This window comes from Homalodisca vitripennis, chromosome 6, assembly GCF_021130785.1.
Source record: "Homalodisca vitripennis isolate AUS2020 chromosome 6, UT_GWSS_2.1, whole genome shotgun sequence".
NCBI lineage: Eukaryota > Metazoa > Arthropoda > Insecta > Hemiptera > Cicadellidae > Homalodisca > Homalodisca vitripennis.
Genome location: NC_060212.1, coordinates 55,668,568 through 55,740,656, shown reverse-complemented (window position 1 = coordinate 55,740,656; position 72,089 = coordinate 55,668,568). Strand labels below are relative to the sequence as shown.

The window sequence follows — 72,089 nt, the reverse complement described above, 5'->3', positions numbered from 1 at the left end:
CTCCTGTTACTTCATAATGATTTAGAGCTTTTAGGTAACTGTTTTTTAGTTTTAAAGCATCTGCATCTGCGAAGTGTTTGGGTTTAAGTCTGTGTTTTTGCCTTTTCTTTATTTTAGGGCAGGCCGTGTTGAAGGATAGGGACAGTTTAGCGCTAAAAATATTATATGCTTCTTCTGCTGTCGGGGCATAGATGACAGGTTGCCAGTCTTACTTTACTTCTTGAAGTAAAGCTTTCAACGTGTCAAGATTTCGTCGTTTTAGGCATCGGTAAAGTATTTGTGGTCTTTGTGGTTTCTCCGGGTAAGTTATATTGCACATTTAGGCTGTGTGGTCATCAGAGGCCAGCATTTATTACACTTGCATAAACATCTGTCGAGTCAAGGTTAGTACAAATACAGTCTATGGATGTTTCAGAGTGAGCTGTTATTCAAGTAGGAGGTAAGTCCACCCTTGTCAAATTATGGAGAGCTAAAACTTCATTCAGTTTAATTGTCTTTATGTCAGGGTTGATGCTGTCAATGTTGATGTCACCCATAAGGACTAATGGTAAGTTCTCAGTTTTTGTTTCCTCAATTACTTGTGAGAGTATGTCCCCAACTTCTTCAGGACCACTGTTTTACCATCATGTATGCGGATGATACGACACTTCTACTAAATGACAAAACAACTGATTAATTAGCCGTTACCGCATACATAGCTCTTAACATGGCCTATCAGTACTGCCATAACAATGACCTGGTCGTCAACCCTACAAAAACTAACCAAGTTGGATTTGGGCACCGAAACGAAGATGTACCACAGATACCAGGCGTCACCTTGGAAAGCCAAGTGAAATTTCTAGGCATAACTCTAGACAACATGTTATGCTGGACCCCACACATAGAAAATCTTTGTAAAAAATTAAACACTAGTGTCTATGCAATTAAACAAATTAAGGCCATTAGTGACCTAGCAACAGCAAGAACTGCATATTTTGTACTCTTCGAAACACACTTAAGGTATGGCCTTGCCGTCTGGGGTGCAGCTTCTGCAGAAAACATCGAGAAAATCCTGGTCATTCAAAAAAAGGCAGTCAGAACTTTAGCCGGACTGCAACGACTTGACAGCTGCAGGGAAGCATTTAAATCATTAAATATCTTAACGATTGTTGGACTCTACATCAAAGAAGTGGTGATGTACGTGGATGGAGAAGATCTCTTGAGAGGATCGGATCTACACACCTACTGCACACGTAATGCCAACTTCTACAAACTCCCAGCACATCGCCTCACTCAATATGAGAAAAAAACCACATATAAAGGTGCTAAATTCTTCAACCGTCTACCAAGGGACATAAGAACAGGAAGTGGAAGCAAGCTGAAATCAAGACTTCACAGCTGGTTGGCCGAACGTCCATTTTACTCCATTAACGAGTTCCTTCAACATGACTAAAACGATTCCAAAGAACGCTTTATCTGTTAAAACATTTCACTGACTCATTTACAAATGTATAATTTGTATCTCTATGTGATTTGAATTATGACTATGTATAATTGACACCATTTCTGTTCTCAATGAACATGTTATTAAAGGATGTTTTGATTTGATTTAGGAAACTTAAATATTGTGAAAAAGATGTTCATGGATGGAAAATGAGATACACTTACTCAGGTATGTATTAAATCTTATAAAGTTCTGAATCATAATGATAGTCATTATAGTGAGCCTTAATTACTTAATATTTCCATGAGGATTATGAGATTGGTTACTACGCTTGACTACTAAACGAAAAAACACATAAATTTGCTTTTCACTAAACGGGAATTTTCAATATTTGCCGTTGCTAAGTATTATTATTGAACAAGGTAATAGCACGCCAATTCACGTATAACGTGACAACCTTCACAGATGATTCATTGAACATTTCAAGTCTAAAGCCCGATTCATTATTGAGATCTTTTGGTGAGACATGCAATTGCCATGTTGCTCTAATAATAACGTATCTACGTCAATGTTAATCTCAAAAGGTCTTGCGGACATATGGACAGACATATAAATGATACTTTTTCCAACCCCCTGGTGGAATTTTTTGGCACTCAGCCAATATAATATAACTAATTTTACATATAAATTACATTTTAGACGGGGTATAAAAGACGGGGTTTCACTGTGCCAAAACAAATCTTTCGTTATAACACTTAATATAAAATTGCTAACTACTTCTTCATTCTATTGTTAATAGAAAAAAACCGAATAGCAAAATCTCATAATACTACGCAGTAATTAAGAAATTTAAGAAGCATTGTAAAAACTCCTATATACAAGGGAGTGATAAGATATTGTGCTCAACGACAAATACAATTTTCAAGCACAATGATATCTCTCCAGTCTAGATAAAGAAATATGCTATTTATATTTTCTTATAAGTCCTGCAAAATGCAGTGCTAAAACTATCATCGATCTGATAAATACGGATTAAACGCTTTGTTGTAATGGTGTGTATTTCCCCATCGCTAGAGATTCATCGTGATTTTGGAAAAAAGAGCAATTTTTTATTAAAAATCCAATATATTGTCTTAAATTTTTATTTATACGATATAATAAAAATATTGTTCAAATCTACACTTCTTAAAAGGATTTATATGTCAGTTAAATTAACTTAATTATTGTACAAAAACATAAACCTAGATCAACGAATTTAAAATGTTAAAACAGTGGACACATCTTTTGTAATTAGTGTGGAAAAGACATGCAGTTTTTATAACATAGACTGACACAATAACAGGTTTTCAAATTGCTTTATTCTGTTATTTCGGGCAGAAATGGAAAATAAGAATTCTATGCCTTGCCAATCACGTTCGTTACGAGGCAATAACCCGTTTATTAAGTAAGTCCATATCCAATCTTCCTGCAACGTAAGAAAATTGATCAATCAAATTCTTTAATCTTATTTCCAAACATTGGATTCCAATAAATGTTATGCAATAAACTTAATTCCAGCCAATTAAGGGCTGTAAAATTATCACCTACTACACTTGTAAACTACGTTTCCCATTGTAATATAAAGATAATATTATAATTCAAATACTGACAATATAGAAAAACACGAAAGTATGTTAGAACTTCTAATCTATTCAAACGTTCATCACTTGTGATATCTTAAAATTTCAATCGCTGAAGGAGCTAGCTCTCCTTTTGTCTAAGAAAATTTGAAACCTCTCTGAAAATAAGGTAAGGTCCTATAACGTCCGTGCCCCAGACTCTTCAGATTTATTTGTGTGTCTTGGATATTCTGATTGTTGTGGGAGCTAGCTCTCCATGTTGTCTCAGACAATTTATAACCTCTCAGAAAGCAAGGTAAATGTCTTGTACCACCTGTGCCTCAGTCTCCTCAGATTTATTAGTGTTATCTTTCACGGACAGAGGACAGCATCTACAATGTCATGAATTCCAAAAGCCACTGTATGGATCTTTAATATATATTATATGTAATAATAAAATTTTTTTGACATAAATTTTGGCTTTTATTATAATAAATTTGTGTTCTAACCTGTTTATGTTAATAATAATTAATTTTGAGCAAATTATAGACTTTCTATTACGATAATAAGTTACATTAAAACATCGTTAACATGTACTTTATGGAGCTCATGACTGTAATAATCGGAGCATGCGCTCTCCTCGTAAGAAACAGTAAGTTATACTCTCAATAACGAACATTGCTTTGTCATGACGCCATCTTGGATGTTATGTCACCCATTGGCATGTCGAAACGTTAGCGTGAAGGGTTAGTAAGTCACCTGTATATAATCTATGTCGAAATTAATCCCATGTCGAATACGATTTTTTTCAGCCCTTGTTCGTTGGATTATCCAAAATTTGGGGGAATTACAGTAGATCATTTTATGAGTAGAGTTCATATTTTATTACAAATGAGTTATTAATGCCGTTGGAAATGTTTCTTCTTGATGTCATTAACAATGGTGTGAGTAGTTTTCGTAATGAATACTGTTTTGCATTAAGTTTGTAATTGTCTTAAATATTTTTATTTGGATGTTTTTATAACCCGCAAACTTGTTGAAGATGTAAAATGTCTTCGCTACAAATTCACTTACAAACAACAATTCAAATATTTTTATCATATAAACGCTATTACACTTTCTAATTCAGTGGATAATGGCATGGCGAAATTATATAAATAGCCTTTATATTGTATAATATTTAATTGGAAAAAGATATTAATATTTATTTATTCCTTAATATTATTTTGCGATATCAAAAATATTGTAAATCCAATGACATTCATTCATAAATAGGGCCATTTTATATTTAGATAATTTTATTTTTGTATAGTATTTTTAAACTGTAATTACAGCTTTTGATGCCACGGCTGTCACAAATCAGGTGTTCTGCAAACTTGGATCGCTGAATCAGCAATTTTGGTTTCGGAAGTTGTACCCTATTGTCCGACGTGAAACTTCGGGGAGCCAAGGTGTGAGAATTTGTTGATAGCTGTGTCATCTAAGATGTCGTTTCTTATATAATGATTTAAGATTAGATAACAATGCATATATTTAAATTTTTGTATACCAAAGTGGTAATACGATTTATTTAGTTCGTTTTCAATCGTATAATGTGGATTAGTTCCTAAATTCAGTACATACGTAAGTATTTTATGCATTTTTAAGGATTGATTTGCTTATTTATAACTAAAAGTCTTTTCCCATTGTCCTCCCACTCTATTATTCTTATTTTTACTCCTTTAATTGAAGTCCGCACATGTTCAGCAAAATAACATAATAAAATTCTATATTATACTCTCAGTTTGACAAAATTTACTTATCTTACTATTTTACCGTTGTAAAAATATTCAGGTACACTATGGCGATCCCATGAAGTGACAAGCACCATCAGAGAACTCAGTGATGCCTGTATGTAAATCAAGATTTACACAACATCTATAAGTCTACTCGTAAGGTCATATCGTGCGGGTACATAGACAGACAGACAATGAAATTTTTCCATGTTAAATAAATAAATAAATATATATCCCATATATTATATTATACAAACCTTTACATGAGGACTCTCATATCTTACCAATAAATACAAATATTATTACAACTCAAAACATGTTTTAAGTAGGCTAAAAATCCTCTTTATTTCAAATTTTCGCCCATAAATACAAACGTCGGTTTTCATATACTTTAGGATAAAGATGTGTTTAGGGTGGAAGCTATAAGAATCCAGATGGGGGTTGTGGGCTCAGAGAAGACTAAAGCTGTCAAATACCCACTCACTATCCCCAATATCATACATCCTTACTATCCGCCTTTATACTATCCTTACTGTGCTAGTTTATACTGTTGAATTAATTGTGCTCATATAAGTAATTTGTTGTTAAACTCATGGAATGAAATTATTGAATGTAACTAAAATACATTAATGTATCTATTAATTCCTAAAACGAATAAACATTTATATGGGATTTTCATAAGTTGTTAAAGTGTATAGACATATATGAGCAGCAAGTTTGTGCGTTTGAGAGAGAAATATAATTAAACTCAAGTAGGGTTTACAATAAAAACTTTTAAATTTTAGTATTTAAATAATTGTAATTAACTGTTTGCAAAATAAGGTAGTTTGGTATTTCATACAACTGGTATGAAATTGCTCTTAAGTATTGCTGGTTCGTTCAACGTTTTTGGAAAATTAAATTAGGCAATTTCCATTTATAAAAATTTAACTAATGTAAATAAAAGTAGTTTAAAGGTATTTTGTCTTCCAATCATACGATAGTTTGGTTATTTAACCACATATATGACGGAAAGGTGTAGTGGCAGCATACTCACCCAGCAAGTGAAGTACCCGGGTTCGAGTCCTAGTGGAGTAAGTACATTTTAGTTTTAATGTTTACCAAATACTCGGTAGTCATATACAAAACAAGTATCTTGGTAAACGTAGACACTACACAATATAAATGAAACTGCATTACAACACTAAATATAAAATTTCACACTTGCCTCTGGTGGCATATATTCTGTGCATTACTGACATTTTATACTGAGATGAGTAGCAGTTCTTCTTTTGGTTAAATTTAATTTTTTTTAGTATTCATGCAATGCAATCATGTAATCAAATAAAATGTAATTTTTATTCCTGAAGTTTCTAATAAAAGTAAAAGATAATTGTATTGTACATGGAGTAAACCTACTTTAGATTATATAGGAAGCATTGTTCTTGCAAAATATCGCGTTTATATTGCCCCTTTAAACGAGGTCACGTTAATTTTAATAATCCCTTTTCCGTGAAAACATCCTTATTGTAGACCAACTTACAACTAACTATGTTAGTGAAGCAACTCTCTTTTTTCCAAAATATAGCCAAGTTAAATGGAATTGTGAGTGGTGAAATTAATTTAAACCTAACATATTATAGTTTTATGGGCTCTGTGCATCCAATAACAGTAAAGACCAATTCACAGTGCAATATCAGCATGCAGCAGGATACCAAGTGAGCATAAATTAATGAAAGTGGAATGATCAATATGGGTTCAGTGTATCCAAGAACAGTAAAGTACAATCCACAGTCAATATCATCATGCAGCAGGACACCAAGTGAGCATAAATTAATGAAAGTGGAATGATCAATATGGGTTCAGTGTATCCAAGAACAGTAAAGTACAATCCACAGTCAATATCATCATGCAGCAGGACACCAAGTGAGCATAAATTAATGAAAGTGGAATGATCAATATGGGTTCAGTGTATACAAGAACAGTAAAGTACAATCCACAGTCAATATCATCATGCAGCAGCACACCAAGTGAGCATAAATTAATGACAGAGGAATGATCAATATGGGCTCAGTGTATCCAAGAACATTAAAGTACAATCCACAGTCAATATCATCATGCAACAGGACACCAAGTGAGCATACATTAATAAAAGTGGAGAATCAGTGTGGGCTCAGTGTATCCAATAAACTATAACATATGATTCACAGTGCAATATTAGTGTGTATCAGGAATCCAAGCGAGCATACATTAATAAAAGTGGATAGATCAATTTGGGCTCAGTGTATCCAATAAACTATAACATACGATTCACAGTGCAATATCAGTGTGTATCAGGAATCCAAATGAGCATACATTAATAAAAGTGGATCGATCAGTGTGGGCTCAGTGTATCCAATAAACTATTACATATGATTCACAGTGCAATATTAGTGTGTATCAGGAATCCAAGTGAGCATACATTAATAAAAGTGGATAGATCAATGTGGGCTCAGTGTATCCAATAAACTATACATACGATTCACAGTGCAATATTAGTGTGTATCAGGAATCCAAATGAGCATACATTAATAAGAGTGGATCGATCAGTATGGGCTCAGTGTATCCAATAAACTATAACATATGATTCACAGTGCAATATTAGTGTGTATCAGGAATCCAAGTGAGCATACATTAATAAAAGTGGATAGATCAATGTGGGCTCAGTGTATCCAATAAACTATAACATACGATTCACAGTGCAATATTAGTGTGTATCAGGACACGAAGTGAGCATACATTATTAAAAGTGGATAGATCAGTATGTGCTCAGTGTATCCGACAAACTATAACATACGATTGACAGTGCAACATTAGCTTGCATCAGGAATTAATGTTTTTCTCTGATAGATATGTTCTGTTCAGTCGTTTACGCAGCTGTTAGGTGGTAATTTGTTTGAAAAATAATTCTGAAAATTAAGATTTATTTTCATCCCTTATATATATATATATATGTGTATATATATATATATATATATATATATATATATATATATATATATATATATATATATATATATGTGTATATATATAAAGGGCTATATGTCAAGCTAGAATCTATGGGTACATCGGATTATACTTTCGTGTTTCTCGTTATTTCCATTGACGGGGGGCTGAATTTAAGATTGCAGGACATCGTCAATGACGTACAGGAGTTCTTCCGCTCCATGGGTTAGTGAATGGATGACGAGTGGCTGACAGTACGTCGGATTAGTTACTTCATGACAACTGGGCATTAATGGTTAATTGTGTGAACAAATATATACATTGTGTTCAATTCACACAAGGTAAAGTTTGCGTCACCAATATTGACTGCTATGATTTGGAAAATTTTATGATAAAGGACACAAAAATGTGTGTGGTGTGATTTTCTACCACTTAAAGTCACGAGAGAAAACTGGCTGTGCTTTAGTGAAGCCTACCAATCAAGAGGCTGAAAAAAAATCTATATCCTAGTCGTAGATCTTGAAAACGAGCTTAAGTACATAATTAAAAGTTATCACGAGTTTAATTTCTATATATATACAAAACTAGTGGTTCTATGGTGGTGCGTGATTATGGTGAATATATTTGCATTGTACCTTGGGGTAACTTTGATAGCACACAAGGACACAATATATTGTAAACAAATTGAGTACGAGCAATTGTGAATTTAACGTATAACATTTTTATTCTTTTATAAGTAGTATAAAGAATAAATATAATTATATTAGATTCAAATATCAATGTTGCAACTCAGTATCAAGATTTGTTTTCAGCACACTTTTGCGTTATAGTCTCCCCCTTAACTTACTGAAACTTAAAACTTAATTTAGTGAAGCAGTTTAATGTATAATGTGGAAACATATTTAAACATAGATTTCATCTTTGTACTTTACAATTTTGTTTGAAATTTCATTTCTACCCATACAAGTTTGAGCATTATGTTGGCGCATGTTAAACCATGAATGTTTGCAATGAGAGCTATTGCAGACTATCGGTGAGTAGCATGATGTATGTTTTTATATGTAAAGGGAAAGGTAAAATGAACTTTCTTTATCATTATATGCCTATAGGACATTCTGGATAATGGAATTTGGTGTAGCGTGTTCCTATGTTGTATTAGGTAACAGATTACGATAATATTTAAACGCTGCACAGCGCAGCAGAAATAAACAATTAGGCTGTATTATTAGAGTAAAGTGATCTCTCGTCGGTTATTTAAAAACACGCTTGCACTGTATGAGTACACACACACACACAAAGTGGTAGACTCACTAATCACTTTGTTTAAAAACTATACAGCTCCTTTGTACACAAATAATGCCCTGTCTTTTTAAGAATGCAATAAACCGCACAGCGGCATAGCACACCATTGATCGACAACTAATAGTAGGACTGCACACTATTGTTATTCACAAACAACGCTTTATTTCATTAAGAACCTAATATATCTACACTCAGAGGTAAATAGACACTGTTAGCTATGAAAACAATTGATAAACGGCTTCTTCTCAGTTGATAAACACAAGTCGATGTTAATGAACATAAGCAAGCTTTGTTTGACTTACATTCCCATTTAAAGGTACGTAAACTCCGAAACCGCTAATCATGTATACCTAGTATACAGCCCGAGGTTGGCTGAGGGAACACTATACGGCTTAATCTGTACCTTTCCTTGTATTTATATTCCTTATACAACTGTGCATGCACTCACGTACCTAGTACTCTATAGTAGTACAAAGTGTGTAAATGATGGATAAACAATCAAGGATATAATAGTACAGTTTCTTGGATCTCATGAACACAATTACTTACCATTCTACAATTACACAGATACTGACGTTGTTTAGTACATCCTTCCGGTGTTCAGTAACCTGTGTTAGGTAAGTCCTACACGAAGCGATGCTTCACAGGCTGTGTCTAACGTTTTACGATCGCATTTAGGCTTCGTGACATAACTTAGTGTTACTTGTCGTAGGCAGGCTTTAGCTGGCGAGCAAAAATTATGATGACATTTACATAAACCATTTCTTGCGTTGTATGACCACATTTCGACTTCCTGAAATAGCCAAGTCTTACTAGTGGTAGACTGGATGTATCAGTCCGGTAAACATTATGATTCCATGTGTAGAAATGATTCCATGTCTTGCATTGTATGGCCGAAATTTGTCTTCCTGACATAGCTCAATGTTGTTAATGGCAAACATATTTTAGCCGTCGCGTAAACATTATACCACTGATTTGTATGTCTGCATTTCGTCTTACCGACGTAGCTCAGTGTCAATTATTGTGGCAGACAGACTTTAGCCATTCGCCAAACATTATGATGCCATGTACACAAACCATGTCTCACTACTCACAAGATATAAGATGAAAGGTGATCAATAAAAAGTTTGTGTTAGAGACATAATTATTATTCATATTATATTATTAAATTTCCTAAATAATTTAAATTAAGATTATCATTGTTACTTTAATTTTATTTAAATAACATATAATTTTGGTGTTTTTGAGTCGTACTTTAAGGCTTTATCCTTACGTATTGTATGAAATCCATAATATTTTTAAACCTTGGATTAACTTTAAGAAATAAAAATAACACTTTACATTTCCAATCCTATGAAATATATTATATCAGACATTTTCTGCAATTAGCCGATGTAAAAGACTGTTGTATCAATGTGGACAAGCACTTTGGTCCCGATGTAACATTATTCTGTAAATTTTGTACGTTAATAAAGTAAGTTTCGTGTGGAAGTAATATTGTGTTGAAAAAGTGATATAATTATATTCTAGTTTAATCATTGACGTTTATACTTAAGTTAACCCACTATATCTAGTTCATATTACTTAACAAATAAAATAAAAAAAAATTTTAAAACGTCTATTATATATTAACTTAAAAACCATTACATATGTTTATTATTTATATATTCAGTGTGCGCCCTATTCACACATGCCTTATTTTGGCTGCTCATACGAATGAATATCTTTACACCTTTCGTTAAATGTGTATGCCGGCTGCAATGAAAGTAGTGTCTTATTCAAATATTATAATATGCGGAAAATAGCATTAACATATTTTCGCAAAAAACTTATCAAATAATTCAGGCAAAAAATCTAATTAGCAATAAGATACACGAATTAATTGCCTTATTAATTGTGTAATAAGTAGGGTTATTAGTTCGTCACATCAGATTACTAGGCTATTCAATACTCCAGATCTCACGTGGCAAAACTAACATTCAAATGCAGTAAGCTGATTACGAAAAATGGTATGCTTCCCTGAAGACAGCCTGTATCAAATCATGACGAAGGCAGTCAGATGTTTCAACCATCTTAATTTTTGTTCCGTTCTTCTTAGGCTGGGGGGTCACAGGATCGATAGGAACTATAGGAAAAAGATGGCTGAAAGTTTAAAAAAAACATCATCCATCCCAAAACATTAGCAGGAGATTTTAAACTATAGGAGTGTTTTGAGTTAGTGTTTCACAATACGTTCTTCACAATAATACAGTAATATATGCTAAAGAACACTTCCATAAGATGCAATTTCAGATTACATTACAATCGTAGAATCGGCAAAACCTTCTCAGGTATCTTGCCTTCAAGTGAAATTACAAATATTGAATGAATTAGTGAGGATATCCTGAGTGTATTAGTTTGTAATGCTGGTACAATCGGTTTCCTCTTTGAACTTATTACTCACAGCCCTTAAATACATTTTATGAGCTGTATAGTTTGTGTTTAAAATCACGTTTATAAGTTAAATAAATGTTCGAATAAGCGTAACAGGATTACTGATATATATTACAGATTATTATTCTCCTGCGATTACAGATTCTATAATAAGCTGAGTGAATTTTAATAATTTGTAGAAATCTGTAACAAAATATGACATTTAGCTTATGGCAAGGTATAAAAATATAATTCGGAATGAAGATTAGAAGTGCCTAATTCAATACCTACTTGTTATAAAATGTAAACTGTAGGTTTATAATGGGAAATTATCTGTTCTTGATTCTTCGTTAAAGTTATATTAGGCAAGACAAAAATTACTAGCAACAATTGTAGTGAAGTCGAGTGATAGCATTATTATTACTAATGTAATTAGTAATGATACCTAAGAATAAAATTTTTTAAATTTAATAGTATTTCCAAAACTACTATTAAGGGTAACATACTAAAGGAAAATCGGTACTGTAAAGGGAAAAAACTATGAACGTTTTTGGGTCGTATTATTAATCTCAAATGAATATCTAAAAAAGCATAGTGTAAATATGCTGTTTATAATGATATCTTGGCATTTGATTTGTCATTTTATGAAGTGATGTATGCTTTGATTTCTTTAATTTCAGGCTTACTTTTAGTACTCACTAGAATTAAATAATAATAAATAATTACAAAAAATAATATGAGACCTGGCTGGCCTTATAATATATCAGATCTAAACAGAAATTTACAATATTATGTCAAATATATTTATAAAGTGTTATGTGGGCCAGTAGGCCAACATATCTAAAAAATAAATTAGTTGCCCGGTCAATAATCAGTGAGCGTAAGACGAGACAGGATGCCCTTCTGGCGGTGCCGCGCGTGCGCCTTGAAAGAGGGAAAAAGGGCTTTTCTTACTTCGGTCTCCAGCGGTACAACGGCCTGCCACCTGAAATGAAATATTTAAGTATGAGGGCGTTTAAAGACAAATTAAAAAAAAATTTTAGCTTAAGGAATATTGTGAAGTTATTTTTATTGTTTGGTTGTATATTGTATGTTTAGTTTATACATGACCTGAGTTATTTTGTAAAACAACATCAATGTTGAAAATCGCTCATGAATAAAGGCCTCTTTATTTATTTATTTAATTTATGTTAAAAATGTTAAAAACATAAAACCAGACAAAGAAGATAAGAGTTTATAAATACTAGGAACACTAAGAAAGGTTTGTAATGCGTAACAACAATAGTTACACAGAATAATGAGAGCGTATACATATTATGTGACTTATTACACTGAGTTACACGTGTATAACGCTTCAATTTAGCCAACCCTGCACTTGTGTTTGTGCTAAAAGGTTTCAATGAATAATTTTCACATCAATACTCTTAACGCCTTTCCAATAACACTTCAGTTAAGTAACTAGCAACAGTGTACATTATCAATTATTTCACTTGCAGTAAACGCCGATGAAATTCTTGCCTGTTGTGTTCTCGTTGTTATAATTTTAAGTTGCGTGATAAGTAATAGAATATTCAATAGGAGTAGAAAGTGGTTCTACTCTCTAGTTTTCGGTGCTGTCACCCTGTATTACCAAGTTAGCATATATTTAGCTAACAAGCTAACATCTTGTGAAACGTCTTGTCCTCAATGATCAACATCAACGATACCTTTACCAACCAAACTGTCCAGAATCTTCTGATTCGTTCACATTAGGTCGTTTTCACATTATAGACAAGTTACAGACTGATTGACGCCCAACTCACAGCGATGAATCTGTAATGTAGATTGAACCATTATAAAAATTTAAAAAATACAGATACAACTTCAAAAGCGCAATTGAAAAAACTAATGAACAGTAACGTTATATAACTAACGTTTAGTTAGAATTTCACTATAAGCTTTTGCGATAGTTATTTATTTCACTGTCAGAGTGTAGCAGCTATCAAAAAGCACTATTGAGGATTCGTATTAATTCTAATAAACACTATTACAGGTCAATTTCTGTCATCTTACGGCTGCCAGTCGTCGTATAGCGAAGCAGCAAGTTAAGAACAGCGTGACAGTTTAATGGAAAGTTAAATTGCCCGTGTTAATACGGGCGTGGTAATATTCGTTTAAACAATGTTTCAGTAAGTAGGCTAAAGGTTCAGTAAAACATCAAAAAAGAAGCGTAAAACTGTTAAAATAGTGGCATCTTGTGTTAATGTAAGTATATAGATCTCATATATTTTCGTTACCTGGTTAAGCTACAAAAAATACTACTCCCTTGAACTCACCTGTACAGGGGGGCGTGTACTGGTAGTTGTAGTTTACAATGTCTAATGAACATGGTCCTCCACAGCGAAGCCGATATATTTCAAGACTGCAATTGCGTTAGTAATATTTTCATGCTATGTGAACCGGAAAACTAAAGTAGTTATGGCAGGAAATAAGAACAGATTTTACACCATAATTGCCAATACTGCAAATCCGATTACAATGTTGGGTTGAAGCAGGTTTATCACGATTGGCTGGCTTAACTGTCAGCAATTAGTACTGCATCTTGATAGGAGACTTCCAGCTTTTTATCATTTGGCGCTGCTTTCTATCTTAAAGATATTTTTCTTCTTGATTATTTTTCCTTAAAATTCTAACGTATCTGAGGAACTGCCACTTAAATATAATCAGGAGCCATGTTTAATTACTTACCTCGTATATTTTGGGATAAAAACATGGATCGAAGTGAAACAAAAATAATTTATTTTATAAATAAATTTATTTAAACAAAATTTATATTTATACTTATTTATATAGCTGATTTTTATTTCCGGAAAAATACACAAATTATTTAAAATAAAATCATGGTTTCAGAAGCTCTGTGGTCTATATAAACTCTAACCCGAGATTCCTTTTGACTTAAGTGCATCAAAATTTCTTCCTTTCTCACGGAGTTGAACCCGGGTGTCTGAAATAGTAGGCTTATAAGCTTATCACAAGACAGAATATATGGCTAAATAATCAGGTTAATAATGTGCAGCAGGTAGAGAATTTAAGAACAAGGTCAACACTGTGAAACTATGACAGTTCAAATTAACACTACCTTCTTAGTTCACTAATTTCACTAAATTCACTAATTAGTTTAATTTGCTAAAACACTTACTATTTTATGTGTACAACGCTATTACTAAAAATATGTAAGTTAAAATATTGAATATAATAAAATTTACTAATAAACAATATGGATTGTGGTATTATAGAATATATTCCCTTTCATAATTATATAACATTACTATGCACGAAATATATCAATACATTACGTGTTATTGCTGTTTTTGATTTCTTAATTTTGAGTGTACATTGTTAAATAGTTGAGTTAAGACTTGTGTACAAATATGGATGGCCGTCGTATGAAACGTTATATTGGGTAATACTGTCTAACAACCCCGTCAAAAATTGTAAGCAAATACTTTCGGCGTGCCAAATTTCAGCTATATGTATAAAATATTATGACAGCTATCGTATTTACAACTGCACTCAAATCTTTGTAAAGTTCATTTCAAAAATATACAAACATGATTAAAGTAGTTATGCACCGCTGAGAGTGCAAATATTCTTGGGAACGTACAAGCATAAACAAACACAGAAACGTGCTTGCGGGTGCATGAGCACGTGCTTGCGCACATTGTTGCGCCGTTCCGATACTGTTATTTTCCCTAGCTTATTCCAGTAATTTTGTAACCAATTCTTAAATGTAATGTTATCTTTATATGAAAAAATCTTGATAAAGTTTTAAGCTATGCCCACATTCCAGGAGATATAGATCCTTACACTCCTTTACAAACTACGTACCTTTTACATCATAGGCACTTAAGTTAATGATTTCTCCGAAAATTTCTAAGTAAATAGGTAATTCGCTCTGCACTTTTATTATATAGCGTAATAAGGTTTCAAGAAATGTATAATCTTTGAATTACTTTTCTCATGTTAAATGACATTCTTGGATAAAACAAGAACCACATCAATAACTAAAACTTTTGTATTTTTCCTCATGTTACAGCACACTGCACTTTTACGTTTCGTTATTTTTAATTAATTTCCGCCTCCATTTAGGCATTGCATTCCGCCTTCCAGTGTTGGCACTTTCAAACAACTTCTTAACATTTAATTCTAAATATATAATATTTTCATATATCTTCTATTACAGTTTTAGAACATGCTCTTTAATGAAGAATCTGTACGTTGCTATGTTTAATATTCCGTCATATTTTACGTATACTTCCTTTATATGATAGAAAAACATAATACTTGAAGTAAACAAAATTGCTTGACTTTACTGTACGATTGCATTTATTGATACTCTGTACGGAGATTATTTACAAACTATTAACCTTTAAAATATTATCAACGTCATATTTTAAAATTAATTATATTAGTTTTTTGCCATCTAAAGATATAACACACACAGACCAAACATTAGGGTCATATATTGGTTTGTTTACCAAGGAACAGATCGTCCCTATGGCTCAGACATCTTAGCATTTAATCTAATTGTATTTTTATTTATGTTATATTTATATCCATTAATCATACAAGTGTATCAATTAGTTTTCATTTAAAAAGTATGAACGTCAAATGTAGAATTTAAACATGTTTATTTTCTTTCAATGAAATATATAACACAGAAAGACCGTACATGAGGATAGTAGATTGGTTTGTTTACCAGGGAACGGATCGATTTATGTGCCTCAGACATCTAAGCACTCAATCTAATTGTGCAGTCCTTTACGTCATAATTATATCCATTACTCATTTCCTTAAGTATATTAATTAGCTTTAATTAAAAATGTACAAAAACGTCAAATTTTTAAGTTAAATAGGTTTTCTTTCAACTAAAGATATAACACACAGATACCAGACTCGAGTATGATATATTGGATTGGTTACCAAGATACGGATGCGTTCCCTGTTCCTTAGATTGGAAATTGTTCAGTATTCTTTTGTATATTTGTTTTTGGTTAACTTATGAAACAGGGCAGGGGAATTTATTCTTCTTTTAAAAGTAAGAGAAATATAAATGTAAAGAGTTATCTGTTAGACATATTAAATAAGGTGCAAAAAGATACGGTAGTTTGCTCCCTCATCGTGATTTTAAAAGGTGTTTGACTCAACACACTTTTACATTTTAGTAATATAGTTTTTATTAACTAGGCTTACAGAAGAAAGGAAACTTTAAGATGTGATTTATTATGGAATAATTTTGGAGAAAGGAATAATATTAAAAAACAAACTTCTACAATTGTTTCGTAACCCGAAAATTTTTCTTATATTAGCACTAAAACGTGAAGTATAAACGGAAGGTAAATTGTATATGACGTTTGTTATGAAAATAGAACAACCCTTAGTGGCAGAGAAGTGCTCTTTAGCGAGCACCTTGCACTTCACCAAACCCCACTCGTGTACAGGAGTGGTATACATGTTAATACTCACTTTTACTGCATATTTTACCAAGCTATGACTCTGAAACTTTTAATTGGGATCACGTCTATCATGTAGGAAAAAAAAGTTTTCAGAGCAAATTTCTGTCTATATAGATTTGTTACATATATCATGGCAATAACTGTAACTATATCTAAATTTTTAAGCATCTTTATCTAAATTAAAATTATTAAAATTACACGTCACTTTATTCAAACAGTAGGCTATATAAAGTTTTCATATATTTTTTCAATCTCTTATGAGTAAATTCTTTAATATTAGTTGCTAGGGCATTGTACTCCTATGTTGTATAGTATGGGAAAGCTTTGCTTGTGCCTCCAGCCTTACATACTCAGTTTTAGCATTTTATCTTGTCGTGTGTGCCGTTGTCCACGCGCCAAATATTCGAATTCGTGGACAGTTTGCGCCTGAGGTATGAAGGTTCATCTGTTTTCAGTTATATTATGTATCAATGACGCTGTTTGTAGCTTACAAAGATACCTCACTGAAAGCAAGCTGGCTTAATTTCTATAGTGAGAAGTGCGATAAAACTTTATCAGATTATAAATAACTTTTAGTGCGAAATCTTTTCTCCATAAAAGAATTGTCTTGAATCAAACAGCTCCCAAGCACAGGGATAGTACTGAAAATTCCAAAGAATTGATCATGTTCAACTTTGATGACACAGGATAAAATCTAAATACCTATTCAATCTTTTTTGATTATTCATCGCAAGTTGAGAAATATATATTAGCAAACTAAAACCCCATATCTTTCTTTTGTTTTTAAGAGATATTCGAAATTGTAAAGGGGTCGTAATAAATTTCTATGACTAACGTTTTGGAAGACCGGATTCCGGTCAGTCAAGAAAACGATGATCAGGTGAACGCTACGATCCAAATGAACAGACAAAGCATTTATTTAATGATTCAAGATCCCCTGGAGATATAATTGGTAAACGTGTGAATTATATTGCATACCATTTATAAAAACATAAATCCTTTTGTCACAATGTAATTTAGAACTTTGCACATCAATACAACTAAGCGTGCCATATGAATCAGCAATCACACCCTTAAACTGCTTAATAATGGAGGTCTTCCGTTTATTTCAAAGTCGACACTGGTTATGAGACGTACATACCATTTGATGGCGTTTTAACTCGAGTAGATAGAGTCGTGTATTGGTGTTTGTAGACGAGCATTCCCCTGACCAGGTCAAGAACAATGATCTGTGAAGGAAATAGTATACGCTGCTTTCATCAGGAGTACGGGACTGGTGAAGTCTATTACGCTGGAGGAACAAAGGACACAGCAATTACGTAATAACAATTACCAACATAGTACCAAGTGCCTGATCAGGAAATGATTGATGAAGAAAGAGGTCGAACTAAATTAGACTGTACAACTATTTTTTGTGTAATACCTGAGAAATCTATATTTCCGAATTTCAATGAGGGAAATGGCAGGGAGAATGTATAATTTACTTTGCATCAAATTTGAAATAATGTACAAACATAAAAGAATAACGTCAACTGCAATTTTTTAATTAAAAAAATACATTATTAACTGCATATTTTGTATTAAATTTGTTGTCCAAAGGAAAATTACAGGAATGTTTTAATAAAACTATATAATTAAAAATATTAATTTAAAAACATGAGTCGTTGACATCTTAGAAACAGAACTTAAAAGAGGAACAAGATTAGCAAATATTTTGTAATTGTACTCAAATTTCTTTCCACAACAGGTAATTAAATGGTATACACGAGCAAATTATAAAACTTTTAGTATAAGTAAAAATTTCATGGAAAAGTGGTTTTTCCGGAATAAAACTGTATAACTAATATATAGATCTGGTGGTGATTGTTGAAGTAAAAACCACTTGTTTTATGTTTTTAAACAGGAGGAAGTAAACCGCAACCACTCACTACTCCAGCTGAAAAAGACGTAGTACCGGAAATTTCCGGTTCTTCCGTTGCTAAGTACTTTATCTCTTGTCTTTCTCGTGCAGTAAATGTAATCTAGATGGCATTCAAACCCGAAGTTATAATAGCATTCCGTCACGTGAAAATTTTGGTTTTAAAACTGTTTTGTAATATTTCATTTGTCTTTTTAACTACTACTTATCAGGATTTTAATTTTTTCTGTCTTATATAAACCCACATACTTATAACACAGAAAATATTTCAGTTCAATTGTGTTTATAAACTTTATTTAATTCCTAGTCTTCATCAAAGTTTCCTCCTGATATGATGATGTAACGAGCCGTACTAACGTATACACGGAGTGCTCACTGATGTGAAAATTATATCAACAGTGGACAAGTAAACAGATCCGGTGTTGTCAACAGCTAATTTCCGGCCGGTTAGCTAACTAATAGACGGAAGGGTTTATATCTTCTCGTGCAGCCTACTTCGTGAAGTGTTACTGCATATTAGAATTCAGGCTAAGGAAACTGAACTCACCATTATATCTATTACTTTCCTGATAATTGTACATTTTGAACTGCTATAAATAGTGTACCGTTCAATTTGAGCTTGTATTCGGATTTACTGTGAACTATTAACACGCTTCTATATATATATATCAGCATGAGTATATAAGAATACATTTGAATTTTATCGCCACCCAATCAACTTTATGACATGGTTAACATAAGAGGAGCATTTAAATTGTAGACATTTGGGTATGAATAAGTTATATCAGATCAAAATTAACCCAAATAAGAGTAACCTGTCATTACCATACCCACGAGACAGGAAGTCGTTAAATCAAGTGGCTGACGGTTAAAACAATCGTGACTGTATCCGCTTAGTGAATCTCTGTCAGTGGCGAGGGGGGACGTGTATATTGTATACTATAAATTACTTCCTATATGAATGAATACTGCCAGTGCCGTAATTGTGGTATATCTCGAGAGATTAACTTAACAATACACATGATACAACCAACATACACACATACATATACATACATTACATACATACATTACATATGATAAAAACTAACATGTAAATATTTTTTTAAATTTTAAATCAAGTAATAAACATATATTGTGTAATATGTCATATTATTTTAACTATACACTTTAAACTTTACTATCCGTTATTAGGGTAACCAACTTTATTACAGATGCATTTCTTACATAATTATTGACTGAGCGTTAGAGAAGAAATGGGCTGGAAGAATTTGATTTCTATCAGTCCGTCTGTCCGCACGATATCTCGAAAACAAAAAAATCTTGATGAACTTTTTTTATAAAGGTATCATCAAAATAAAGCATAGGATTTGTTGAGAGTAAGCGAACATATTCAAATTTGTTTTTCTTAACTGTGATGACAAGGAGTACATTACTGAATAAATAAATAGATACATTTATACTTTTATACACTAAAGAATAACTCATGGGAGACCCAAGGAGATATCTGTACAGTCAACAAGGTTCACCCAGGGCAGGGAATTGAAAATTAGGCCCCTTACATCTGAGATTGTCGGCAAATATTGGAAAATCAGTATTAAAGAAGAAAATTCATAATTTTAAAACAAAAAAATATTAATTTATATAAAAATATTGAAATTGATTATTGAATATATTTAGTTATAACACTATTCAAAATAAAAACAGTTTTTTTAAATAAGAAACCATATGTACTGATATTTTTTTATGCTAGAAAGTGTAATGTAAAATAACTTGTTGATAGTAAAATAAAACCTAAAAGTTCAACTCAAAAGGATAAATAGAATAAAGCTGTTTTTTTTAATTCACCAAAAGTAGCAAATTTATATGTAGTAATTATGATTTTTGGCGATATAAAATAATATTTTAACAAAATACCAAAATGTTACTCTAGTCATTATAGAAGTATGTAGTATTCATAACTATGAATGATAACAAATCATAAAATATAACCTATCTCAATAGTGACGATATTATCCGAATTCTCCAATAAGCGTCGAAAATATTCGTAGTTATTACCACGCTATTAAAATCTGCAGTGTTGAATTAAATTTTTATTCTTTTGAAAGAGAATTAGTTTTAATGGTTTTCATGTTTTAATTTACAGCTTCCAGTGTTTGCTAGAAATTCAGGTAGCTTTACTAATCTTCACAATAAAAAGGTTCTTAATTTAAAAGTACTTGCCTTGTTTAGCTTACTCAATTTAAAATATAAAGGTAATCTGTTCTCAAATGAATTTATCTACCAAAACAGTCCCTCCAGTTAAACATAATAACATCTCATGTGCTGGGATTGTGCAGTAAATAGTGTGATGGATGGGTTTAAACAAACGAGGGGGAAATTATTGTTTCCACAAAATTAAACTGGAATAATTATTCTTTTTTGTGATAAAAGATATAATGTACAACCGATCTTTTCTTTTAAATTCCAGCGTAAAACGGAAAAAATTTTTATGTACCTGTATTCATAAAACTCAATAATTTTTAAATATCTCATAGTTCTGATTTAGTTTCGGATAATTATAAATATAAAGCAATGGTGCAAAACATCAATAACGCTTAAGGGGGTAAATATAGATAAGATTTAGCAATTAAATTATGCATTTTCTTCATAATTCCTCGATTTTTTCAACCGTCCCTCAATGTAATGTCAGCAACAAAGAAATATGTATATGAATATATATGTATACTTCTTAGTTATTTCGTTTCTTAGTTAGGCATTCAATGCTATTTAAATTTTACTCTATTATACAAAATTATGTAAAAATAGAGATATATAGGCTGCAAAAAAACTCCGTTGGTTTATACAGCAATACTCCATTGTGTTGAAGATGTGGTCTTATTGACTCTGTAGGTGAACAAGTGTCAGATCTCAGATGTTGTACTCAGAGGAACCCGAATTGCGTTTAATCTTAATATTCTTATTATTTATTTATATTAATTTATAAGTGTTCATCTATATGTGTTCAATACTGGTACAATTCAAGTTTCAAAATACATTTGTACTATTCGCAACTGGAAACTATTTAAATATTTTCTTGCATTAAGAAGTAGAAATAGATATTAGGTTCAGATATAAATGAACTAAAATTTAACTCCACAAATTAATCAACTGTCATTTTTGGTGTTATAATCACAAAAAGTACGCCTCGAAATGAACAGCATAACAGTTTCGCTGAAGTTTATTGCAGAACGTCATGCTCATTTCATTATATAACGACAATCATAAGGCAAATATATGTTTACATTCCTGACCAAAGTTGCGTCAATCTGAAAAGTGATAGGCTTCAACTGCGCTCATCCGCAATTCCAAGCAACATAACAAATTCATTGATCATTTTGTTTAAGTGCCTAAATTAAGTTTCGTACAAAATTGAAAGTCTACAAAAAATTCATTCTCGATATATCTTGCCACGTGACTCACAGTTTTAGTCAATACATTTGGTATCATATAGCTCTTTAAGTAATAATATTGTACACAAAATGTCAATATAAAATGATATGTGCTAGGATAAATATTCTACATCTGTTAATACGTATGTCTCTTGTGCAAGAGTTTCTTTACAAATATATTTATTGTACTATTTTCTCGTAGCCGTTATGGAGTGACATGCACCATAATATAACTCAGTTTTCTTACACATAAAACAAACTTCATACAAAATTTCAAGCCTGTTAGTCAATTCCTTTTTGAGATATCCTGAGGGCAGACTAACAGACATACAGAAATTATATCTTTTCAGTCCCACCACGATTGGTAAGTTACCCTAATAAGCAACTAATAAGTTCCTTAATTTCAGCTGTAGGTTCTTTTCAGTAGAAATGTGAAAAGTTTATAACTGTATTTGGGAACTGCTGAACATTATGGCAGTAAAATAATAAAATTTAAACGGATTAGTTCGTTTTTTCCTCTACTATGCCTAGTAATTACAGATTATATTTTTAAGTAAGCAGATTAGAGTAATAGATGTCGTGGTTGTATAATACGTAATCATTCATAGCTAAAATATTGACTAAAACATTATCGTGAAATGTTAAAATCGGTGTTTCAATGTAAGCGTTTCTCTTGATTACCAATAAGTTCTTTCAATCATGAAGGTTTATCGGAATTCTATCAAATGTCAAATTAAGTTTTTACTAATTATTAATGATTACTCTTCCTGTAGTAAGAGTTATTAAATAAAAATTGTTAATAAATAATAATTAATAAATTCAATAACATATTTCAAAAGATGCATAGACATAAGCCTCTAATAAGTTATAAATTTCCTTATTGAAACATTTATATCCAAAGATATACTACATAATCAGAAAACGTTAAAGTTTCAAACGCAGTTCTTGTTATTGTTTATTAAAAGGATAAAATAAAATATTCAAATTCAAAAATGTTTAAGGAAAAATTTCTTTAATAGTTTATTTTTTAAAGCAGTACGTAATTTTAGTTTACAAAACATATATAAATTATTTTATAATACACATTATAAGTTATTCGGATACTAAGATGAACTAAATAAACATGTGTAATACTAAGTAGCGCTTCCGGCTCATTCAACAGATATATATTAAATATTTTTGAGAGTAAAACTTCACTAATTTATTTCTTTTAGGATTTTACATGTAATTAAATGTTAATAGTCCTCGAGATACAAACAAACTTTCAAACTTTTTCTAAGTTCCCTCGTAAATTTATAATTACACTTTTTCAAATTTTAAACGGCCAATACGAGAATAAAATGGTGTACAAAGCTGGCCCATGTATGTTGGTGATATTTATGTATACACACATTACAACTTGGTGTATTTTTGTTCTGGGAGCCATATTCGATGAAGTTATGAGGAAGAATTTCGTCAGAGCTACTGCAAGTACAACAGTAACAGTCAGCGTTTCTGTAGAAGGTCCACTAAACACAAAATAAGATTTTTTGTTTTATATAGATAAATAAATATTTGTTTTGCTATGACACTAAATTCTCATAATATTTCTATTTGCAGTATAGAATACACCCAAAATTATTACTCTACTTATGTGTAAATTAATATTAAAAGTGCTTAAGTTTTTAGGGATTTTCTCTGAAACCAAATGAGTTACAGTGAAAGAGGAAATTGTACGTCTTGTACTTGGGTAAAGTATGGCGTTTATTAAGGCTCTCTATCTTTCCATATATTTTAAATAAGTAATTCTCCTATAAAATAGCTTACCAAGCTGGCAAACGTGATATATAGAAAATTGTACGAGTTATATGTAGGTAATGTATGATGATTACTACAGCCTTCTCTATTTCCATATATTTGCATTTAATAATACTCTAATGAAATAGCTTATTAAGCGGATCAATGAACATGGGCGGTATGCAGTGTGGGTTAACGTTTTGACACACTCTATTTAGTGTATAGTGTATAAATATGGAGGGATGGAACTTGGGATACCTTTCTGGAAAATGGAATTGGAATTTTTAGTCATTGTTACAACTTTGTCCTTTTGGTATTTTGGGTGGTGGCTCACACTGTGTATTTACAAGCTTCCCTCATTTTATATAATTATATTAAGTAATCCTGCTGTTAAGTATTATTGCGTTAAATAACTTGTTTTTTATTGCCTAATATGAAAAGGCTACTTTTATTGAACAATAATTATGTATATATTTGTTGGGCAATTTATACACTATATTTGCCTTTATTTTACTAAACTGTATATACTGCATTAATTCTATATCTCTTCTATATCTGGTACACTCACCAACCAATCACAACGGTTGACTTATCAAGGCTCCGTGTTGCCCACCTTGCAAGCGACGGCACGCTTGCTCAGTATACTCTCAGTCCCGCCTGGGGCACTTAGCATTCTAGCCACTGCTGACCATACTTACTCAACACGTGACTTTATGCCCCATGTGTTACTCTCTCATTTAAATATTAGATTTTATCTCTATTTGTTGCACATTTACATTAACATTAAAGTCAGTGCTCTGGATTGGCAATCTCTACCAGAAAGTCTCTTTTCCCGGACACCCGCGTCTACCGTGCTCTACAGGACTGGCCACAGTATTATGAACTATTCGTTTGCGGTCGTATTGTGAGTGAGTGAATCCGTGAAGGACATCTTCCGTCTTCACGCCTGCCTACAAGACAGCAGCCTATTTCCACACTTCCTGATCACAAACTGGCCCTCAACAACAGCAGACTACGGTTACCCCTCATGAAAACAAAGGTAACTGTTTATTTTCTGCACTTTATTTGAATATGCACTGTTCATAAACTCATTATATGTAACCTGGTGAACTCTTGATAAAATCAGTGTGTTCGGCGTCTTTACTGCCTAGTGTGAAGTGGTCCTTTTTAATCGAGCCTCTAAAATATTCTTCTTCTTTTGCGTTACCATTCAATAATATTAACATTGTATTTATTGGTAGTTTTCGAGCCATCGTAAGAATATGGTACTTCCCGATTCTTTTTTCCCTTGTGTGATTGGGTAGCCTTGGACCTATTGATATTATTAATAATTTTCTTCTGAAAGCTTTTTTAGTTGTGAGTCGCTATTTTTTGTGCAAATTAATTCTTTAAAAACACATATTTCTTTGCGTTAAGTTTAAAAGTGTGCTATGTGATTTTGGTATTACTTTCTTTTAGGGTATATAATTGTCATATATAAGAATTACAATCTTAGAAAAAATAATAATTAAAAGTTTTAAAACGATTTATCTTAAATATCTATATTTTACAACGTAGGATATTTTAAAGAAATTATTTTACCTGGGCATTTTTTTGAAAATGAATTTAATTATGTAGATCCGGAAGTGGGTATCGAACTCTTCGAGACTTCTGCAACACCTTCCTGAAGATCATCGGGAAATCCCTGTTTTTCTGCAACCCTCTCAGGAGCCTCATTTCTCTATTTTGGGCCTAAAATGGACCCCTCTGACTGACACTTTTACGTTTAATTTTAATTTTTCTTGTGAAAACCCCACTAACCGTAAAGTGTTAAGTCTCATTTCTCAAGTCTATGACCCCTGTGGTTTTTTGGCGCCTTGTATAATGCTCGCAAAACATATCATGCAACTCGTATGGATTTCTGGCATAGATTGGGATTATCTGCTCCCTCCAGAAATATACCAAAAATGGCACGCCTTTTTATTTGAACTTAAGCACGTTGCTACTATTACAATTCCTCGTGCTAACCCCTACTCTGCTGTTACTCACTGGGACTTGCACGGTTTCTCTGACGCCTCAGAACTAGGCTATGCTGCTGTAGTCTACATCCGCTCTACCTCCAATGACACGGTGCACGTAAGACAAGTTATGGCTAAAACTCGCGTCGCTCCTCTCAAAAGAGTGACGCTGCCCCGACTGGAGCTATGCGCAGCTCATCTCCTGGCCCAACTTGTGAAATATTGTGTTACTCATTTAGCTCCCACCCGCAAGTTTGGTTCTATTGTTTGCTGGTGCGACTCTACTGTGACCCTCGCGTGGATCAAAACACCTTCTTATCGCCTTAAAACCTATGTGGTTAATCGTGTGGCGCAAACTCAAGAGCTGGTGGCTGTGGATTGCTGGCGCTGCATACCCAGGGCTTCCAATCCTGCAGACTGCGCCTCCCGTGGGATCCTTCGCTCTCAATTGGTGGATCATCCCCTTTGGTGGCATGGACCCGACTGGTTGCGTCTCCCCTCCTCGGCCTGGCCAGATACTGATTCCAGCCTGGACTCGGTCTCTCTGGAGGAGCTAGGGGAACTGAAGCATTCCACTCCTGTCATTGCCTTGGCCACAGCACCGCCTACGTAGGACCTTCTCATCTAGTACTCTTGCTGGAGGAAATTGTTGCACGTGATGGCCTACGTCTTGCGTTTTATCCACAACTGTCGTTCATTAAACCGCCACTTCGGACCTCTCTCCAAGACAGAACGGGACTCCGCCCAGCTGCAAATTTTCAAGACCGTGCAAGAGGAAGCTTTCACTGAAGATCCGGCTCTACTGCGGGACCGAAAGACGTTTTCTACCAGACTTCAACGCCTCGCCCCATTCCAGGGTCCATAAGTCGGGTGTTCATCTTCAGTTGTTGGAAAATCCAAGAGTGTATGAACTTCAAGAGACTGAGTCTTTTTTTAGATTCAATTTAGCATTTAGTCCAGATTCTCTTAGAGGCCAAAATCTCGAATATCCGTGATGATTTTGGAACTCCCAGTGCCAGAAATCTTCTAAAAGCCAGGAGTTTATAGAATTGTGTATCGGGAAGCTAAAATGAAACTACTCGCATAGATTTAATTGTCAATAATGTAAATGTTTAAAAAGTAAAACTCACAAAAACTATGAGCTTTGTGGCTCACATAAACCGAGAAATGCCATAATGCGGGAGTTATTGGACAAACTCCCAGACATCATGTGACACCAGACACAGGTCCTTGGCCGGATATTCCTTATGGTTAGATCAGGAATAAATATTCGTTAGTTCATACTTATAACACTAATGATAACCAGTAAAGTCCATATGTTTTCAGAGCTTTGGTTATTGAATAAGTTGCATATTGCAATAATCTAATGACTTCTTTGAAACAGGGTAGATGTTAAAGCCCGTAAGTTAAAAAAAAGTAATCATCTATCTAAAGCTTGTAGAAGTTAAACAAAAAGATTTTTAAAATTAAAATAAATTACGAGTTGCAATTTTGTGAAACGGGTTATTAATTTGGAGTTAACAAAATGTCGGAACGGAATTGCTGATATTATTTTTGTTTAAAAGTAATTTCATTTTGACTATTAGCGTCGACATGATGTACGCGTATTTAAAAACTAGTCGGGAGAACCCATTAATGTTTTAAGTAGCTAATTAAATTCTATAGTTCGTTATATATATTCTCATTTATCTAATTGATAAAAACATTAATTTCACTTAACGCAAAGATTTTTATGAAACATATGACTTCCAATTTGCAAAATACATATAGAGCCCATTCATCCGAAGATCATTCACGTGGTGGAGACGAAAGAGTTTAATTAGACATTTCGAGATTCACCTTTACACACCTGATGGTAAGGCACATCAGCTTAACATCAGTACATAATACAGAATTTTACCATTGAGATTTATAGAGCATTAAAGAAATATAAATGTTACATTTTAACTACAGACCAATTTTGGTTAAAGATTATGCTTGGTTAAAGCTCATTTGGACTTTCATAATTGTTTTTTAAAATAACATTTTGTATTTCGACCCTCGAGCTACGGCTTTTCAAAAAAATCCTTCCACGAACCGATGGTGGATTTTGTCACATTTATATTGAAAAATTTAATTCCAAAAGCAAAATTTACAACATTTAAGGATTAGTTTATTCGTATTTTTTAAACTAATTTTTGTATTTTAGCTTGCTCGTAACATTTTCTAATAGTGATATTTGTGTGATTTGTAATAAGAAAGCCACAAAATTGTAAAAACCCTTAATATTCTTCAGAAAATCTAAAATATTTGTATATATCTTTAGCTGTATGGTTCAGATAAATGTTAAACGTAGAGTAATAATTTAATTGTGCTGGAAATTGGCATTAATTCAAAAGAATACTCTGCTACTGGCAGAAAATAATCTTCATACACTTCATTACTGATACCTACCTGACTTTGCATGCACTCAAGTATTTTCACTTGAAACCCCTTCATTTATAAGAGGTCGGAAAACAGAAACTCTGAGTTAATTAGTAAATAATCAGCAATTGTTAACAATACAAACATATACGTTTACAGTGTAACGTATCACAGTATGAAAAACTAAATATTTACTAAGTGTAATTATTGTTTACTTACCTTTGAGTAAATAATAAAATCTGCATATTAATGTCATTACAACTTAATTTTTTAGAATATTACGCAATTTCGCTAACGATCCTATCATAAACGAGGCCTTCACATTTTATAGGCTGAGCATTAGCGAAGCCTATCATTCGAGGGACTAGAAACATATCATTTGATTTTATTTTTGTTTTATTCTTTTGTCCACAAGGTGTCTCGATAACAAATTTACCTATAGACTTACTATTTCTTACGATGTACGTATGAGGACCATTGACAGGTATACTAGTATGTGTTTTACTCTATGGAATTTGGCTGAGCGTTAGCGAAAGTTTTTACACTGGTCTTAAGGATAAACACGTTGACAACAAGAAAATCATAGGATAAAATAATGTATAAACGAAACGATTAAGTACAGTGGACTAACATTTTAACGACGGCAAAGAGGAAAATGTGGTGTGGGGAATTAATCTTATGAGAAAAACTGGACTTTTCTGTTTTGTAAAATAAAATTTAAAACAAAACTAATTCGAATCAACGGGCTATTTCAAATGATTTAAAACCTATTTAAAACTGGTTATAATATATTAAAAAGGACGTTCTAAAAGATTTTAGTAGGGTGCTATACGAGTGTAATAATGGTCTAGAAGCCTAGATCCCTTGTACTCCGTATAAGCAAACAACCTAGTTCTTTAGAAAGCATGAGAGAAATTATTGGTAAGAGAAAAATCCACCACCAGACACGCAACTTTTAGTGAATTCTAAATTGGATGATATGAAACAGATAAAAATCTAAAACAGACGAATTCGATATTTTTATAGCTGAATACGCCGAAAACCGACTTTCTCAATCGTGTTGAGTAAGGTATAGGAACATAAAACTTAACCTTGACACCGCGGTGTGTCAGGGGATGTAAGGTGACAGCAGAAGTGTGACGACAGCTGATGTGATGTGTCAAGGGAGTCTCATGTATATTTTGTAACTTATTGGAACATAATATACATACTATGCTATCCTATACGCACTAAATTATACAGCTTTAGCATCTACGCAATTATGACACTTCAGATTAACCAACTGCCGTGCTTACATTGATAGTGAATGGCTTGGAACTGTTGTATTCTGCAGTAAAAGAGGAGCTTTAATGCTTTGGAGTTGATTATATTACTCTTAAAAAATACAATGCTATATCAAAATAATGATAATCCAAACTATATTAAACCACACATGATTGGGCACACAATCAATTCAAGCAAATTTAGACTTTACCTTAAGTGTGTAAAAAATATAACAAGTAAAAAATCAGGTCACTCTGCACTGAATTCTTATAATATAAATTGGGAATACACTTGCAGCTAACCAAAAAGTGGTCTTGATTTGGAATACGATATTTGAGCCACCGAGAGATGCTAAGTTGTTTAAAGCTGATTAATTACTTAACAGGTTCCTTGCTTTCTGCATAATTTAGCAGCCCAACTCTCTGCGGAACGTAAGCTGTACTTAGGTAAATAATTACTCGTGGAAGCTAGTACACTGTTCAATAAGTTATAATATTAGGAATGGTGCCGTTGTAGTTAAATGTAACCATCTAGAAAATTTTTCTGTTTATATTATCTAATAAAAAATTTAAGTTTTTTAATGATTTTTTAAATTTCAGATTTACGCGTAGCTAATGTACGTTACCTTTAACACTGTTAATCCTGGAATTTGTCAATTACCATCCAATGATGTGCTCCCGACTGATCTATTTTTACACTAGTTTCAACTAATCATTGACCATTATTTTGAGAGAAAGACATATAGCTTGAAATTAGAAACATTTGCACTGTTAACGATTACGTTACGGGAAGTTGATTGACTATCAGCCATGTCTGTACCTGAAAACAAGTACATAGTCAAATTTAAAACTTTACTTTTCTCACCAGTCAAAAGATATGGTAGATTACCGTTGTAGGTCATAAAACTGGTATATTGGAACTTCCGGGCAATAAAATGACTGATTCTTGATACAATCTAGAATTTAAATTACACTACCCCTGAAATAACTCTAGACTCTAGGAGCATCCGGTCTTTGATAGCTCTGCTTTTGACAACTCATAACTTCTATAAAACCGATCTTTAGGCATTTCTCGTTCTCCTAAGCTCCTACAGTTTCGGAAATATGGTAGGGCCGAGCCCTGACAGCACTCACGTTTTAGTTGGTCCCGGTCTCTGGCAGGTCCCGAGTTCTAACATCTCTCGTCCTCTTGTAGCTGCTGAATCCTGGAAACTATCGTCCTTTGAGAAGTGTAGCAAATACTATGTCTTCTTAGAGCTTTTCGCCTTTTTGAAAACTCAAAATTTTCCTGGCCCCTAACAGGTTCCAGTCTCTGGCAGGACCCTAATCGGAGAGCTCCCAGGTGCTGGGTTATAATAACGATTAATATTTCAAATTGTCTATTGCGGATGTTCTGCCTCTAGAGATTTTTAAACAAATGTTAAAATTATGCCCTATGGTGAAATTATATAATCAAGTAACTCGAAACCCTTTTTAAATGGCAGTACCAGGATTTTCCACGAATAAGTTGTTAAAACTTGATGAGGATTATAACGAGGGGCGGGGAATCGTACACCGAACTTTGTTATCAATTCATTTACAGAATTAATTTAACAAGACTTCATAGTTCAGTTATTATATTACATCTCTATTAAAAGTCAATAACATTTCGACACCAGAAAGCTATAGCTGACACGTTGTATAACCACAAGGTATAACACTGTTGAAATGAGGATTAAGGTGTTCTAATCTATATTGTTATATTTTGATTTATTTAACTAAATAACTATGTACGTCTACCCAGGAAAGCCAATTTATTATTAATTGTTTGAGCAAATCTTTGATGTAATTTGGACCATAAAATTTGGTTTACATGAAGATACCAGTTACATTAAACATGCCAAGCTAATTATAACATGTTTATATTATAATTATGCCTTGTTCTGTTTTTTAAGAACCTGGATTATTATTTTTTTTTTATTCCTTTAAAACACCGTACTGAAGGGAGTAAAGAATGCATTTTGAAATTCAATAGTATTAATAATCCATTTTTAATTATGAATTTTGATCTTTTTAATCTTTTAAGTTCAATCTTTAAATTAAAACTCTGTGTGTTTCATTTTGCAAGAAGCGTTACGAACACATGTTGTTATCTAATTATAATGTAAACAATGTAATTCTTTGCACCGGGATTCATCAGATCAAAACAACAAGAACATCAAAGGAAAAGTTTGATTGAATAAGTAAATTATTGACTCCAAGAATCTTAAGAGAGTTGCACCACATCGGCGTCGATGTCACTTGTCAACTTCTGACACAAGGAATGTCACAGTAAAACCTAGAAAACTCCGCTGACACTGTCATTTCAAATATTTAGTGAAAACATTGACACCATAGGTTTAAAAGACTCTAATTCTCCAATAACTGTAGAGAGAAAGTGATATGTCACGTTTAGTGTTTTATTTCCTAGCTACACTCTTCAAGTCAGACACTAATATTTTTTATTCGTTTATAAAAAACCATCATGTATGCTTCTTCGTAACGCTTCTTGCAAAATGAAACACACAGAGTTTTAATTTAAAGATTGAACTTAAAAGATTAAAAAGATCAAAATTCATAATTAAAAATGGATTATTAATACTATTGAATTTCAAAATGCATTCTTTACTCCCTTCAGTACGGTGTTTTAAAGGAATAAAAAAAAAAATAATAATCCAGGTTCTTAAAAAACAGAACAAGGCATTAAATTAAAACAGAATACACACTATATAAACAATAAAACATTTATTTAACAAATATCAATAAATCATTTTCAAATTATATTCAAGTATTTATTACTAATTGATACTATATATGCAGTGTAAATATGAAGCACGAAATGATTCGTATTTCGACTACTAGTCAGAAAACTCCAACAATAAAACTTAACTGTTTCTATATAAATACACTATCGACACTAATACTAACATGTGAGCAGTGTAACTCAGTAAATATTAATTATCACCTTATCACTGATGATGCCTAGAATAACAGCTCATCAGTTTACGTCAGGTACACACTATCGACACTAATACTAACATATGAGCATTGTAACTCAGTGACTATCACTTATCCACTTATCACTAATGATGACTAGAATAACAGCTCGTCAGTTCACATCATGTATACACTATCGACACTAATACTAACATGTGAGCAGTGTAACTCAGTAAATATTAATTATCACCTTATCACTGATGATGCCTAGAATAACAGCTCATCAGTTTACGTCAGGTACACACTATCGACACTAATACTAACATGTGAGCAGTATAACTCAGTGACTATCACTTATCCACTTATCACTAATGATGACTAGAATAACAGCTCGTCAGTTCACATCATGTACACACTATCGACACTAATACTAACATGTGAGCATTGTAACTCAGTGACTATCACTTATCCCCTTATCACTGATGATGACTAGAATAACAGCTCGTCAGTTCACATCATGTACACACTATCGACACTAATACTAACATATGAGCATTGTAACTCAGTGACTATCACTTATCACCTTATCACTGATGATGACTAGAATAACAGCTCGTCAGTTCACATCATGTAAACACTATCGACACTAATACTAACATGTGAGCAGTGTAACTCAATAAATATTAATTATCACCTTATCACTGATGATGCGTAGAATCACAGCTCATCAGTTCACATCATGTACACACTATCGACACTAATACTAAGATGTACAGTAATGGAATTCTAATACTAGAATGCAATGTTATTTACTCGTAATTTTGTATATTGCTAATTGTTACACTTGTTAAAGCATGCCAAACACGATTATCGGGGATTAAAGATTTATTAACCAATCACAAATAAATAAATAATTCAATAAGTAATGCAATTTCTCCCTATTCCCTCACTATCTCCCCTTATAATGAGTTATTCACTTCCTTAACAATTAATATACTAGGTAACAACGCGTACGGAATTTAGGATTTTTTCCTGCTCAGATAATTGAAAAATAGTTTGGATTAGTAACGTTTACTGTCTTTTCTTACGAGTAGTAAATGTTTGTTCCTAAGAAAATACTACTGTAAGAATCATGATGGCCCTGTAGAGCAAAATTTAAATACTTCAGGTGTCTCCACAATGAGCTGTCCTTGTAATTTACTACTCGTACAAAATTAGTCACCCTTTGAACACATAGGTAACCCATATAACCTTCAAATTGACACATTTCTCTCACAACTACGAATTAAAACTCGACCGTATCTGTAAGGATTGACTGTGAACTTTATAAATGGTGGCCCAATAGCCAATGGTTAGGTAAATGTTACACATACATGTAAGATGAGCATACCGGTACATCATAAACACTTACATATTGTCATCTCATGTTAACTTCGTTTGTCCCCGGAAATTTGCTAGTGACACCTTGGTTGAAAAGATGTAGCTACTTAGCTATCTATGGGATCTTAATAAAATATGTTCTTTTGAGGTGTTTGGTTTATCTTGTAATATCTCAAATATTTAAATGCATCGGTCAAAAAAACGTTCATGTACCTAAATTCCTCCATGAATTTCGCACTCCGTATTGAACCTATGGTGAGAAGACTGTAATATCAATAATCGGAATGGACCGGTATAATTTGTAACTTGTCTACGCTTTAATATATCATTCATGGGTTACTCTTAACCTTAAATGGACCGACAGAGAATGGTCTGTCAATCCCTTTACACGACATATTACGGAATCTCATGATGATCTACGTACTATCACTGCGACCAGATTGTGATTTTTTCATATTTCCTGTGTTAAATTAAATTTAAAAATACAGTTTTACTACTTGGAGTTAGTATTAGGTTTTTGAATTTTGTCTTGCTGAATAAAACGCCATCACCGTGGTTTTGGCACAAAATTAAACAACGGTTATTTAACGCCAAAAAATGCAATCAAAGCATACAATGTTTCCTCCAGAAACCAAAAGTTTAACCATAAAGTTAAATATTTTGTACCGACATGATTGGGTTAAAAAACTATGAATGGAAATATAAAGAACGAAAATAGTTTATATTAGTAACTGTCTTAAATAAATTAGTTCTAAAGACCCAAACTGTTCATTAGTCTAACTTGTTAGAAATTTGAGGTTCTGCTGTTTCGATGACTAACCTTTGTCTGTTTGGTGTATGTAACGTATGTACTAAATACCACGGGACTTTGTTGTTAATGAGTCATTAACAATGTGTTATTCGTAAAAAGTGAAGTATAAAATGTTTTATATGTTTGAGAGTAAAAATGAATAGTCTGTCTTGGAAGTGTTCAAGAACATTTTATTGGCTGAGAAAAAATTACACTAGCCCTCAGATAATAAGCCAAAAGACTGCATAAACTCTTGGAAATAATTGAGGTCTTAGCAAAATACAAAGTCCAAATTCCTGGTAGGAATATTATTTTCTCAAAATGATAATTAATTTCAGCCCTTGCATTTTCACTTAAAACTCATTTTAGGAGAGTTTTGTAGACTGTCGACGTATGTGCATTTATTAGTAAGTGTTCTATATTTTCCAAAAATGTACAGTCTGGTTTATATAATAATAACTCTTCCATAAACGTACAGTCTAGTTTATATAATAGTAATTCTTCCATACTTTTCACAAATGGACAGTCTGGTTTATATTATAGTAACTATTATATACTTTCCACTAACGTATAGTCTGGCTTATATAAAATAAAACCCATTTTTCATAAATAGCACCAAAATGTATTTACAAATACAACAAGTATGAAGCAAGAGTGATTTAAATTAAATATAATTTAATAATGTTAGATATTTTATTTGTTGTTCTAAAAAAAATTAAATTATACATGCGTTATGAGACAATCTGTTTGATACGCGAAAAATATTTAATCTAAGTCAGTATTCTTTATCATATTCTTAAGTTGATCAGCGGATTTTATTTACTCAGGAGTTTATCAGATCATACCAGAAAATTCCCGGGAGGGAGGACTAATTTTATCGGGGGTTAAAGAATACGTGGTTCCTTTCCAAGGGAAATTTATCGATGATATATGTTATATCGACACAGCAAAATGGGTAAAACTCACTAGTTAAAGTGGTAATACAAATTCAATCTAGAACCGGATTAAACAACACAAATTGTAGTCGCATATAAATTAACTCCATAAATTGGCAATTCAAGACTAAGACTTTGCCATTGAGAGCGTTTTCCAGGTTAACGAAACTATATACGACAAAAAGCTATTTGACATTTTTTGTAGATCTCGTCTATGTATATTTACAACAATTTTTACCAACGATTTGGCTCTTATAGGCTACAGAAACAAATTTCTCACGTTAAAGTTACAAAATATTAATATATATTATCCAAATACTGAAGATAGTGCAAAAAGCCACTGTACCTTTATCCTAGAACTTATTATTTTGTATTAAAATAAAATTGTTTATTTCGTGATAAAGTTAAATTTTCTGCTGCAACGTAGTCTATAATCACAACTTTCAAGTAAAACTAAAAATTATGCGTTTAAATGTATTTTTCAGGAAAACCATTGATGATAGGATAAAATGTTACTAGACCTATATTTGTAGATCACGCGATCTGCTAAATTCCATTGCAAATTTGTTTTGAGCTACGACCAACAGTTCGGCCGCTATCGGGCCCGGAACGTAAATGTTTAAGTGAAAATTTCAAAAGTTTTCCAATTAATTGTGTTTTGCGGCTAAACAAAAAGAGATACAGCAAAAGGCAACATAACCTTTTTTGTAGAAATAATTATTTAATATAAAAACAAATTTTCGTTCCGTGCTACAGTTGATATTTCGGCTGCAATGGAGCCCAAAATAACACGTTTCACGTATAACTTACATAATAAATGCATTTAAACGCATTCTTAGGCTAAACCATTGTGGATAGGGCAAAATGTTACAGGTTATTTTTTGTAGATGACGTAATTTGCTAAACCTGTTGAAAATTTTGTTTTGAGCTACGGCCAACGGCTCGGCCGCTATCGAGCGCAGAAGGTAAATGTTTAATTTACACTTAATTGCGTTTTGCAGCCAAAACCGAAAGAAATAGATCGAAAATCCACTGGACTTTTATTGCAGATCACTTTATTCATGACTGACGATTTTCTGTCATATGCGAGCTAGCTATAACAGTTCGCCCGCTATCGGGCTTCAAATAAATACATGCAAGTTCGAAAAGTACGAAGGTTTGTGAATTAGTTTGAGAGGTTTAAAAGTAAACATTTCCAGTTTTCAGACTTTTTTCGGTGGTTTGATGGTAAAAGACGTGTGAAAAATTCCGTATTTCAGCACTTCTAGAAGTGGGTTAGAATTGTTTATACTCTATCAGTGAGTTACAAATGCGGCTATATATGCACTGGGATTTAAAATTGTAAATGTTAATAGCTGGACAGCTTATTATCAAAGACATAAAAAAGAATCCAGATTTTTATAATTGTTATTAGTGCTAGTAGGTATGCTTTGATGGTGGCAAGAGTGAAAAAAAAAAACAATTATTAGAGATAATGGCAAAACTGAAATACAAAAAATTTAACCACTAATAAATAGCCTACATAGGGATACAAAACATCAATTAAAACCGTACATAAAACGTCCAAAAAATAAAAGTTATCTTAAGTCTATAATTAAGTAATAACACCACACACACACACACACACACACACACACACACACACACACACACACACACACACACACACACACACACACACACACGTGCGTACACACTTCTCTGGCGTATCAGAAGGATCTTGTCGCTACTTCTTCTTAACGAAGCCCAGCTGCAGCAGTACCTGCCTCGCCACACTGTTAATGTGGCGAAAGCGGTCTGGGCCAATGTTGACTCCTCCACGCCAGCGAGACACCACCACAATCACGTTGGTGGCCCCCGTAGCCTGCAACAAACAACAAAATATAACATAATATAAGAGTGGATTCTTAATTATTAGGCTTGCTTTGATATTCCGATTAACATCATGTCAAACATTCCTATCACAAAATAATGTAATGTCAAGATACTTTGGATATATATTTGTGTTTATGTTTAACTGTAAGCCTGATGATTGTTTTAAACATAGAAAATTCCAATTTTTAACATTATTCTGTTTGTGCAATATTTAGTGATGAAAACTTCCGGAAAAAACTTGTTTTAAAGTCTAGCATCGTTGAAAATAAATCTTAAACAAAAGCTCTTCAATTCTTAGTATTTTTAAAATGATCTAAATGTACTAAAAGGTATGGAATTTTGTTTCTGAATAACCAGTAAACCAGTTAACCAGTTATTTAAACTATATGAATATTTTTAGTTTACCACCGTTTGAGTTGTCCGCGTATAAATTGTGAGTTGCTTAGCCGATCTTCTGTTTGATATAAATGTTTGAGTCTGCCTACCTGCAGTAAATGAAGGAGTCGCCCCCCAGCAGCCTTCTCCCCGTCATCGTCGCATTGCTCATGCATGCAACCCTCGTGGAGCACTCTGTACGCATAAATGTTATGCGTTGCTTGGCCGATCTTTTTGTTGGCCAGCAACGTCGACAACACCTCCCTATACAGTCAGTAGTGGTTACTAAAGTAAATTAGATATCATTTTTAGCTAAACAAGTGAATGTATCATTCTTTATTAACTGAGAGAAGAATATAAAAGATGCAAGGAATAATTTGTAATGCAGCAGTAGTTAGTGAAACTTTTAGTAGATAAAACCAGTTATTAAAATATAAAGATTAGTCTTAAAACTATAAAGAAATTTACAACTACTAATGTAGTTTTAAATGTTCAAAACATACCCTTGAGCCAAGCCTAAAAGCTGTATTTATGGAAAATTGTCTAGTATTGTTCGCGCATTCAACAAATTAATAATACAGCACGATATGTTCCTTTCTTAATATACTAGTGCATAATTAAAGATACCATTGTTTGGGTTCCCAGTTCTTTTGAATTAAGCGTCCTGTTTTTTTAAAACTTTTTAAGGAATGGATAAAAAAAGTTTTGAAAGCAAAGCCTACAGAGACATGGACAAAAACAGCTATTAAACATAACCGTTATTACACTTGAACAGGTTTGACTGCAATTTGGTGATAATGTCTTGACTTTAATTATTTCAGAGACCTCTTCATTTTACCGTTATTCATTATTCGCCAGGATCTTTAACTCTAGAAACTGAAACTGTAAAAATGATCTTCAGCTGAATATCGTCTGAGCAGTGATAATCGACAGTTAATCGTTTTGGAGAGAAAACTTTCTTTCCGAGACTAAATTTGGGTTATGAAATTTCGAATATTACTTGTTATATGTTACCGTTTATTTTATGGTTAATAAATTTAAAAAATATATTTAACACCACACAAAAATATATTAAATTTTCTAATTCAATTTTGGATGAGTTCGTCAACGATTTTTGTTGGCATCAATATGTTTTAATTTTTCCTCCTCTCCCCCCACGCAGAAATATGAGATTTTAGATATAATTATACTTTTTTTAAAATAACAAGTCTTACGTTTAGGACTTGTTAAACCTAAAGAAAGGTTATTTGGAAGGATTGAATACAGAATCGAATAGTAGTCTTCTATTCAAATACAGCCTTAATATCTATTATTAAAATACATCAAAATTAATTTCAGTACATGCGAAATGAATAAAGTTTCATAGGAAGAATTGAAGTCAAACTCGAATAATTTTATATATTCTATATATTTTGAAGTAATATATAAATATATATTATATATGTGTGTGTGTGTGTGTGTGTGTGTGTGTGTGTGTGTGTGTGTGTGTGTGTGTGTGTGTGTGTGTGTGTGTGTGTGTGTATGTATTTATTTATGTATTCATATATATATATCTGGACTCTGAAAAGAATAATTTTCTTGATTCTTAATTTTGAAGTAATATATACAAACTGATTTGATCATACAAAAATTTGTGATTGATAAACTATTCAATTAATGATTACATTTGTAAACACTTGAGAAAAAAAATTCATGTTTATTATACATATTTTTTTCAATATTATTTTAAGTTATTTTATCTATGATTTTAATCTATTTAAAAAATTATTGGGAAGAAGCCTTGTAGTAGAAATTTGAAATGAGTCTTTCAGATAGGATTGAAGTATTAGGTAAACAAAGATATTATTTATTAAGTTCGTAAATTATAGTTATGACATATTTGTTGAAGGCAAAAAAAGGCAAAGGAGTTTCCCACCATTTTGGCATGGGCAATTCCAATGACAAAGAAATCAATTCCAGTAAGGAAGTAAGACAAGCCTAGAGTTGTCTGTTAGAAACACTTGGCACAGATAAAATATTGGAATATATATTCTAATTCATTATAAATAGATAAATCGTATTTTATTCTTTATATCATTAAATTTTCCTATCACTAATTATTAATTATATAATGTACCACTGAAGTAAAGTTCCAACTAATCCCTACTGTAACTATACTTGGAATAATATTATAACCCATAATTTTATACGTTATGCAAACATATCAAATATTGTTAAATGACATAAAATCTATTTGAAAACTATTGCTAATAATACAGGAAACAAAATGTTATGCACAATTACTTAATTGGAAAGCAAGAAATGTGAAAGTAATAAAAATAACAAATGTAAATTTAGAATAGCACTTCAATATTGTTTCACACGTCATGCTACTTAAATAATAAACAAATTCTGCTTACAAATTGACATTAGCTATGATTAGACTGTCTTGTAATCTGTATGAATAGCAATAATTGATATATTTGTCTGTAAACTATATTATAAAAAATCAGTACGGTAAAGAAGTACGTTTTTAAAATATGATTGATATTTAACACATTCAATAAATGTTTACTTACTTGACCTGCTCCACGGAGGTTATAAGAGCTGCATGAGCCTGAAATATGCTCTTCCGGTCGATGACGGGGTCCCCATGGGTGATTTTCATGTTATTGGTGTTGCTGAGTTTTGGGCTGCTGGAATTTTTTACGTTTTCCACTAATTTTAAGTTATTACTGGAGACATATTTATTCTGGAGAAACTCCCTTAGTGCCTCCACCCACTGGTATATGACACTTTCACCAAGGTTCTCCCTAAAACATAGAACTAATATGTATTCCCTATACTACTAATAACCATTATTCCCAATATGATATCCAGACTCTCAAATCAACCTGTATTCACTATAATACTACTAATAACCATTATTCCCAATATAATATCCAGACTCTCAAATCAACCTGTATTCACTATACTACTAAAAACCATTATTCCGTATGATATCCACATTGTCAAGGCAACGTTTAGTCACTATACTACTTCTAAACATTACTCAAAGTATAATATCCAGACTCTCAAGTCAACGTGTATTCACTATAATACTACTAATAACCATTATTCCCAGTATGATATCTAGATTATAAAACCAACGTTTATTCATTATATTACTTCTATGCAATCCTCCTAGTATAATACTGAGACTCTCAAAGCAACATGTCTTCACTATTCAACTTCTAACCATTACTTTCAGTATAATATCAAGAGTAAAATCAATGTGTATTATATGACTATAATACTTTTAATCCTTAATACTTATACTCCTAGTATAACATTGAGCTCCTCAAATCAAAGTGTATTCACTATATGACTTCTAAGAAACACTCTTACTATAATAACTGGATACAAAAATAAAATAAATTTAAATCTATTAGTGCAATAGATTTTAACAGCCTATTTTATATTCAAAACAATAATAAATTGACAGGTATTAAGGATTTCGTTAAATTAAAGATGAATATCAACTTGCATTACCAATCACTAAATTCTTTTTATAGAAATCTTTAAGATAATTGTAATATTTATCTATGAACTTAACGGAGATTTTTATTAAAATATTGAAACGTCGCTTTGGCAATTTTATTACGAGTTTATTCACTGTGGATCTAAAGTACAAGATATTTATTGCATCTTCGTTTACATGTTGGGACAAATTAAGGATAGTGACTTATTTAAATAGGAAAAAGTGCTTGAAAGAAGACCTAGACCTTTAAGAAGGCACATTTTCTCTGCTTTTTCCACCATTTCACCAATTTCCATTGGTCTTTTTATTGATTATTATTAAAATTATTAATAACACCTAGAACAATAGTTGGGGATGGGATAGTTTCTTTGAAAATTTTGATGAACCCATGATTTTTATCCCTTACTATTGTCTAGTATGAAGAACTACAAGTACCTTTACTATACACACACATATATATATATATATATATATATATATATATATATATATATATATATATATATATATATAGCCGCACTGGGCAGAGCTTATCTGTGCTTAAGCCTTGCACAAACTTGTTGCTAGTCAGTGTGTGTATTTTTCTTAAAGCAACTTTATTAATTTTAATTAAAATTTATATAGTGATTTTACTGGATAAACGTATTATGATTTACGAAACAAAAGAATGTGCATGGACAAGTTAAACACAAAAGAATCGGTTATTTTTGTTATTTGCTATCTGATATTCAGTACAGGTATTCGGAAAGTCAAGTGAAAAAGAATTTCCAGTTTTCCTGAGAAACTTCATCTTATCTATAAATCCTCTTTTGTTGCAACAATAGTGAACGGATCAAGTTAATCCAAACAGGTTACTACTAGCAAACACACATTTTTGCGCTGTTTTGCTTATTAGCAATTGGTGGACTCGCAAGTAAAGATTTATCATTCATCATAATTTTACTCTTGATGTTTAGTAAACTTTTCTATAAACTGAGTTTTCATGGTAAATTATACTTTTAAGCTCGTTCTAATACCAACAAAGTTAGTGGCATTATGCGTTCGCTGGAAATGGAATTTCAACAGTGGAATTAATTTATTCCACCACAACAACAACAAAAGTACCAAATAAATCAGTCTCACAAAAAGTTTGTGGCTTAACGTAACCTCTTCAAAAGCTTCGAATGGGTTCACTACACAGACGCTAAGTTGGTGAAGATATGCATATAACACAAGCTCTGCCCATGGCAGACAATGAGACATGTGATAGATAAACAGTAAACTTACAGATAAATATTCTCCAGTCTAGCTGAGAGACTCTGCTTTTCACTCCGGGTCAGCGCTGGAGCGGAGAGCTGGTACTGCGGGGGCGCACTGCATGGGTATTGAGGGGGTAGTTTGATGTGAAGCGCTGCTTCACATCTCCCCTCCGTGACCTCCACACGGTACGCCCCCGCTAGCTCGTCTTCGTTCTGCCACTGGTCTCCATATATGGAGCGCAGAGCCTCGATTTCGTCAGCCTATAAAAAAGAGTAAACAATTAAATATAATAGTAAATTTTATCTAGATCTCAATACAAAATCACAATCAAAAGGGCATGCAATATGGCAAACATATCTAAAAATATTCTTCACACAAAAAATATATAGTCTTAAAATATATCTATATTATTGATTATTGTGTCTGCCCTCCATTTATTGTTTACAACTACATATGTATAAAAAAAACTATAAATAAACATTTTTGTTCAAAAATATTAAAGAAAAATCCACCTGTAAAATCAAAATGTATGTATGCTACCTTCGCCTTTGAAGTGTGCAACATAACACACACATTGTTGTCATTGGAAATTTGAGAAACAAAACTTTAGACATAGATCTTCACAATGACTTAAAATTGGTTTTATAAAACAAATAGTAGGTTTAATCTATCTTTACCAGTTTCTTGCCAACTTTTATCTTTACTACTGTATTAGGTTTCCAGATAAGCCAATTTAAATCAAAGGTATACAATTTTTCAAAGTTGCAAACTAATAAAAAAATCTTTTAAATATTTGTCCTTCACAATACATACTACTTGTTTATCTAAATAGTTAACTATGATTTATAAATTGATATTAGACTTATCACTTGTTAAATGTTATATACCACTGTATATAAAAAATAAATGTATATTATAAAAATGCACCAAGTTTAAACAGATACAGTACTCTTCATCTGGACCACTTCATGCAGTCACAACTTACACAAGAGAATATGGTTACATTTAATTTATGATTTCCAATTTTCAGGTGTAAGACACATTCTCCTTAACCTAAAAAATATTTTTAAATCTTCTTATAAATAATTATGAATTGCTAAATGTGTTGCTAAGCGCTAATCACGGTAACAGCTGGACCGATTCGGCTAATTATTTTATTAATACATGCATTGAAGTCCAAGGAAGGTTTGGTTAAGGAAAAAAATAGAAAGGGTATTTTGAAATATTTAAGAATTCTAGAAAACAAGTTATAATATTAACGATAGATTATACCAAATGTGGGGTCAGTTAACACTTTTTTGAAAGAAGTTCAAAGAGGCAAAAACAGTGGTTCAGATTTAAATTTCAAATGATACAGTGCTTCAACAGTGGTGTATTATAGATTGCAAAGTAAAAAATACTATTTAATTTTTACTTATGATTCCACTGTTGACGAATAAACCAAGTAATGCATTTTAAATATTATTTAAACGCTGTTATATTCCCACCATGCCGTGAATTTTTGCACGTAAGATAATTTAAACTGGTTGGCTCCCTTTAATATTGTGTAGAGCATTGTTACTGTAGTTAGAGGATAGGCAAAGACACACTCTGCTTATTATACCATAACCAGACTAAAAAGCGACGGAAGTAGATGCTTAGTCTTATAAGCTTCCGTATGCACTTATATTCTTAATCTCAATAAAAGAAATAAAAATCACCTATCGCCAAAAATCATCGTTGGCCGAGAAAAGACCCTTCTTAATCTAAGATTTATTAAAAATCCCTTACAAGTCATATGTTTATTTTCTTCGTCAGTCCAACAACATAAACTCAACTGTGGAACCGTAAAAGAAATAGTGCGGTAGTGAATAGAAAAACCCGGAACTGACTCTTTGACCGCAGTAACTTTTCCGCGTTAGAGTTAGTAGTTTTATGTATGAGCAAGCGGTAAACACATTATTGTGTATCGTATTACTACCAATTATTTATCACAAGAGTATATTTAACCTGCTGATGTTCAGTGTTGATGCCAAGATATTTGTTAGAAAAAGACGCTTTTAAAGTTCGAAGTCTAAAAGTGGCCCAAATATTTTTGTATGGCGAAGGGTCTGTCGGAAATAGCTATGCACGCCAACCCTCAAACAAGTACTATTGAGGTAAAAGATCTGTGAGCTGATTAAAAGTTAGCACGTCTTGCAGTACTGAGAACCGCTGTGCACGTCTGAATATCGTAAGGTTTGCTAATGAGTTATTTGCGATAATGTAAATTAATGATATTTTCATCAAAGTGAGTTCTTGAAAGAAAATCATAAAGCATAAAATTTCGGCATTGGCATAAAGCATTTGGGATAGTATAAAATAGAAGGTAGTGATTTCTGAGGTATATTGCCACTGTGACGAGACTGGGTCACACCCCAGAGATTCAGTTAGCAAGTATAGAGTTATAGAACTTTGCTTGTTGATTGTCTACGTGTCAGCACCCACTTATTTTTATATTTTTGGTTGTATGAAGTTGTATTGTTTTGTAATATTCATATAGACTTCGTTTACATTTTATATTTATATGAATTAACTATGACTTTGAAGTTTGTTTTTAAAGTGGGATGTAGCCAAAGCGACAACACAAAAGTGCAAAAATCGAGGAGTGGAATGATTGGCGGAATGGCGTATTCTGAAAATGTATGACTTTAAACAGGTGAAAGTGAAAATCAATCAAAGAGCTGTTTGGTGAGAGGATCAACAGATACGGATGCTTCTAAATATACTTGTGAAGATCAAGGTAATGTGGAGCTTGAACACTACTTATTGGCTGGCGTAATGAACATGGGAGGTGGATTGACGAATTTAGAACAAATTATAGTAGCAAACAAAGTGAGATGGATAGTTCAGAGACATTCGACCGATATTAATGCATGGTATGATCGGGCTTATAGGAGAAATGGCTACAGTATATGCAGCTAGCTACTGAAGATGAGATAGTCTTGGCAAGGGAGCGAGTTACGTACAGAATGACAAAATGAGAGAAAAATTGCAAAATTGTAAAGATAATTTGTTACAATGTCTAACTTATAACTTCCCTTATCTGGAAAAACCTCTTTTCATTTTTACGACCTTTCAAATAGTAACTTTCTTTTTCCCTTCAGCACGCATCCAAAACCTGCTCACCCGCACATTTTCCTGTGATTGCTAATTCACAAATAAATACCTTTCTCTGTGATTTACCTCGTATGTGACGTGTATAATACTTTTTTTCTTTTTTTTTTAATAAAAAAAGAGACCGATCCCCTTTTAAGCCTTATTCTGTCCGTCCTCATGGGCCACTGGCCTGTGCGAGGATCTTATCAAACAGAGTAAGGGGGAGAGTCGATACTGTACGAGGTCTTACTTATAATACTAGAGCATCTTAATTTAGTGCCATAATACTTTCATAAAATATTAGTGGAGAATAATATTTCATATTAAATCTTTATTAATATTTTCGATTTATATTTTCTAACTCAGTTATTTAGTTCACCGTCTAGTTATGATAAATATATTAACACTTATGTAAAAGTGTGAAAAGTTACAGTAGCTTTCCTCATGCTTCCAACACGTAAATCTTGGCAACACCCCTAGAAGAGGCAGAGTAAAAATGTAAAATGTAGAGTTTCTCCCATCTTGCAAGATTTTATGTATTTATATCCATACGGGGTTTTCTTAAAATAATGTATTATTCGTATACAATTTGATAATTATATCAAACTGAACAATAATGGTCTAACCACATATCCCATTTTTGGCAAAAGTTTCTAAATTATTGACAGTGACCTAATTTTTTTTTAAGTCATTTACCATAGAATATGTTATGGCCTCCATTTTTAATATTATTTGTATTCCTTACAAGGGTTTTGCCAAGATGTAGACATTGGAAAGGTTGGAGCGTACACAGTTCCATTTAATACATCAAGTAGTTTCTCTATGGCTCAACACATGTGGAAAAACAAATTACTAAGCAAGATGCAACTAAAAATTATATTACAAAGATTAATTTGCCTCGGTCTATAGAGTGCTGGGCAGTAATTACAAGACATCCTTTACAAAACATGTCCTGACTAACGCATTGACTTACTGATTCATCAACGCTCGGCAAAATGAATGAAAGATAAATACACAAAACGTGGTACGTAGGATTATATTGTGCCTTAGAGAGCAATATATGTACAAAGCGTTCATGAAAAGGTGTCCCAAACTTTCATGGTTGATAGTACTTATAATTTCAATTACAATTAAGTACTGAAACCCATTATTCTGAAGGAGTTCACTCGATGTACGAATATACGTAGAGGTTAACCTTATTTAGTTTTTTATTCGTAAGATAAGAATTTTTTATATATAGAAAACCTTGAAAACGTGTAAAAAATAAACATTTAAAAAGTTTAAAAATAAGTTGTTCGATGTCTTTTTACGCTTTTCTGAAATTCTGTACAAACAATATGTTCGGTTTTAAAACTTAAAAATTTTAGCCTTGTTTTCTTTTGCTTGTGAAAATCTTTCTTTTGTATTTCTTTAATTGTATAAATCTGTAATGTTGAGATCCCCAATTTTTCAAACTATCCATTGTATTTTTAAACCTTGATGAATGTAAATTAGACAGATTTTAACTCCTTTATCAAATTCTAATCCTTTTATTTAACACATAAACAAAATATTAACTCCGGAAATAACTGACCACGTTTGTCAAATTTAACTCCTGACCACGTTGGCCAGTATGAAATTTGTGTAATAAAACAGGTCGACAGCAAAATATTTTAACTAAAATAGATTAAAAATAAAGTAAATCAGTCTATCGTCTATGTATTGAAAGATAAACAATCTTTGTTGTATTCGTATTACTTAAAAATAAGCAGCTTAAAGTCTAAAATACGTGTTTGCTATTTATCTTAGAATTCGAAATTTACGGTATACATGTCTGTACAGTATTTTCATAATAGAAATTAAAATTAAAAAATCACTAAAAAAATAATCAGAAGATTACCGTCATTAAGAGTACAGTATTAAAAATAAGGAAACATTAATGTACATATCGTTGAGTAAATATAAAATCTTTATTTTATAAGAAAACGTATTTAGGTTCTAAAATCTTTCTCGTTGTGTGGAAATTAATTAAAATGCTAAGTTCCAATTTACTGAAAGGAATGCTCATAACGCAACGTCATCAAAAAACGTTTACATTCAACCAAGAAAAATCAGGTTTAATAGGTCATTTATATAAACAACAATATAATTGAGCGGGTCATAGAACATTGTGGTACAACGGCCTTAACAAAGTAAAAGCTAATAAACTAAAAAATCCTGACCTATTGTATTTTACTGTTCAAAAAGCTTCTAATCCAATTATGGGCGTTTTCTATTCTTCATGACAGTTTTAATTTTGTTGATACAGTTTTGTGGTATACAATAACAAAAATTATTTAAAATAAATAATTATACCTGTACATTTTTCACTATTATTTAAGCTTCAGATGATTTCTCTATAGATTGCTAATATTATTTGTTCGGGTTGTTTTCCTTTCCTAAAACCAAACTTAAAAGGACAAAAAATGTGTATTCTATCAAAAAGTTGATCAATTTATTATAATTTTTCTATGAATTTAGACAATATTTATAACAAACTTATAGGTCTTGGATTATTTAGCTAATATGACGTTATTTTCTTGAATATTGTAATACCAGTAATTAGTTTAATTGATCATGGAAAGTTACTCATACTAACGCCGTATTAAAGTATTGAAATTGGCTCTTACTAATGAAGAAACTGTTTTATAGCAATAATGAATTTTAATTTATTTATGGCCTAAAATGGGTACTATATAATACCACATTTGATTTACAGAACACGTTAATAACTGATATTGTACAGTATTGCCTATTTTTATCCTATTATAGTGCAGTATTATTGTGACTAATCTTTTGTATTTAGAAAATGTTTATATTATTATAGGTCTACTTGTTTGTGAATTAGGAAATTGTGGCATTTTTTCTTCTTCAAACACTTCTATAGTTATTCAAAAATACAATGTCTAAACATAGTTTTTATTTGAAATAAAAAAAACACAATTTTATTCAGAATCTCGTTCTTTTATATCTCAGTAAAGATATTTCATACTTTTTATTTATAATTGTTTTAGTACAATAGGAATTTAGCAACTTTTCCTGAGCAAAGAAAACTATAAGCAAAATATGGAGAATTAGGGCAGATCGTCTAGGAATGGGGAATTTTAAAAGTAAGTTTGTAAAGTGTTAAAAACGAACTGATCAATATGAACATATTTTACCTTTTGCACAGACTTTAGACTGGGGTTTAGATATTTCTTGTAACTAAAGTTCTTATTGATTCGCTTATTATTAGTTGTTGGCAGTTCTGATTTAAACGTTATTACTCGTACTACATGTTATATGACAGTTTAGAGTAAATTATTATATTTAAGTAAAAATTAAGTATATTCTAGAAACTATGTAAGCATATAATATCATCTTGTCCACTTCTTTTGTAATTACTTTACTCATATATTTTTTATTATTGCATGTGTTGTTATAATGTAACATTGTGTATAACTGATGGTAAATAAATTATAATTATTTTACAGCGGAATATGTTATAAAACAACTGTAATGCTTTCAATAAGTATAAATTATAGAATCAAAACAGTACACTAGTAAACGTAAAACAAATATTAAAAACATATTTTAAAAACCTTTTTTTCGTGCATATTAAATAATTTGAGAAACACATATGGTAACTTACTTGTCTTTGTTTATTTTCCATGACGAGGTATAAAGAAGTTCTAAACTTTGTTAAAAGCAGAAGAGCGGACCGCGTATGTCTACACTAGAGCGCACAGCGAAGCAGTAACAGCGCACGAGCACTACGTCTATAAGTACTGGCGTCTGAGGGTGGGGGTTGTACGTGTGGAGGGGAAGGTGAGACGGAGCCGAATGTTGCCGAGTCCATCCGAGTATTTACCAAGAGCTTTGGATTAGTGATTATGGCAGCTAGGTTGGTTAAAAACTTGACATTCTGTTTAAAATTTGGTAATTTACATATTATAAAATAAATTATGTTTAGAAATATCTCCCATGTTAAAAGAAATATTCTTGGTAGTGTAGTAAGACTTGGACCCGAACCCTTTTGTTGGATATTATTAATCCCTGAAAGCAAAACAGGTTTTATAAAGAATACAAAAATAACTACTCACTGATTAATCTACGCTACAACACTTTACAGTCTCCACATGATCTAGTTTTAATTTTACGGGAGCATTCCGAAAGGGAACATATTATATGGAAACTGAAAAGGAGACAGAGAGAAGCGCGCGTAATAACTTATTATTTATTCATTTATAATTTAAGTAAATTTTATATTCTAAACATTAGGGTATCATTTTTTCTACGTTAATTAGAAGCTTAAACACTATTAGTTAACTAGAGAACGTTTAAATAATATAATTACCAATTCAATTTCATAAAAAGAAGGGATGAAAAGCGGAATTTATCCCAATAATAACTAGAGTGAGTTAATTATTAATAATTGATAGAGCCTAATATTCTTATGATACTATTTATAGGAGCGCAAGGATTAATTATTACACAAGGTATAAACATTGTTTTATTAGGTATCAAAGTGTAATAATTTAAATAAAAAGTGTTAGGTAACTAATTTAAATAGTTATGCCTTTGTGCTCCAATTAAACCATATTAATCAAATCAAATTCTTTTTATAAGGGTGTAAAACATTTCTTTATAAATTTGTGCATTTATTATTATCAAGAACGGTTTGAAATTCAAGACAAAATAAATGTATGATACACATTTACTGTTACTTAACCATTAACAATAAACAGATTCTACATGAATTATCTCAAAATAAACGTGAAAATAATGAATCAATAAGATGAAAAAGTTAGTTGCACAAACAATTCCACGTTACTACATGCTGCGTAGCGCACCCTGTACAACCGCCCTACTATCTCTACAAACTGACTCTAGATTCTGCTGTTATTGGAATGCTGTAGACGTCAGTTACTTATATTAGATGCAGAACGGAAGAGAGTAGGTGGATTTTGCACTTTTATGCATGTATTAAGAGGTGGTGAGATACAGTATTCATTGATTAAATTACAATATTTCCTTGTAAAAATATCAAAGCATACGCACTTTAATCTGGCCATGAAGTAGAAAATCAAACATGAAACGAGGTCCTAATAAACGTGAAACATGCAGTTTTATTTTAAAACAGGAATATCTAATTTGGCATGCTATTTAGCCAAATGTCTCTACAGAATAGAGGTAACGTAGGCCGGAATCCAGTTTTGCATTTCTTTAATCGTGAAAAATGTGTACACCACAACCGGAATGAATACTATTTCATTAATACGAATGATTTTTTAATTGCTTCCCTTTAATGTTATCAAGTATTCTTACCTTTTGGGATATTGTTATTTTATTTATATACATTCATAGTTTCCGTTATATTATTTTAGTACAATCAGCATATGTAGCCTATAGTTTTGAAGATCCGATGTAGAACTTAAACCATGAAGTTGTTTTGGAGAAAGCTCTATAACAAACACGAGAAAGTGCTGACTGAACTGAACAATAGACTGAATGTCTGTGGGATTTTGCGAACATTACAAAGGCTTTGAGTCTTGTAAATTACAAAACCTTTCCAAACAAACTAGACCTTAACCGAGTGCGAGGCCTACCCCGCTACCTCATTGACCCCTACCTAGACAATAGACTCGGGCGGTAAACTGTTTGCCTTCCGAGAAGACTACAAATTCAGACTGTACCGACACACAATGGAGTACCCCAAGGATCTATTCTTGGTTTCCTCTAACGAGGCGTATTCCACCAGTTCCGGCCGGGCAAAAATTTCACTTTACTTTCTAATGGTACAATGAAAATTATTCTACGTTTAAATTACTGAAAAGGACATGTAAATGGCCTCACGGAAAGATTAAGTTCATATTTTTTTGCTATTACACAGCTAATGGAATAACATTAATACACATTTACAAATATATATTTATTCCTATTTAAAATACGGTATTATATTTCGGGGAAATTCTATTGACACTCCTATTTCATTTAGGGAAAGAACAGACATTTCGAATTGTGAGTCAATCTACAATGCTTCCGTTGTGTAGACCTTTATTTTCAAACTGCACACACCTTTTACAATACATATTTCTGAACTTATTAAATATTTTAATATAAATTATCACAATTTTTTAAAAAATAACCATTTTTATATTATAGTACAGTATATGGAGATAGCTACCGTCTTACTGAATATGGAATGCCTTTCCAAGATTGAAGTTTACTGATAACGAAGTTTTCTATTCATCTATTAAATATTCAATTCACTATTAGCCTAACTGAGGAAGTAAAGATCGTTCTTACGCTATTGTGCTAAGCTTAAAACGTTTTACTATCTACAGTAATAGATAAAACGAATGTATAATGTTGATAAAAGTTGATTTTGCTGAGCTTATTTTAAAAATAATATGTTCAAATTTAATATTTGTTTAAGAGCTCGTACATTTAATATCTACAGTAATTTATACCAATGACGAGTATGTATAGATTTATGTACGAATACAAATGGTTTAATATTATATATTCGGTAAATACCTACTATCGGATTGAAAGTATAAATATCCGAGTTTGATCATTAATCATGAACTAACTTGTGGAGTTTAAACATCGGTAGTTACAATCAAATTTTGCTTTTTAATTTCTTCACTTAGCCATATAAAGCAGACAATCTACAAAATAATAACTACCAGATTGACGTCAGTAAGAACAAAAAAAGTAACCGTTATTTGGTCCTTTTTATCTTTTATAATTCATAACTCGGAAATTTGAGATTAAGAGTTTAAAACAGTATAATTACAATAGTACTCTTTTTTAAGAAGTAAGAATTGTAGAATTATATGAAAACGTATCTTACTAAATTTACGTATTAAATTTACTTATTGACAGGAAAATTTAAATATTTGGCATTGGTCTCGTTATGGAGCTCTTACAGTAGTTTAATTATCTCTGGGGTGTAATTGTTTGTACATCCTATAGTAAAAAAATAATTAATATAGAAGTTTATTGTATATATATACAAAATATGAAAATGGTTTGTAAACTTGCGAGAACGTTAAATAAAGATAAAATTGGATTGAAAAACAATTAATAGACAGAATAAATGACAAAATATTTTACAAGAATGTTTAACAGAGTGTATAAACAATTCGATAAAATCTCGTTTCCCTTGAAAGACAAAGAACTGAACAGGCTTCGTGTGGAAACTTGGCGCCGATATAACATTAATTTTAAGAAACGGAAAACAAACTTTCTTTTTGGAAGTCGTGTATTTTAATCTCGATTCTTTATAGTTTGGAAGTCTATAACTTTACTCTTTCTGATCTCACATATATTTTCGGTTACAAGATTGGGTTGAGTAGTTTTAAAGATATCAATTCTATAAATTGCAAAAACTCTTGTAAAGTTGTTTGCATGTTGATTACTAGATAACACAAAACCCATTTGAGAGATTTAGACCAAATTTAGAGTGTAAATTACTCAAATATAAACATGATTATAAAAAACTACTGCCTATTAAAACTTGTGAAAGAACCGTTAAAAAATGTGTATTTACCATAAACATGGCCTGTAAATTTGCAATAGTTATATAATAAAGTCAACGTCCGCAGTGTAATAGAATATTTATGAATAAGTGCCAAGCTGTTGCAAATTACAGCTAATAGCAACTACAGAAATATACTTAACTTTGTCTATAGATGGCGGCAGTGAGGAATTTAAATTATCTATTATATTCTGGATACTTCGGGATCTAAATAAACATTGTTATGAAGCTCTTATACTATTAAAAACTGGGTTTCCTTTAAAATTGTGTGATGACGTATTTACAGAAGCTGAAAAAATAGAGAGAACGGTCATTAACGTAATTCAACAAAAACGTGATTGGAATTTTAGAACCACGATATAGCGCTGCGAGTCCGTGACCATTGCAAATGTACCCAATGTGCAGTGTTGTGTGGAAAACACCGAACATTGCGGAGAGGGTCACTCCTTCTGAGGTTATATTTCCAGAAGCAAGCAAACACAATTTGGAATAATAGAGACTAAGATACTAATCAGATGTAATCCCTAAACTGAAATAAGGAAATACGATCGTAGTGAACTGGGAATTGTAAACATTTAAATACATGATATTGTATCAGGTTTACTCAAATTAGTTTTCTAGTAAGCAAGTTGGGTGCAAAGTATACATGTGTGTTCATTTACAGGATTAAACTAATTTGCGTATATTATTGTACATTAGGCCGTACATTTTTGTCTGTATAATATACAATGTATTGTCCGCATTTCGAAAGTCGTTTGACGTGCAGTGGACGAAATTAGCACCAATGGGGTTCTTTTGAATGGTGAGGCAGACCGGATGTTAGGATTTGTCACTTTACTACTTATACCTGAAGAATAATACAATAGCTAAAAATATATGTTTTTCTACTCAATTAGGCTTCTCAGACATTGTAACAATATATTTTGGAATAGGTTAGTACACATTTTCTTGATCCATGCAACAATATAAACTCAACTAAAACACTGTAAATATATTATATCTGAAAGTATGGCCTTAAGTAGACGCTCTTAAATCGAAATAGCCTTTTAAGTCCTATGTATGTATATATTTTCTTGATCATGGGAACAAGGCAAATCGGACATATTTATAATTATGTCGATCTCATGTGCTCGCACATGTGCAAATTCTGAACAGCCATCTTGGAACTACATCGTATTACATCTTACATGTTTTCACTAAGATTGATTCTAGTGTGTAGAAGTTTAAAATCTGTAAACTGGCCTAATTCTAGTGTTACTGAATCTAGGAGCTATTCTGTCTAATATCGTGGAATGTGGCGAGGGATCCGAGATATTCCATTAATACTTATAAAACCTGGTTCACTGTCCGACTTTAGGTCTCCAAGCCCTAAACTATAGTCTTCAAACTTATAATCCAATTAACATGAAATGGATTGGAATATCTGAGTCTTTCAGTGACCATAACTTGTGTCAGAAGTGCTAAAAACGGTATTTAAAAAGTATATGCTTATTACATCACTTTTATTTAGCACGAAACTTACATGTATCGAGCCTACGTTATTTCCTAGTTAAATATAAAATTGAAGTATCGATGAATAAGAGACTATGGTGTAAAATAAGTTTCAGTTTTAACACCATCAAAAAGAGTTTTCATTTACAGAACTGATTTAAAAAGCTCCATCAATAACTAAAGGTACTACGTTTATTATATTACCAATTTTAGGTTTTACTTAAAGCATGAATTACTTTAAAAAATGTGACAATTTAAAAGAGAAAAATTCCATAAGTTGTGTTTTTAGATTACATTTATTTTATTCGAGGTAAAATTGTTCATGTTTGGCGAAAGGAATGCATTTAATGAACTTATAAAGTATTATAAATAAGAAGAACTATTTTTGTTTTTTGAAAAATAGCCCACTAAAATAAAAATAAGAACTTTTTATAGAACATTAGAACTTAAATATTTGATGTCTTTGATTTTACACTTGGCTGTCTACTTTGTAGTCAACTTACTGCACAACTTGGCACTCAGGCAGAGCTAAGTAGAGCTGTTCAATATGCTTGGCTACTACAAGGTAATTTGGATCTGCTCCAAACCGTTCTATCACTTTGTTGTAGGGTTTACGTACTATTCTTTGAGTAACCGGAATATTTTGTGAGAAATTCATTGAGTAATATTCAAGAACTACTTTTTATAGAACATAATGACTCGAAGTTCTAATGTCGACTAATACTTGGCAATGTTTTTCTTTATCTCTGTACTGCACAGATTGGCTCTCAGGCAGACTAAATAGAGCTGTTCAATATGCTTGGCTTCTACAAGGTAATTTGGATCTGTTCCAAACCGTTCTGTCACTTTTTTGTAGGGTTTACGTACTATTCTTTGAGTAACCGGAATATTTTGTGAGAAATTCATTGAGTAATATTCCAGAACTACTTTTTATAGAACATAATGACTCGAAGTTCTAATGTCGAATAATACTTGACAGTGTTTTTCTTTATCTCTGTACTGCACAGATTGGCTCTCAGGCAGACTAAGTAGTGCTGTTCAATATGCTTGGCTTCTACATAGTAATTGGGATCTGTTCCAAGCCATTTTGTCACATTCCTTTACCGAATTGAAGGTTTTTCATACTCTTCTTTGTGTAATGGCACAAGCCTGCGATACATTTACATCTTGTCGAGTAAGAAATGGTACAGGACTTTACTACACTTGCCTAATTTCAGTTGCGTTTTTTATTGAGAAAAAGGTGTGTTTTCTCCTAATCAGGTCATGTCAAATTAATGTATATTATGAATTCTTACTGTAATAATGTATGTGCTCCTAAGGTCCTGAATCTGAGATTGCAGTTATGTAAAATTGCAGTTCATTTTCTTAATTTTCTGTAGTACAGAATGAATTTACAATGTTCAGTTGCAAAATCGTAACCATTTGAGGCCAAGCATATTGAACAGCTCTACTTAGTCTGCCTGAGAGCCAATCTGTGCAGAAGTAGACATTAAAAGAGAAACAAATCCGCCTCTGTTGCTACATTACTTTATATTTCTTGAAGGCATTATGAGTACAACATTCAGAGAAATTAACTCTTGTTTTATATAGTTTACATCAAATTAAGAAAATAAATTATCATAGATATATTCTTGATTATAGATACTTCTGAGGCATTGCAAGGCATGTCTTGCAATTAAGCATTGCTAATTTCACACTTTATAGTTAAAACGTTACTACTCATTAACAATGTAAATTACTTTTGTAAATGTAATCAACCGGAAATAAAAATATTTTTTAACATTTTCATTACTATTAGGAAAACTTTTCTTCAGGGGAAAAGTTTAATGTAAACACTGTTCTTTTATGATTAAAACAAAAATAATTCATATTAATCTTAGAAGACATCACATTGACTAAACTTAATTAACAGGTTTATTTATAACATTCTATGTTTGTATTCAGGTCCAGAATTGTATTTTATTACCCGGCTCGAGTTTCAGGGCAACAGAGAAGCTTCTTTATTGAAAGAGACACAGTTCCGTTAAGACTCTCCGAGAACAAGTTTATAAATATTATGCCACTATGTCACTTTATGGGATTTAACATTAATCCGGATGTCAAGCATGCTAGATTCAAGCATAACTTGATAACTCACAGATTAGAGTATACCAGAGGGGTACTAAAAAATAACTACAGTATTGTTGAATGATAGGGGGCACCGACTTATCTGCTGATGATTCTAGGAAAATTCAATGGCCATAATGGGGAATAAATTAGGATTTAAAAGAGATTTCTACTTTGAACAGTGAAGTGAGACAAATAAATTTCATCACGGTGCTTTCTTTTATTCATCAATAATACAGTTAATTTATTCCGAAATATTTACTATTTATTGTAATTTATATAGTAAAATGTTAAAATCACTCATCTTTATAATAATTAAACTCGTTTAAAATATTTATATCTTCTTAAATAAGTATCGCAAGGAAATTCGATACTTTCATAATAATAACAGAATATTTCTCAAAATCATATTAGATATAGAAGATTCACGTCCTGTAAGTTTATGATTTAAAGTCAGTGGCCCAGTAGATTTTTTTACAAACATCTTGTCGAGGTATTGCACCCGGAAAATGAATGTGTTTTATAATAATTTGGTTGTTTTTATATAAAAGAGTGATTTTTTCATTGAGTGAATTTGTACTTTCAAATTATTTAATTTAATAAACAGAATGATAACTTCGTTTCATTGTTATAGCTTATTTAATAAATTAGTAGTTTATATCCTTTGAAATGTATAATTAAGTAAAATGATACCATAAAGTGTCAAACAAATTCAAATGTACGTTTCCAAGAAACGTTTCGTAACAAAAGTTCATTCATGATTTAGTTAAAAACGTGATGGTTCTTCAAATGAAGTTATGAAAATTAAGATTAAAAACAACAGGACTATCCTTGACATTTGCTATCTTTCTCAGTGATGTGTAACACTACGTTTTGAGTTCTGCAATCTAATCTCTTTCTTAGGTGCATATCCAACGTAACACACAATTCAATCTAGGTTAAAATAATAAGATCATATTATCAGAGTGTTATGACACGCATAAGTCAGGAGTCACAACCACCTCGTTGTATGTAATCTTCAGGAACTCTAAAAAATTCACGTAACAAAAACAAAACTCAACGTTAACTATCCAACCTGAAATACATAAAACAGTTATAAAACATTTATAAAATACTACCTCCTTTAAAAAAATAATAAAAAAAAATAATAATTTCCATTACTTTAAATTTAGCTGGATAAACAGGATTTTTCCGGACATTTGCATTGTTCAATGATCAGTAACACTTTTATTACGATAATAATAGTACAAAAACTATGTTACATGACCATGATGTATTACACGATGTAAAAATAATGTTACTTATTTCTTGTATCACTGAACGATGGTATATTTCCAGGAATCCTGTTTTATTCACAATCCTTCTATAGATAATCGTAATCTTCAAACAAAGGACTTTTAACTTAACATGTATTATTTTAATTAGCTTACTTTTAAATTATGTCCCTTTCAGTTTAAAAGCTGCTTCGGCGTACAATATTCACACTCAATAGCTCTAACCAATGAATACTGATTGTAGTATTCTTCCTCAAACCCATCTACTAGTCAAATATACAAAGCTTAAGAAAGATCAGGTACGAGGTTGGTCTATTGTTTGCAGTCAGACAGAACAGTTGAACTCAAGCCACCGAGTCTCGGGTCCAGGCACAGAACACGGCCGGTTACACTGTAATTGTCCTGGGCGACATTTGAACACTTTTGAAGGTCCTTTCATACAAAATCTTTTAAACTTGTTTTCCCTTCGACTATTGTATTGCCACTATTAGTTCCGTTATTATTGTTACCAACTAGAAAGACAGCTTATAATTGCTAGCAGCGGTTCTCTTTCACACAATTTTAAAAAGTCTATAAATGTCTTCGTGAAAGCATTTAAATTTTTGCCTCTAATTTAAAAGGGAAAGTGTGCCTTCCATTTGTTGTCCTTTAACTACAGTAAAATTTTTAAGGGACAAAACCATTTTCGATAACCTTATTTAAAATTAATTCGCAAATTCGATCACCAAAGTGGATTTAAGAACACCGTTTAAATACCATTTGTAATAAAGAATCAATAGTTACTTTGTCTTTGCAGCCTGCATAACACTACTGATCAAGCATTTTATAACTATTCAATATTTTCAAAATTGTAAATTTAAATAAAGAGTTCTGCCACTTTGCTGAAATTCAGCTAAAATGACAACAGTTGTTTAGGGTCAGTTAATTTTGGATTACGTATCTTAAATTTCAGAATTATTTTCCAGAACTATTACACATGTTGAGAAACCTTTCCAATGCTTCTCACCCTTTGTACCTTAATTGGACTTGTAAAAACATTCCAAAACCAGAATTAAACAAATCGGTGTAGTCGTTCAATAGTTTTAGTGAAACTAACATACGTAATTTCACTTATAAATATAAAGATTATATATACATATATATATATATATAAGGTTTTTGTCACAAAGAGATCGGTTAACATTTTTTTGATCCTTTACTGAAGGGCCTATGTCACAAAGAGATAGGTTATGCTTTTGGAATCCGTTCCTCGAGTGACTTTGACCACACCGCACTTCGACTATCGTCTTTGTAAACAAAAGTATGAGCTTAAGAACTTGTTGATGTTTTCGTGGTAACCTGTCTCGGTTTCACTTCGCCTCTCCAGCTAAATTGCTTGTGTAAAAGTAGTAGATTTAATTTGCAACACTACCTAGATGTCTACCTTACAACAGAATGGACATGGGAAATAAAACCAAATCCAACCTAAAATTACTATCCAGTATGGGAATATATACGATTTGGTCATTAGTTAGCTTCTTGTTTATTACAAAAGTTCTACAATGATAATCAAATTTTACATGTGAACTATAACATTTGAAGGTAGTATTTAACTATTTATATTTCTAATCTTCTGTGTCACACTTTAATGTTTTTAAAGTACATTGTCTACATAACCTGACGCATGTACATAATTACGTACTTTTATCAAGGTTCAATGCAGTACTTACTTTTCATGCACCCTTGACAAATTTATTTTTCCAGAAAAGAAAAGGGCGTGGAGCGATTATTGTGTATGCTTATAACAAAAATATCGATTGTATTTTCTTGGACATCTATATTGTTGACAGGAACAGTAATACTGGTGTAATAATAATACAGTAATATTGTATGCCATAGATTGAACATAGCGTTTATCGATTTAAAATATGTTTAAATAAAAATAATTAATGAGAATATTATAAGGAACATAGTCGCTATTGCAGGTTTTAAAAATTCATAAAATATACTATAGTTATAATAACAACAAAAAAGTAGTTTATAAAGTATTAAAAATACTATTTTTTCCGGAAAGATATTATACTTCTTAAATAGTAAAAATTATATTTATTGATATCAGCATACTGTCAGTTTCACGTGTTTTATATAGCTTGATAACTATCCCAATTTCTTGTTGTATTACGTAAGTACAGAAGAAATACTTGAAACTAAAAATAAAATTATCTATTTGATGATATAAAACTGGAAAGAGTCATAATTGAACAATTAACTGTTAGTTTATGTAGAATATTTGTTACTTGAACATGATATAAATAGGCTTTTGTAAATACTTATTCAATAAAACATTGTATCGTGTACAAACTAATGTAGAATTAATGTTACGTATAAGTTAACACGATTAAATATTATATTAACCATCCTAATGTAACTTAATTTCCGTCTCGATGTAATGTAGATCAATGATATTATTGTGGATCAGGGTGTAACTACAGACAGGGCGCATCTCGTTTCATATGTAAATATACAACTCCCACCTGGGACTTCATCAATATGCCATATGCCAGAAGTTTACGATTGCCACATAAATAACATGCCTGGGAATTAAATCAAATACTGCATATTTGCACCTCATCAATACACCATCATCATCTAACCTAGTTACCATGAATATTCAAAATGATAAGATTTGATTGCAACATAAATAACATGTCCTGTCATATAGGTGATATATTACTATTTAATTAACGTTATCAGTAATTATTTGTATTATTTCTTTATGTTGTTTATTATATTTTCCAAAATATTAAAATAAGATAATCGTGATAGTTTATGTCATACTTATGTTTTTATTATTCATACGAATTTATATTTTTATTATAATAACTGAAACGGCTAGACGTAAAATTAAGATGCAAAATAAAAATATTTAATTTTTTGTTTGTACTCGTTGTGTTAAATAAATCTAAAAGGTAATATTAGTATGTAGCAATATAATTGAGCACAAGAAAAATAATTAATTTTTTCACTCCTACAGATGTATTCCCATCGGTTCTTTGCGTCATTCCTAATACCCTAAACCGGGAACCAATGGGTATATCCCAACCCTTAACCGTATTCTTATTAATACTCCACATGTCTCGATATATATTTTAAAATAAAATCTCTTCGAGTTCAATCACACAGTATAAACCACTGCCCCATAATATCATCTACTCGTATAACCTAAAATCTAATGTAGTCATCTACAATACTTTATATGCTATAAGTTTATGATTGACGCATAAGTAACACGTCCCCTAAATAACATAATCAATTTTCCGTGTCGTAACATTTTTATAACCACTGTGAATGTAAGCACACACTGGAACACGCTGCGTACGTCTCCAGTACTTAACCAAGGTTCACTTAGCCTCAAAAAGCACAACAGAGCGGATAACTGTCATAGTAGACTGTCAGTTGAGACAATATTATTTTTGTCTAAATAAAGAGGATTATTATTCAGGATGAGTTGGTCTTGAGTGTACAAAAATTTTAATCACATGATGTCAAGTCGTAATCAATCGATACATCTCTATTTCTAAGCCAGCACATCATTAATATTCCATGTTTCACTGACAAACTAGCAAAATCATTGGCAGGTACAGACATACTGTTTGTTATCAAGTCCTAACTAATCCCTATCCCTATCTATAAGCTGGAACATCATTAATATTCCATGTGTCACTGACAAACTAGCAAAATCATTGGCAGGTACAGATATACTGTTTGTTATCCAGTCGTAACCAATCGCTATCCCTATCTATAAGCTCGGACATTATTAATATTCAAACAGCAATGACACACTAGCAATATAATTGGTGCGTGCATACATACTAATTGTCATCAAGTCGTAACCAATCCCTATCCCTATCTATAAGCTGGGAAATTATTAATATATAAACACCAATAACACACTAGCAATATAATTGGTGCGTGCATACATACTGATTGTCATCAAGTTGTAACCAATCCCTATCCCTATCTATAAACTGGGACATTATTAATATTTAAACAGCAATGACACACTAGCAATATAATTGGTGTGTGCATACATACTGATTGTCATTAAGTCGTAACCAATCCCTATCCCTATCTATAAGCTGGGACATTATTAATATTTAAACAGCAATGACACACTAGCAATATAATTGGTGCGTGCATACATACTAATTGTCATCAAGTCGTAACCAATCCCTATCTCTATCTATAAGCTCGGACATTATTAATATTCAAACAGCAATGACACACTAGCAATATAATTGGTGCGTGCATACATACTGATTGTCATCAAGTCGTAACCAATCCCTATCTCTATCTATAAACTGGGATATTATTAATATTTAAACAGCAATGACACACTAGCAATATAATTGGTGTGTGCATACATACTGATTGTCATTAAGTCGTAACCAATCCCTATCCCTATCTATAAGCTGGGACATTATTAATATTTAAACAGCAATGACACACTAGCAATATAATTGGTGCGTGCATACATACTGATTGTCAGCAAGTCGTAACCAATCCCTATCCCTGTCTATAAACTGGGACATTATTAATACTCAAATAGCAATGACACACTAGCAATATAATTGGTGCGTGCATACATACTGATTGTCATCAAGTCGTAACCAATCCCTATCCCAACCTATAAGCTGGGACATTATTAATATTCAAACAGCAATGACACACTAGCACTATCATAGGTGCGTGCGTACATACTGTTTGTTATCAAGTCGTAACCAATCCCTATCCCTATTTATAAGCTGGGACATTATTAATATTCAAACAGCAATGACACACTAGCAATATAATTGGAGAGTGCATACATACTGTTTGTCATCAAGTCGTAACCAATCCCTATCCCTATCTATAAGCTGGAACATCATTAATATTCCATATATCACTGACAAACTAGCAAAATCATTGGCGGGTACAGACATACTGTTTGTTATCAAGTCCTAACTAATCCCTATCCCTATCTATAAGCTGGAATATCATTTATATTCCATATGTCACTGATAAACTAGGAAAATCATTGGTACGTACAGAAACACTGTTTGTTATCAAGTCGTAACCAATCCCTATTCCTATCTCTAAGCTGGAACATCACTAATATTCCATATGTCACTGATAAACTAGCAAAATCTTTGTCGGGTACAGACACACTGTTTGTCATTAAGTCGTAACCAATCCCTATCCCTATCTATAAGCTGGAACATCATTAATATTCCATATGTCACTGATAAACTAGCAAAATCAGTGGCGGGTACAGACACACTGTTTGTCATCAAGTCGTAACCAATCCCTTATCCCTATCTATAAGCTGGAACATCATTCATTAATATTCCATATGTCACTGATAAACTAGCAAAATCATTGGCGGGTACAGACACACTGTGTGTCATCAAGTCGTAACGAATCCATATCCCTATCTATAAACTGGAACATCATTAATATTCCATATGTCACTGATAAACTAGCAAAATCATTTCCAGACACACTGTTTGTCATCAACTCCTAACCAATCCCTATCCCTATCTATAAGCTGGGACATTATTAATATTCAAAAAACAATAACACACCAGCAATATAATTGGTGCGTGGGTACATACTGTTTGTTATCAAGTCGTAACCAATCCCTATCCCTGTCTCTAAGCTGGAACATCATTAATATTCCATATGTCACTGATAAACTAGCAAAATCATTGGTACGTACAGACATACTGTTTGTCATCAAGTCGTAACCAATCCCTATACCTATCTATAAGCTGGGACATTATTAATATTCAAACAACAATAACACACTAGCAATATAATTGGTGCGTGCGTACATACTGTTTGTTATCAAGTCGTAACCAATCCCTATCCCTGTCTATAAGCTGGAACATCATTAATATTCCATATGTCACTGATAAACTAGCAAAATCATTTTCAGACACACTGTTTGTCATCAAGTCCTAACCAATCCCTATCCCTATCTATAAGCTGGGACATTATTAATATTCAAACAACAATAACACACTAGCAATATAATTGGTGCGTGCGTACATACTGTTTGTTATCAAGTCGTAACCAATCCCTATCCCTGTCTATAAGCCTGGAAACATCATTAATATTCTATATGTCACTGATAAACTAGCAAAATCATTGGTACGTACAGACACACTGTTTGTCGTCAAGTCGTAAAAAATTGATAAATCCCTATCTCTAAGCTGGAACATCATTAATATTCAAACAGCGCTGACCCACTAACAAAATTTGTGAGTGCGTACATACTGATTGTCATCAATTCGTAACCAATTGATACATCCCTATCTCTAAACCAGCAAATCATTAATATTCCAACAGCACTGACACGCTAGCAATATAATTGGGAGCGTTCGTACATACTGTTTGTCATCAAGTCGTAATTTATCGATACATCTCTATCTCTAAGCTGGAAACATCATTAATATTCCAACAGCACTGACACACCATCAATAGCATTGGTGCGTCCATACATATTGTTTGTCATCAAGTCGTAAAAAATTGATAAATCCCTATCTCTAAGCTGGAACATCATTAATATTCAAACAGCGCTGACCCACTAACAAAATTTGTGAGTGCGTACATACTGATTGTCATCAATTCGTAACCAATTGATACATCCCTATCTCTAAACCAGCAAATCATTAATATTCCAACAGCACTGACACGCTAGCAATATCATTGGTGCGTGCATACTTACTGTTTGCCGGGGCGTTTTCGTAATTTTACATCACAATGGCTATCAGTGACCAATAAACGAAACTTCTGATAAATTAAAGTACACACTATTATAATTAAAAATTAACTCCTTTTAACACTATTAGAATGACAGTGACTTTCGTGGAAATTTAAATAATAATGCCTATTTTTAGCCTACCACGTTGCTTTGTTCCATCTACAAAGTATTGATTTCACAAAATATGAGACTCTCAATGACTGCTAGTAATAGTTGAGCTTCTAGAAGAGAACAGTGTTTGAAGAAAGAAACAACGGTACTAGCATCCGTTGTATTGTGTAGCCTTTAGCGGGGTGGCCTCTAGCCTTGGGGGGGGGGGTGGGGGGGGGGGGGGGTGGGGGGGGGGGGGGGTGGGGGGGGGGGGGGGTGGGGGGGGGGGGGGGTGGGGGGGGGGGGGGGTGGGGGGGATACCCTGGCTTAGACCAAAGGTCCACTCTTCCGCCAGGACAGGCCCCAAACATTTTACAATTTTATCATTAATTATTACAGTTGTTGTGGAAAAACATGTATTACTTATACACAAGCATTTTTACATTCCATTGTATACATGTCTGTACATTACATGCTTGTAACAAGGTTATTCCTGCAATACACAGTGATATTATAAATTCTAAATTCTAAATATTAAATAATAAATATATATATCTATTTTCATTTTATTTTATTTTTTAGCATTGCACATTCAACAATACATATTAGAGATAAAGTGCAAGTATTACATGCAATAAATATAACTATTCCTCTCAAACTAACCTAGACACCGCAAACACTTTAATAAATCACATGCATTTAAACATGCATAATAAAGAGTTTTAATAAATATTCATTATAATGTATACAAAACAAAATAAAAACAACACAGAACAATTATTTACATGCAGAGTTTAATAAATATTAATTATAATTTATACACAACGAAAAGAAAACAACACAGAACAATTATTTACATGGTAATCTAAATTTAATTTAATTAATCACATATATTATGTTTACAGCAGTGATGTAGTAATTACTCATATCTAGCCAACAAATGATTATTTAGCCTTTTTTTAAACAAAGAAATACTAGGAGCATATTTAATACTGTCATCCAAGTTGTTTAATAATCTTATACTCCTTACATGATAAGATTTATTATATGTTACAGTTCTATGAATTGGAAACTGTAAAGTAATGTTACCAAATCTTGTTTCCCTACCATGCACACGGTTCATCATTATATATTGATGGAATAAATAGTCTGGTTTCTCAAACATCAAAATTTTATACATCTGTAATAGAACACTGTACTCAATTCTTTCATTGATCTTTAGCCAATATAGCTCTTTAAAATAAGCAGTAATATGCGCATCTATTGGTAAATTGAAAATATAACGAATACATGCATTTTGTGCTCTTTGTAGCCTTTGCAGTTGTTCATTGTTTATATCACAAAATACGGCATTGGAATAGTCAAAATATGGAAAAATAAGGGTAGATACAAGCGTTTTTTTTATATGTACATTTGGATTGAAACAGAGCCTCTTAAGCCTATACAAACTTTGGTATACTCTCTTATGAATATAATTAACTTGTTCCGACCATGACAGCGTATTACACACTCTAACACCTAGGTTAACAACAGTATGCTCATAATTAATTGCAAACCCATTTATTGTTACATGCAAAATCTCATTTAAGTTAACATTAGATAAAAGACGAGGTGTTCCTAATATTATCGGTTTGCATTTAGCTGCATTCAGGCTTAGCCCATGGTCAGTGCACCACTTATACAACATTGTAATATCAGCGTTTAGGCGGTCAACAGCAATATTAATTTCATCCAACTGACAGTGTGTGTACATTTGCATGTCATCAGCATATAACATTGTCTTACAAAAAGTAATAGGTTCATCTATTCTATTTATGTACAAACTAAATAACAATGCCGACATTGTTGACCCCTGAGGCACCCCTACAGGGTTGCACCTCCATTCAGACAGTACACCACTTTGAGTTTTAACTCTTTGAACTCTATTTACTAAATAAGAGCAAAACCACTTAATAACTATGTCATCAAAATTATATGATTCGAGTACAGACAATAGTAGCCTATGGTTGACACACTCAAAAGCTCGACTAAAGTCCAAGAGCATTAATATTGTTAACTTCCTCTGATCCATGGCTCGTCTGATATCATCTGTTACTCTTATCAGGGCAGTTTGAGTGCTGTATACAGGGCGACAACCAGACTGGTATTTGAACAGGATATTATTTACATTAACATATTCGCTGACCTGTTTATATGCGAGCTTATCAAGAATTTTCCCTAGGACACACAGAATATTTATAGACCTGTAGTGTTTGCATTCTAAAGGATTATCAATCTTTGGTAATGGCAGAATTAATGCTCTCTTCCACTGACTAGGATAAACACTATTATTAAGTGAATAGTTAAAAATGTAACATAAAACATATTTTATTTCATCATACACTAATTTGATGAATTTTAATGGTATGCCATCATTTCCCACTGCATTAGAGGAAATGTTTTTAATCTCACTATGAATTAATTCTACAGTAATATTAGTAAACTTAAAATTATTATGAGTATCTCCTAGTTCTCTCTTACTCTTGTAATATTCAATCAGGTTATTGTCTATACCATTATTAACACCACAAAAATAGTTATTAAGGTCATTGATGTTAACAATAGGGTCTGAAATATGTTTCTTTTCCTTACCAGCACCCTGACTATTTAAAATCTTCCATATGTCTTTGCTCGACTTTTGTTCCTCTAGTAACAAACGAAAATGACGATTCCTCGCATCTCTCTGTAATCTCTTAATTCTATTTCTTAACTGTCTGTACTCTTCCCAGTCCCCCACATTTTTGTTCTAACATAACGCTTATATTTAGAGTCTCTATGTGTCATCAACCCTTTCAGTACTTCATCTATCCAAGGACAAGGTTTTCTTTTCTTACGAATAACTCGTTCAGGTACAAATGTATTAAATAATTCTAACAATCTCTCCTCAACCACATTTACCATTTCATCAATATTATTACTACTATACACATTGCCCCAATTCGTATTTAAACATTCATTTTTTTAAATTAATGATATTCACATGCTTAAAATCTCTTATAACTAATCTGTTCTTATTTACATTTAACTTAATTCTTAAATTTAATTCTACGTAAATCAATTCATGGTAAGAAATCCCTGAAACAGCCAACTGACCATGCTTTTTTACCTTATTTACATCATTCACTATAATTAAGTCCAACAGCGTATCGCTATTAGGTAAATGGTAGGTTGCATTCAGTGGTAAGATATTTAAATTAAGAGCATCAACATGATTCAATAATGCAGTTCTATCAGCAAAAACTCTATTAGAGCTGAGATCAGTATTAAAATCACCTAAAATTAATAAATTATCATGTGTGGGCATTAAATTAGCTATAATATCAAACAGCTCGGCTATTCCAGACGCTTTTGGGGGGCGATATACTGCACATAACAACAATTTCCAGACACACGTAACTTCTAACACAATATACTCTACTTTCTTACTATATCTAGAGTCGGATGAGGCTATTATTCTATAACTTAGATTACTTCTAAGGTACACAGCTATGCCACCTCCTTCTTTTCCTTCTCTGTCATACCTTATCATATTATACCCATCGATCATATAAGGCGCTGATTGCATAACTGGATCTAAAAATGTTTCTGTACCTACTATAATATCAAACATGTTATCGCTGAATAACTGAAGGAAAGATTCTCTGTGTGCTCTCAAACTTTCAACATTGATATGTGCAGTTTTTTAACGTTTTTTTAGACGTACGAAAATAACTTTTAAGTTCATTTAAAGAATTCATGCTATCATTCAAAATTTCATCACTTGTTTCCATCATCAGTGAAGAAAAAAACTATACCATAAATAATGTACGCTTCATATAAATAAACACAGAACAAAAACAATAAATAACAAGTATACAAATAGTGTGACTTTTGAGAGGTATAACACATAAACAGCATTTTCGAGTGCAACCTAAAACTAAACATACAAATAGACAGTGTACAGCAGGACGAATAAAGTCAAATGAGTCTTTGAAGGTCAGCTTCACAGTTGATGATTACATAACGCTCCCCTTGATTCTTCCGCATAAAAATTCGCCCATTCTTCACCCACAGGAAAGTGTAATGTTTATCTGCCTTCACTTGACGCGCCGCATTCAGCAACAGTCTCTTCGCCTTTGTAAGACTCTCGTTCACGTACACCGGTGTGGACTCGCCTGCCATGTAACCCAGGTCCCGGGAACTAACGTTTCTCTTCTGTCGTCTCTTCTCTAGAAAAGCCTCCATATATAGCTTACGGACAAATTTTACCACGATTGCCCCTGAGCGTCCTGACACAGCCCCGAAACGATAACAGTTGTCTATCATGTCTCTATTGAAATCGAAACCAATCACCTGTGAAATCTTGCTAAAAATATCAAATACATTTTCTTTTGCATTAAATGGTACGCCATAGATCTCGACAACATTTTCCCTGGTAGCCTGTTCCAATGTGTCTACCTTAACAGTTAAATCAGCGTTGGATTTACGTAAATTAATATTTTCTTGTCGTAAATCTTCGATATCTGCAGCCGTTTTTAATACTGCTTTGCTCAGTTCCTCCATCTTCTTACCGTTTTCGACTATCCACTCGCCATACGTGTTCAAAGAATTAGTGATCTCCAAATTGGATTGTCTTATTTCGCTTCTTAAGTTTAAAATTTCAGTAAACAGCTGTTTCAATGATATCTCGCATCTCGCCCGTAGGGTCAATGACCGGTACCGATATCTCACGTGACTGCCCCGTTACGCAATCCCCAACACTTGCCGCTATCTTATCTGATAGTACAGATAACGAACTTGCACAGGAACTGCCGACGTCCTTGTCCTTACATGCAAGACAGGCCCATTGATATTGTAATCTAGAATAATTGTCCTTATTTATATCTGCACACTTAAAATGGTAATTGCCGTCACATTTATGGCAAACAGCTCTATGGGCGTTGTACGAAAAACCTTTCAGGCACTTTAAACACGCAATTTTCATGGAACTACTTTTATTAGAGTCTGAATCAGAATCATTATTACTTTTAGGCTTTAACTTATCACTGGACAACTTTATAGGGGTATTATCCCCTCTAGTAACTTTTAAGCCGTTACACGGATCACACTTCCAAATAGAATTACTTGTAAGAATAAATTTACAATCGTCCACGGTCATGTTCAGTATACAAGCAAAGTGAAACAGATTACTACACCCAGAGCAAGTAAGAAAATTGCTGTGTGACAGCTCAATAGATTTCGAGCAATGTTTACAGTTCATTATGAACAGCAATGAATTTAACACTTAGCCTTAGTAACTAAAGTCCAAAATAATCGTGAAAGAATAAATAAATAATGAAATCGAGATTCTCAATGGACAATGAGAGAGAGAGAGAGAGAGAGTTGTGAGAGAGAGAGAGAGAGAGAGAGAGAGAGAGAGAGAGAGAGAGAGAGGAGAGAGAGAGAGAGGAGAGAGAGAGAGAGAGAGAGAGAGAGAGAGAGAGAGAGAGGAGAGAGAGAGAGAGAGAGAGAGAGAGAGAGAGAGAATTTCTTTATTTAACCTACCCTGGCTTAGACCAAAGGTCCACTCTTCCGCCAGGACAGGCCCCAAACATTTTACAATTTTATCATTAATTATTACAGTTGTTGTGGAAAAACATGTATTACTTATACACAAGCATTTTTACATTCCATTGTATACATGTCTGTACATTACATGCTTGTAACAAGGTTATTCCTGCAATACACAGTGATATTATAAATTCTAAATTCTAAATATTAAATAATAAATATATATATCTATTTTCATTTTATTTTATTTTTTAGCATTGCACATTCAACAATACATATTAGAGATAAAGTGCAAGTATTACATGCAATAAATATAACTATTCCTCTCAAACTAACCTAGACACCGCAAACACTTTAATAAATCACATGCATTTAAACATGCATAATAAAGAGTTTAATAAATATTCATTATAATGTATACAAAACAAAAATAAAAACAACACAGAACAATTATTTACATGCAGAGTTTAATAAATATTAATTATAATTTATACACAACGAAAAGAAAACAACACAGAACAATTATTTACATGGTAATCTAAATTTAATTTAATTAATCACATATATTATGTTTACAGCAGTGATGTAGTAATTACTCATATCTAGCCAACAAATGATTATTTAGCCTTTTTTTAAACAAAGAAATACTAGGAGCATATTTAATACTGTCATCCAAGTTGTTTAATAATCTTATACTCCTTACATGATAAGATTTATTATATGTTACAGTTCTATGAATTGGAAACTGTAAAGTAATGTTACCAAATCTTGTTTCCCTACCATGCACACGGTTCATCATTATATATTGATGGAATAAATAGTCTGGTTTCTCAAACATCAAAATTTTATACATCTGTAATAGAACACTGTACTCAATTCTTTCATTGATCTTTAGCCAATATAGCTCTTTAAAATAAGCAGTAATATGCGCATCTATTGGTAAATTGAAAATATAACGAATACATGCATTTTGTGCTCTTTGTAGCCTTTGCAGTTGTTCATTGTTTATATCACAAAATACGGCATTGGAATAGTCAAAATATGGAAAAATAAGGGTAGATACAAGCGTTTTTTTTTATATGTACATTTGGATTGAAACAGAGCCTCTTAAGCCTATACAAACTTTGGTATACTCTCTTATGAATATAATTAACTTGTTCCGACCATGACAGCGTATTACACACTCTAACACCTAGGTTAACAACAGTATGCTCATAATTAATTGCAAACCCATTTATTGTTACATGCAAAATCTCATTTAAGTTAACATTAGATAAAAGACGAGGTGTTCCTAATATTATCGGTTTGCATT

At 32.2% G+C, this 72,089-nt stretch overlaps 1 protein-coding gene across 1 annotated transcript; it reads right to left on the bottom strand.

Moving 5' to 3' along the window:
• Positions 1-37,542: 37,542 nt before the first annotated feature.
• Positions 37,543-69,553, bottom strand: LOC124365383 (protein IMPACT-B-like). The gene is made up of 5 exons (XM_046821360.1): positions 69,248-69,553; positions 42,832-43,064; positions 40,625-40,858; positions 38,177-38,330; positions 37,543-37,680 (listed from the first exon to the last, which is right to left on the bottom strand). Exons 1-5 carry the CDS (start codon positions 69,551-69,553, stop codon positions 37,543-37,545), a joined length of 1,065 nt encoding a protein of 354 aa, XP_046677316.1.
• Positions 69,554-72,089: the final 2,536 nt, after the last annotated feature.

What these genes read in the sequence shown, in the direction of transcription:
- LOC124365383 (XM_046821360.1), bottom strand. Translation starts at nt 69,553, where the DNA reads ATGATAGACAACTGTTATCGTTTCGGGGCTGTGTCAGGACGCTCAGGG. An exon ending in AGACTGGAGAATATTTATCT is followed by an intron (nt 40,859 to 42,831) that starts GTAAGTTTACTG and finishes TCTATGTTTTAG; the next exon opens with GGAGAACCTTGGTGAAAGTG. An exon ending in ACCTCCGTGGAGCAGGTCAA is followed by an intron (nt 38,331 to 40,624) that starts GTAAGTAAACAT and finishes CTGACTGTATAG; the next exon opens with GGAGGTGTTGTCGACGTTGC.